This window comes from Humulus lupulus, chromosome 4, assembly GCF_963169125.1.
Source record: "Humulus lupulus chromosome 4, drHumLupu1.1, whole genome shotgun sequence".
NCBI classification, from domain to species: Eukaryota; Viridiplantae; Streptophyta; class Magnoliopsida; order Rosales; family Cannabaceae; genus Humulus; species Humulus lupulus.
Genome location: NC_084796.1, coordinates 192,199,856 through 192,271,944, shown reverse-complemented (window position 1 = coordinate 192,271,944; position 72,089 = coordinate 192,199,856). Strand labels below are relative to the sequence as shown.

General features: G+C 36.9%; 1 long non-coding RNA gene and 1 pseudogene across 9 annotated transcripts; one reads left to right on the top strand and one right to left on the bottom strand.

Annotated features, from left to right (window-relative positions):
• The first annotated feature begins 1,666 nt into the window (after positions 1–1,666).
• LOC133831080 (uncharacterized) lies at positions 1,667–7,492 on the top strand. 9 transcript variants are annotated; one of them, XR_009892374.1, is made up of 5 exons: positions 1,667–1,789; positions 1,893–2,031; positions 2,134–2,501; positions 3,418–3,544; positions 5,999–7,449. It is a non-coding gene; the product is annotated as an uncharacterized LOC133831080 (long non-coding RNA). The 9 variants fall into 9 exon arrangements; XR_009892371.1 differs by having other exon boundaries at positions 1,674–1,789; positions 1,875–2,031; XR_009892373.1 differs by having other exon boundaries at positions 1,684–1,785; positions 1,875–2,031.
• Positions 7,493–31,837: 24,345 nt separating this feature from the next.
• Positions 31,838–68,820, bottom strand: LOC133832758 (pentatricopeptide repeat-containing protein At4g31850, chloroplastic-like; annotated as a pseudogene).
• Positions 68,821–72,089: the final 3,269 nt, after the last annotated feature.

Sequence of the window (72,089 nt, the reverse complement as noted above, 5' to 3'; positions counted from 1 at the left end):
AGTTAAAAATTTTAGGCATAGAAACCAACGCCGACAGCTAATAACTGTCACAGTTGCTTTTGATTGTCGTTATTGACCCCAACGACGACCGTTAATTCGAGACCAATGCCGACAGTTAAAATGTGTCGCTATTGACCCTAATGCCGACAGTTAATTCGAGACCAATGCCAACAGTTAAAATGTGTCGCTATTGACCCCAACGCCGACAATTAATTCGAAACCAATGTTGAAAGTTAAAAGGTGTCGCTATTGACCCTAACGTCGACAGTTCATAAAAATCCAATACCAACAAGTATAAACAATCACCAAAATTAAAATTAAAAAAATATCTAAAAGTATAATTAATGAATATTATAATTTTTAAAATAAACAAAATTATGTAAATATATTTAAATATAAATTCAATTAGTTATTATATATTTAATAAAAAATAAATTTTAAATAAAAATTTATTAACGATACTTATGATGTTGTAGTATTAAAAAAAAGTAATTAAAAATACTCAAAAAAATTGGCGCCGAGTGTAAAAAAAAAAGAGCGCCTTAAGCACTTAAATTTTTATTTGTTTGAGTAATATAGGGTCTGATTGGTTCGCGATTAGAAAACTGTATTTTTGAAAAGTGTGATTCTAAAATGAAAATCTGAATTTAGTGACTAAAATCGTGTTTCTGAAAATGTGATTGGTTCAATGTCAGTAAACTGTTTTTTAGTTTTAAAAAAATGAATCTGTGATTGGTATTAAATTTGAAAATAAGGGAATATACTCATTTGGTACCCTGTGTTTTTATAAAGTATCATTTTGGCACCCTCTGTTTTTAATAATGCTCATATGGTACCTTGTATTTTAAAATCGTACATATTTGGTACCCTAAACTCAGATTTGATAGATAAAATTTTGTTAATTTAATCAAACTGCTGTCAATTATGTAAGTTACAAATTTAAATTCAATTACATAATTACATATAACTGATAACAGTTTGATCAAATTGACAAAATTTTATCTATCAAATCTGAGTTTAGGGTACCAAATATGTACGATTTTAAAATACAGGGTACCATATAAGCATTATTGAAAACAGAGAGTACCAAAAGGATACTTTGCAAAAACACAGGGTACCAAATGAGTATATTCCCTTGAAAATATAACATAAACTGAATATATGATTGGAATAGCTGAATTTGAATATTATTTTAATTTTATATACATAGGTTGAATAATATTAAATTTTGATTTATCAATAGATTTAATTAAGTAAAATTTAATTATATTGATAAATTAAAATTTAATAATAATTATTGATTAAATTTATAACAATATTGTATTGTCATCTATAAAAATACCAGCACAATTTATTTTTGAATTGTACATAAATATCATAAAATGTTCCATAAACACCTTATTACTACTGGGAGCATACTCAAGTCATAAAAATTGGCAAAAATAAATAAATAAATACAAACAATGATACAAAGAATAGGAGTAGAGAGAACAAACAAATCTTGATTTTGATTTTAAGTTTTTAGAGAAAAAATCACAAAACAAAAAAAAAGCAAAATTGTTATTTTCTAAATTACAATACAAAATTAGAATTTTGATTAGGATATAGTTTTAAAAAACAAATTACCAATCAAATATTTTAGTTTAGTAGTTACCACAAATTTTAAATTTTCAAAATCATAACATCATTTCCAAATCCCCCACCAATCACAGCCTAAGATCTTCTCCTCATCGCTCCATAGATGGCTCTCCTCTGTCACAAATGGCTCAAACTTCAGATCTTTGGGTGGGTAAGTCTTCTACCCTTTTCCTCTCTTCTCTTTTCTCTTCGTCCGTTTGAACTCATTATTTACAATCTTACAAAGAACAAAACAGAAAATGATTTTGATGCAGCTGATATCAACACTCTTGATATGGGGTGAGTTTTCAACGTTGGAGCTCTGTCCTTCAATATAGTGAGATTCTGACAGTATGGGTATTGATAAGTTTTTTTCCTGCAACTCATGGTCTTGAATCCTAAAAATGAGAATGGGTACATGATTTTTCTCTGAGCCTCAGTTATGGATATATGTTACTATTTTATTATTATATTTTTAGTTTTCAAATCCCTAATTTGAGACTCAAATCAAATCAGGTTGGGTTCTTTCACTTTTGTATTCTTCTCTTGTTTGGTCCTCAGCTTGAATAATGATTTCGGATGACTGTTTCTACAAGGCAAATTTATTTCTTCGTTTCTCTGTAATTATTTTTTTTCTGGAATTTTTTGCTAAGCCTTCTTATTGTATATGTCCCCTTTCTATTCCTATGTAACTAGTCTTCGATTTATGTTTTCGTTGGTGTTTGGTTTGAAGAATTTATATGTTAGTTCTCCTAATTAATTTTCAGTTGTGATTTGGACCTAGGATTTTATTCTCGGGTTGAAGACAGGAAATTTGAATGTTTAAAGGAAGCTTTGTGATGATTCCAGTATTAATGGTGAAGCTTAAGGTCATTGAAACAGAGGTTCTATCTAATCTTTTCAATTGTCTTGTTTCTGGCATGTATATATACACATTTATTAATAGTTTAGTTGATTCCATATATGTATAAAATTAGTGTTCTTTAGCTCACCACTTTTTCTACAAGTTACTCAATTTTTAAAACTGTATATCTGTCGGGATTCTTCATTGTCAAATATTTATTTAAGTAAGCTTTCTATATCTATGCTAAATGCTTGAAATTTTCTCATAAACAAAGTAAAGTTTAATGATGAGAATTTTAACCTTTTGCTACACAATGCCACGTGTCCTGGGCAAAAGTTTTATTTTGAATTACTACTTTAGCCCTTTTCTATGATCTTTTACTGGACTTGATATAAAAAGGTCATTATGTTTTGTTGAAATGAATAGAGACGCAAATGATTAAAGTGTCTTATCTTAGTTGAATTTTGATTATTCAGATTGATAACTTTAATTCTTATAATGACAGACGGTAACTATTTCTATGACTATTTGAAAAACACTATATATATATCAATCTTACATAGATAATAGATGATTCTGACTATATATAGCTTTGTTGAGAGTGACATGCTATTAACGTCCTCTACTTACATTGTTTTCAAATAGCTTGGTTTTGGCAGCAAAATTAATATTATTTATATGCAGTAGTATGACCTTTTTTTAGTGCTGCTGCTATTGGTTTCATATCATATTAATATTGTTCATTAATTTTTTCTCTATATATTATACAAGTGTATGTTAGAGGAGTTTGAATATCTTAAATATTCATCCATAGTTATAATTGTGTGCTGCGGTGATAACTGAAGGTTGAAAATTTGCATGTATTAGTGAAGTAGGTTACGAGAATTTTGTGTGCTGCCGTGATATATGGATGAAAATCTATGTGTTGTTTGATTTGTTTGTGTTGATTGTGATAGATGGCTAGGCTAGTAAATTAGCAGATATGCTATTTGACCTTGATTCGCCATCCACGATGAACGGAGAGCCTCCCCACCACGATGAACGACGTCCATGGCAAGAGCATTCGTGCCTCCATTTATCTCTGTGAGATATATATATATATTTCAAATTTCAACTCAATATCGTATAATCAATTTATATATATATATATTTGTAAGTTTGTATGTTGTGTATGAGTTATTCTGATGCCTACTATACATCATATGGTATCATATATTTACATTTCACATGTTTTCATTAGAGAAATTTTGTGAGAAAGAGCTTTGGGGCATTGAGAAAGAGAAAATGGGTTTTGGGTTGCCAAAACCATCCTTTGTGCTATGTGACTATATATACTAGTCATCTCACCAATGTTTAAAACACCGCTTTTATGCCTCAAGGCGTTTTGTTTTTGTGAGGCGAGGCGTATGCCTCAAGGCGCATTGAGGCGTACGCCTCAAATATTTAATTAAAGAAATATTTTCATAACATCTAAAGATATAAAGTAAGATCAATGTGTCTTATAAAACTCAAACATAGAATAAAAAATATCATAAAACTCAAACATACCATAAAATTTATGTATCATAAAACTCAAACATAAAAATCTCATAAATTATCTAAATTTCTAAAATAAAGTTAACTTTTGTTTCTAGAACTAGAATCCTAGATTCTACTATCCTAGAACAAACTTTAGTAGTAATGGGACGATGATTTAGAAATCATATTCCAATTCATCATTGTTTGACAAATCATAAGTTTAAAATAAGTTTTAATAAGTTTTTTTGGGCCTATTTATACAAGATTTTTATTTTGGGTCTTTTTGGGCATAAAACAGCCCATTACCCGTGAGGCGCACGCCTCAGTCAAATTCCGCCTCAACCGCCTCAACTCAACGCCTCACCTCTGCTAAGCAAGGCGCACGCCTCAGTGTGTTTTTTTTCTGCCTCACACTGAGGCGCGCCTCAAAACCGTTTTTTTAAACATTGCATCTCACAAAAGTTTTTGGCTGAACCGGTATAACTTTGTGGTGTCATCTATTTAGTTTTTTGTTCTTTGGTTTAATTTTGTTTGTTTTGCTATTGTTATTTGCTTATCAATTTTTGATGTTGTATTAAATTTTCATATTTCAGTTCTTGATAAGAGAATTGCATTGTATTCTATTAATTGATTTGCATACTTTGTTTTCAGGCCTTGTTTTCTAAAATCAGGTTCTAAAAAACTGAGGTAAAAAAACAAGAATTTAGAAAACAACTAATGTGTTTTCTTAAAAATCTGACTCTCTCAGATCTCTCTTGATTAAAAAAGAAAAAGAAAATACTTAACAATGGAGCTTTGATTTTTGGATGCTGATAATTTGTTTTGTTCAAACTGAAATCAAAATCTTATCGAAAAACACAATGTTATGTGGTATTGTACTGGCTAATTTGCTAAGCGTATTTATTGTTATTAATTCTTCACCTGTAACTTAGCAAATGGGATTTGGGGTATATGGATTTCTTTTTAATAAAAAGAGTCAAACTCTATGGAATGTAGCTACAATAACTACTTTCTGATCTCTATTGAAAGCAAGCATGCAAGATGAAAATAAAAATGGATTGGCAGAGCATGAAAACCAGGTTTTTAAAAGTTTAAAATACTATATATACATACATTAATTTCTATATAAAATTTAATTGGATATAGTTTAAATATCATATATATATACATATATTAAAGTTTACTCCAACCCGATGAAACAAATATAGGCCACCATTTTAGATTATTTACAACTAGTAAATACATTGTTGTATCTGTTATGTCACAGCAAGAAATAGTAGTAGTTATTGAAGTGGGATAATGGCTTCTATTTCAAAGATATTAATGAATAGCAACGATATTATAATTATTATGTGAGAAATTAATGCAATTTTTGGTATTATAAAAAAAAATTTGCTATACTAATTGGTTAGTATACTCTGGTGATACCACTTCTTTGAGTATCACACAACCTACAGTACTAGTCTCATATTGCACTTATATAGGTCCATGCTTAGAAAATAATTTGTTTGTGTGATGATGCATATGTAATGGACCTACACTTTCAATGTCATTGTTTAGTTAAAATTAAATGTTTGGATAGGATCTAAAAGTATTAGAGGTTAACATAATTACCAAGAACACAATTCATCCCCTTTGTTTGACTTAAGTTAATTTTGGATTGATTGTTTTGATTCAGAGTTTGTGAGATAAGCAACACGGGCTTTAGGATTGGATTGAGAATTTAGGTTTTGGGATTTTGAAAAATGGCTTTGGTATCTCATTCTTTAGTTGTAATTTCTGGAAAACCAGCTTCGGATATTCTTTGGAGCTTTATATATGAGTTACTACAATTGTTCTTTATTCATTTTGATGTTTATTTATTGTTTTTGGATAATTTGTTATGTAAATAAATGTTACTAATTGTTTAATAAGTGATACCAAAAAAGAATCACCATTTGTGATATGTATGAATGTTTATTTGGAATAAGTACAATATATTCCATGTTATAATATTTCAAGTATTAATTTTATTTTTAGGTAGTGGAATTAGCAAGGAGCATTAGAAAAGCTTGCTATTGATTGAAAGAGGTATAATTTTTTATTCATTTTAATATGATACAAGTGTACGTTACAAGAGTTTCAATATCTTAAATATTCATCCATAGTGAAGTAGGTTCTGAGATTATAATTGTGTGCAGCGGTGATAACGGAAGGTTGAGAACTTGCATGTCTTAGTGAAGTAGGTTCTGTGATATATATGATTGTGTGTTGGGGGAGATATAAGGAAGAAAATTGCATGTTGTTTGAATTGATTCAATTATTTGAAGTGGTATTGACAGATGGTTAGGTTACAAATATAGGGAAAGTGTTGTCCGTTTTAAATTTAGCATGATAACTAAAAATAGTGGCAATCGATAAAGATTGTTTTTTTTTTTGCTTGAAGACCTTAAATACACTAACTAAATCATAAAAGATAGTATGAATGATTTAGAAACTGCTACATTTCCAAAGTTTTGAAAAGTACCAACAATATTTTCACATCTTTGTTTAAAAAAAATGAATATGGTCATGATCTCTAACTACATTTGTTGCCCCCAAAAGAAAAAATGAATACGAACTTTTTTTTAGATTTGTTGATTTTAGTATATATATTATGTATATATATTTTTTGTTTGATACTTTGCCTTTGATTTTGTTATGTTTATTTAGATTTAGAGTATATATGTGTACTACTGTAATTAAGTTCTTTTTTGTGATTCATTTTTTACATTCATTGATTTTGCAGTATATATATATCTATATATAAATATGTTTTTGTTGAATATTTCTTTCTGGTATTCTTATGATTAATTATATTTATGGTATTCATTTTTTTGCTAATGATGTTAAAATAATGAGTATGCTTATTATGTTGGTGATTATAGGACTTATTGTGCTCTTATATTTTTAAAGGCATACAAAGTGTCATAAATGCCCATAATAAGTATTTTTTTTTCTTTTTGAAATCCTTATGATTATTAAATTGGGAATATTTTATTGTTAAATTGAGAATTTTGTTATATTGTAATTCACAACATCATTGGTCTCCCAACCATCTCAAATCTTGTCGGCATTCTTACAAGGTTGGTTTTTGTTTAATAATTTCTAAGAGAGATTAATCAACTAATTTTACATATTTTTATTGTTGGTTCTCTCATTCATTCGTTAATATATTATGGTAAGATATACTATTTAATTATAATTTGAAATCTTTAATTCATTGGTGCAGGGAATATCATAGGACTTACTTTTAAGGTGGATCCCTAGATTTATTAGGAAGAATATTGAGAAAAGAAACATGATTGAGTTTGCAGTGATTTGAAGAAGAGAATTATGTTGTCTAGTTGAGATTTGTTGTATTATTTATTTTGAAATTTATGAATTTATAATATTATAATGAATTTTTATTGAGAATTATTTAGTCTCATGGGGATTTGATGTATTATTTACATTTCAATCGTATGAATAAATGTTGTATGTATATGAATTTTTATTATGATAAATATAAATTTTTTTTACAAGTTATGATAATAATAATTAATTATGTGAGTAATTTTTTTACTTAAATATATATTAAACTTCAATTGTTAAAAATATAATTAAAAGTTAATATATATCGAAAAATTATTATTTATATATATATATAAATTTAATGTTACGGCGACACTTAATAACTGTCGGTGTTTCTAGCAACGGCGACACTTATTAACTGTCGACATTGCTAGCAACGACGACATTGTTTAACTGTCGGCGTAGCTATCCTTACGCCGATATAGGCAAATACGACAGTTAGTCGACTGTCGTCATTGCTCAATAGCGACAGTTAAAAACTGTCGGGAAAGTCCGTTTTTGTAGTAGTGACTAAGGATTTTGCCTTTTGAGGAGAGGCCCACCACCGATTAGGCTGGAGAAAAGAGTTGTTTTAATTATAGTGTTTATTAGTACATTTTGTTAATTTTTCCAGTTTGTGAGGTTTGTAGTCATATTTAGTGATTGTCACTATTCACTCAGAGGAGAATCTAGTACAAAAATTTTACATTATATGGATCATAATATAGATAAATTTTTTAACATGTTATCATAAAAATTCTCCCACTAATGTGTCATCTCCCCTATTTTGGACAAAAACAAAAATACCCTCATCAGTTAAAAATAGAGGAAATTTAACACTTCACTCATTTATCTCTCTATCTCTCTCTCATCCATCATTTACAGCCATTTTCACAGCAACCTAAGTAGCATTGTTGAATATACTGAAATTGGTGAAGAAATTGGACTTCTCGGACTTAAAAGTTTCATTTCAAGTGAAGAAATTGTCATTATTGGTGTTTTTGAAGAAAAAAAATCATGGGTAAGTATCATTTCATTCTATCTACTTGTGAATATGAAATGCCATGGTTAGATATTAGATTCGAACTGTTCCGGTGTTGAGTGTTGTGTTTTTTTTTTGCATTTTTTGATATGTTCTTTAGATCTGGAAATATGTGGGTGCCATTCGAAATCGATGGTAAATAGATGTTGAATCGATGGCATTTCAATGGTACATCAATGGAATGTCGATGCTGGGGCGAACATCTCATTTAGATGTTATTTTCGATATAATATCGATGGCATATCGATGTTGAATTCATGTCATATATGTTCATTTGGTTCAACATCGATATGGCATCGATATACCATCAAAATGGAATCGCGTACAGATGGTGACCATCACCATCGATTATGCATCGATGACATTTTTGATGTAATATCGATGGTATATCGATGTTGAATCGATGCCATATGTGTTGACTTGGTTTAGCATCGATATACCATCGAAATGGAATCACGTACAGATGGCGACCATCAACATCGATTATGCATCGAAATGTCATCGATGTTGAACTGTGACAAAGGTGTTTTAGGCTCGTTTATGGTCTAGTTTTAGGATGGTTTTCGTTAGTTTAGGATTATTTTATTGCAGAATTATGTTCGTTTGTTCATGTTTCAGGTTTTCCATGCTAAGTTGGTGAAAAGAGTGAAAATGGAAGAAAATATAGTTAAGTTGGAGAAAATCGTGTTTTTCGGAGTCGATATGTGTGAGTTTTGATGATGGCAATAGCGCTACAATGCTATCAAAGGAGCGCCATAGCGCTAGGAAGGACATGAAGGAGTTGATCGATTATGGAAGTAGCGCCCCAGCGCTACAAAGGCAGCGCTACAGCGCTGTCAAGACCTGCAAAGCAACGCCCCAACTCTACATCAAGGGCGCTACAGCGCTAGTGAATAAATTTTTAAGGGATTTTGGCTCTGACTTCAGCGCTACAGCACTATAAACACGTTTTCCAAATTTTAAACCACTTTTTGAAGGGCAAAATGGTCTTTTCACTTGGGAACCTTGGAAGGCTATTTAAGAACATTTTTCTGCGATTTTGAGAGGAGTCTGAGTTTTGTAAACCCTAGATTAGAAGAGGCTGCTATAATTAGTTTTTCTGTTTTCATCTAAATTCATTAGGTTGATTTTTATGATCATTTATTTGAAGTTTAATTTCATCATGTTATTTATGAACTAATTTCTTTTATCTAGGGATTAATGTAGTTAATGGGATTTCTATTTAATTTTATTATGATTTTCTTTTGATACTTCTTTTCTATTATAATCTATATGATGTTTAACGCTAGTAAATACTTGATCACTATATACTTGATTTAATGGTTTTGATTCAAAATTCGAAAGATGAGAATTGAATATGCTATCATTGTATAGACATAAGTTGCATATTGAACGAAAGTACCTGTATGACTTGTGTAGTAATTAGGTTTCCATGTTTAATACCTTCTATATGTTCAAGTTTATCACAGAAATGTAGAAAACCTACATATAGATTGAGATCTTATATCTTATAAAAGAATAGGAATCGATTATATTAACCTGCTATTAGAATAGAAAGAAGAGATTTAGAATTGATTATTAAAATTAATTAGAATGAACAGTTGATGAAATTAATTCCTAGGCTTTTTATTATTGATTTTTTGATTAGTTAATTTATTGTCTTGTTTCCAGTTCATTAATTTTTGTTCATAGTTTATAGTATTTCTTTTACCTTTAATTATTCACTTAAATTTTAATTCACCAAATAAAATTTGAAAATCAATTAGTGATACTTGGAAGATAGTCTCTGTGGGACGATATCCCTTCTTCCGAAATTTACTACTTGACACGACTTCGTATACTTGCGTACAGATTTTACAGATCAAACTGCAATACAGATTTATATAGGCATCAATTCATCATCGATTTACCATCAATTCATCATCGATTACACTTTATTTTTATAATTTTCTTATGCTTTTTTTTGTAAATTTGCAGGTTCCAGAGTTAATATAATTGTTTCTTACAATGGTGTTTGGGAACAGAAATGAGAGAAATATAATTTCAAAGATGGTTTGAACACTATAATACACGTACCAATTGATGTTGGTTACATAGAATTATTGGAGAAGATGTATTCAGAGCTAAAAGTGGATAGGTCATTGTTTGACTTAAAGTTGGAAGTGTCGTTTACATGCAATGATTTTAGCGTAGATCCCATTGAAATCACGGATGATGAAGGAGTTAGTGCTCTTATTCTTAACAATTCGAAGTCCTTAAGACATCGGGTTCCTTTATGCATTTAGTTCGATTGCAAAGAACATTGCTCTTCTTGATCCATCTCCTAGAGCGAGTGTTAATATGGATAATCATAATCAATCCTGCACGGCTGTTCCACAAATAGCTCATGGGCCGAGTGTATGCATGGGAGGTCCTAGTCAAAATGAAAATTTTTTCCCCCAACAAATCTCCTGCGTGATGATGGGTATGAGTATGAGCCTTATGTCAATGACGATCCAATTGCTCATTTTGGTGACGATGATGAAAGAGTTGAGGGGTGCAGTAGTTCTGATGATAACTCCGATGATCGGTTGTTGAAGCCACTTGTGGTGCAAGTAGATAATTTAAATGTACGACCCTTGCCAAGACGTCAAGAAAGCCAAGGATGGAGGACTCCTAGCTCAGAGAGCGGTCGTCCAACTACACAAGATGTTAGAAATAGATGGAGCTCTTCGGCATATACTGTTGAAGATATCCCATGCCCCTCTTATGTTATCCCCATGTTATCTGGAGTAAGTTTTGGAGTAATAGAAGTTGGGAAGGTTTTTGAGAACAAGTTAGAGTTAAAGACGAAGGCACACTTGTATGCAATGAAGCAGAATTCGAGTTTGTGGTGAAGAAGTCAGGTACTGAAGTTTGGTATATCACTTGCAAGGATTCTGATTGTGGGTGGAGATGGAGGGGGAAGAGAATGCCTAAATCTGATATGTTCGAGATAACTCGTTTCACCAATAAACACACTTGCTCACTTGACCTCCGACATAAAGGCCATCGCAAAGCTGCACCTTGGGTTATTGGTCATTGCATAAAGAAAAAATATCAGACTGGATTGAATGCGTACATGGCAAACACCATAAGAGAAGACATTAAGAATGATTATGGCATTGAGTTGTCATATGGAAAAGCCTGGAGTATAGTCTTCGTACCTTACTGGTCTCTGTCTAGTGCCCTTACCTGTAACGGGAGCAATTAGTATCTAATCTCCATAAAACATGTAAAAACTCATGGATTAGTAGTACCTAAGACTGTCCACACTGGCTGAGGAGGTGTGGCTTCTCCAACAGGAGGCTCGTAACATGTGGGGAGAATGTCATACTCTACATCCTCTACTGGAGTAGGTGCAGGAGTAGGTATACCACAAAGTGTTGCCAGTTTCTCCAATATGACTTCTTGATTCTTAAGGACGATGCCTAGAGTTGCCTTAACATCATCCACTCAACCTGATAGTCTGGCCATCTCACCCAACACAACCTCATAAGCCCAAGGTGCAGGAGCAGAAGTAGGTTTTGCACTAGTATCGGGAGCAGTCTCCGTCAGGGCATCCTCCACAAATATGCCAGCCTCCACGACCATCTCAACCACCGCAACACCATCTGCCTCAGGATCGTAAGGTCTTCCATCCTCTGGTGCAAGCTGGATCATATCCTGCAGCATCGCATACCTAGGAGCATCCCCCTCTATCCTCTGATATATGGTGCCGAAGAAGTCTCGCTCGCCTGGTCGAGGCCTTAGGATAGAAATGCATGACAACTATTATGTAAACAAAACAAGAAAATTAGAAATGACATAAGTTTATTAGTATAATTCAAAAGTTCTTGAATTATTTAAATTTAAAATAACTTACACGTCTCCTCGCAAGTACATCCTTCACATGCAAATGCTTTGGCTGGCCTGTGCTCTCCCACTGTAGCATCCCAGGAAACATGAATCCACAGGGCTTGGCATATTCCTTCTGCCAACCATGAAACATCTCGTATGCCTAATATCTTGAAGTATTTAAGACGGACTAAGGATTATATATTAGTCTACAAGGGTGGTGTTCTGAACCTTGTAGGCTACACCTGTTTAGATTTTCAGATTGATGTCGATGACAAGAAGTCTACTTCTGGAATGGTGTTTACTCTTGAGGGTGGAGCTATGATATGGAGAAGCGTAAAGCAGTCTACAATCTCAGATTCCACCATGGAGGCTGAGTACATAGCCGCGTCAGAAGCAGCTAAGGAAATAGTCTGGCTAAAGAAGTCCTATTCGGATCTTGGTGTTATTCCAGAAATGAATAAATCGCTTGTGTTGTTTTGTGACAATACAAGAGTGATAGCCAACTCGAAAGAACCTCATAGTCACAAGAGGAGTAAGCATATAGAAAGGAAGTATCACATTATTCGAGAATATGTGGCCAGGGGAGATGCGAAGGTTATGAAGATTGCATCTGAAGACAATCTTGCAGATCCGTTTATGAAGACACTACCAGAAGCTACATTTGATAAGCATATCAAGGAAATGAGATTAGTATAATTAAGGCATTAGTTTCAATTAGTGCAAGTGGGAGTTTGTTAGGGTTTTATGCCCTAATTAAACCCCAATTTCTTTGTAATCTCATTTATTATCAATAAAAGAATATAAATCATTTTTTGACTACGTCAATCACTTTGCTCACATGTTTTATTTTCATGATTATTTGTTTAATATAAACTTCTATTAAATCCCGAGCAGATAGCTAATCGTATTTATAGTGACATAATCACAGTGGAATATAAATATGATTATATTTTCAAAATAAGTTAGTCCTAAGATTAGTCAGTGCACAGGATTTACACTGACTTGCCAATCTACGATATGATCTACTTACACATTGTGGTGTTATGTTATTTCCAGAACATTCGCAAAGTAGATAAGATCGGATGTATTTGTTACATTGGACAAGACCGATATTGACAATTGATAAGATAAGTAAACATACCATTATTGTCTATTCTAGTCATATCATATAGTTGACCGTAGGTCAATTCAATCTCAATTTAGTATTCTATCTGATTGTATTATTTGAGTTCTTTGACATGTTCGTTACCAGCTTACCCTACGGACTAGCCCATACTTACATCTTGGGAACTCGGTAGTATAATTGAGTGGGAGTGTTAATCATAGATATGAACATCTATAGCTTCTGATGAAGAAGTGAAACGATAGTTTCCTTTTAGTTTGGTTCAAGGTTTTAAATGATAGAGATCTCATTCAGTAATTAAATTAGTTTACTAAACTATCATTTACAAGGAACTAAGTGTTTTAAGGGTAAAATACAATGAGGGGTAAAACGGTATTTTAGTCCCTTCTTATTGTAGACCGTCTATAGAGGATTGAGTGACAATTATTGTTGTAGCAATGGATAATTAATAGCGTATCTATATTTGTTATAGAATGTTCTATGAATTCAAGAGTGCAATTCCGAGTTTTTAGTGGAGTCACGAGGAATTAATAAGTTAGTAAATTTATTTATTAGATTTATGATAATTTATTGGAGCTTGATTTCATAGGCCCATGGTCCCCACTGTACCTTGGATATAATAATCTAGATAGTCTCAATTAATTGATTTAATTATCAATTAGAATTATCAAAGTTGACCAGGTCAATTTTGGATAGTTTCACAGAGTTATATAATTTTGAGAAGAAAAGAGAAATAAGGGCAGATTTATTAATTAAGATAAATTTGTATATAAATTAATAAATAAGTTTAAATCAAGGTTCAAATTATAAATAAATAATTTGATAAAGGATTTAAATAATTATTTAATTAATTAAATCAATAGAAAATAATACATGCATTGATTTTAAGTCCAATGGGCGTATAATCAAATGGGAAATTTCATAGGCCTAAAGCCCATGATAATTTCGACCTAGGGCTGTTTATTGGCTATTATTTTATTGATTTTTTAATTAAATAAATGACCTAATTGAGTCTATAAAAGGAATGTTAAGAGAGAAGTTCAGATTTCTGAAACACAAGTTTCTGATAAGTTTTAGATTCCCTCTAAACATAAGTCATTTTCTAAGCCTTAATGTTCTTCTCTCTTCTTCTCATTGTATCTATCTCATGTGTTGAGAATTTTCCACCCAAGTCTAGGTGATTCTAAGGATACTTTGGAAGACTGTGAAGAAAATTGAAGATCGATTCAGTTTCTTGGTAATACCCCGTGACATAAAGGATACAAGGGTTAGAGAAACTGAAGGAATGACTCATTCATTCCGCTGCGTATAATGTAAGTATTCTTATCATTATTTCTCTTTGAATTAAATTTTATAAACATGTTCTAGGTTATCTCATATTAATTTATTTAATATTAGATCTACATGAAAATAAATAAAGATCCTGTATAAGTTTCCCAACAACATCGGAATACTATCGATATACCATCGAAAGTGATTTTACAAATAAACAAACAAACTATCTGTTTACCCAAAAATGGCCCCTGATGACGTGGTAGAATTTACCTACACGTGGCAGGCACATGACGGCTTTAAGTGAGTATCCTGCTCGGCCATCGACCAGAAAATTATTTGTTTACCAAGCATCATACTTACAGACGACCAGCCTGGTCGCATACGTCCATTTATTTCCTTTATTTATGCAATTATGTAATTATACATTGATTTTAATTTCTATAATTACCTAGATACGCAATTCTTAATTATAATTAAGGCCCATTGGCCCATGTAACCTTCTTGAGCCTATAAATACGAATCAAAAGGCTCAAGGGAGAGGACTTTTGGGATTTTTGAATCCTAAGAGAAAATTATAGTGTGATTATTCACCGAAGTTGTAATTCTCTCAAGGCTTGTGAAACTCGTGAACCTTAGCTCATTGATCACAGTATTGGGACTCTACATCAATAAGAACACTAAGTGGACATAGGTCATTACTATCCAATTGGGGCCGAACCACTATAAATTGTTTGTGTCGTTTACTTTTCCATTTGAATTTTTTATTTTTTTTTCATCTCATTTTATATCGTTTATCTGACTCCGTGTCGTTGACCAATTTGAGGGTCAACATTTTTGGTGTTTTCATTGAGAAATGAATTCTAGTCTGTCAAGAAAATCAAATGGCTAAAACATCCAGGAAGACGGGACAGACTTCTAGTGCTGCATCCACCAAGCCTCCTCCACCAAATGTGGCTGAAGATGGACCACAGTTGGATTTTGAAGAGGAGGAAATGGATTCTGAGACCTTGAGGACAACACTGAGTGTGTTGTAGGAGGAATTGGCCAATCTGAGGGCCAATAAGGAGAATGTGTCTGAGACGATGGTGTTGCAACAAAGGGAGATTGACCGTCAATGTCAAGAGTTGAATGAGCGGCAAGCTGACATGGACCACTGACAAAGAGACGCCACTGCCGCCCTGGAAGTAGCCATTCAGTTGGCCCGAGGATAAGCTGCGCTGACTTCTCAACCGAATCAGCCACCAAGTGTACTAGCACAACAGGCCCCAAATCCAAGTCCTCCGCTTCAGCCGGCAAGCCCTCAAAGGCCGGAGCAACCACCTGCTGCTCAACAGGATATCCCATTTCAGGATCCTAAGCAACAGCCACCGTCTCGTGTTGGTCAAGATAATCCCCAGCGTCAAAGGCAGAATAAGGTCGGGCAGCCTCCCCGAAGCCCTAGACGCCCAACGGCTGAGGAGCCAAATCCACCGAGCAAGGGACAACGTCCTTCTGCTAACAGAAGGCACGCCGAGTCAGGCTCTGCGGTCAGGGGACCCCCACGACATAATAATGCCCGGGGACCCACTGACCAACGTAGACCTCCCCCTGATGCTCGGGAAATGCTAGCTAGAGGAGGGAATAGTTCGACCAGCCGGTCGCATCATAGCCAGTTACGTTTCAGAGACGACCACGTTTACAATGAAGTTGATTCTAACCGAGGGAATGCTGGTCAAGGCAAGGAGAATGAGGTGGAGAAAGGAACCCCCCACCATGAGAAAATAGGCCTACGAGCCAAAATGCTGGGGGCAGTCTAGGAAGCCTAACGTTTTTGATCGGTTAGGCGCTAGCGAGCAAAGGCGCAGAGATTATGACTTGAGAGATGTGCTCAATGACAGGCGTGAAAGGCACGATGATTATGCTACTCCAGTACCAGTCGCCCCAGCGATCCCAGATGTTGTGCAGGCTCAGATCGATGCACTAAACCATGCCATCCAGCAGCTGGTAGGGAGTCGTACATCCCACATCGAGTATGATTGGAGAAGAGGCATGTAACACCCTGAATAGCCAAGACCGTTACACTGTGTGTTTATAAAGGTGCAAGACTTGCTAATCAAGTCATTTAACTCAAAACGTGTTACTGAAACTATAGTTGAGCTAGGGTTAAAAGATTTTGGTCTCAAAAGCTTCACTTCTTATAAATAAACATTTTATTTTTACATGGGATCCCAAAAGTAATAAGTTTAAGACCGTTTACAAAAGAATTAAGATTTAAATACAGTTGCTAGCCACTCTAAGGCAAAACAGACAAATAGGCTTTTCTCGAACTGTTCCACTCCTCGGCTGTAACGCCCTAACTCCAGGGACCGTTACGGTGTGCCTTGTAAACAGTGCTAAACTCGCTAATTGAGTCATTTGGCCAAAATCGTGTAACTAAGTATGATTAGCATTTTAGGGATTAAAATTTTTGGTTAAGATATAACGTTTCATTAGAACGTTTATTATATACATTGGGATCCTGAAAATATAATTTAAAGGTGTTATCCAAAAAACAAGCATGGATGACATGGCAAACATTTAGTACACATGGCTAACATCTGGCAGAATTCGTGCTCGACCATCGACCAGGAAGACATCTATTGTCACGACGTTCGATCTCTTCATACGACCAGCCTGGTCGTACGCATGCTATACGCGGAAAAGATCATATGCAGTTATGATAGTATCCGAAATTATCTCCCATGATTTCCTGAGTATCCGACTATTTAGGAAATAATATCTGTAACAAATGAATGTAAATCCTCCTTGAGCCCATAAATAGAGAAGGAGGGCTCAAGGGAAAAGGATCTTCTTCTTCTTTTTTGCTTTCTAATCACTGGAGATTAGAGTTATCCTATTTGAGATATTGTCTTGTTCTTCAGAGGTTGGTGAAACTCATTGAACCCTAGTTCTTTGATCACTCCTTTGAATCCTATATCAATAACAATTCAAGTGGACGTAGGTTATTACCAGATTCTGGGGCCGAACCACTATAAACTCTTGTGTTCCTTATTGTTTCGTCATCATATTATTTCCAACGTGTTTGTCCAAATCAAGCATATTTGACTCCGTGTCAGTTGGCCAAAATCAGGATCAACATTCTGGTGCTTTCATTGAGAGCTTGATACATTATCGTTGAAATATCAATGGCGAAAACTACCAGGAAAACTGGACAGGCAGCCGGCGCTGCACCATCTCACCCGCCTCCTCCTCCTCCAAACATGGCTGAGGATGAGCCACATTTGGAATTTGATGAGGAAGAAATGGACTCCGAGATGCTGAAGAATACCCTAGGGGTATTGCAGGATGAACTGGCCAATCTGAGGGCCAGCCAGGAAAGTGTTGCCGAAATCATGGCGCGGCAGCAACAAGAAATTGAACGGCAGTGCCTAGAGCTGAGTGAAAGACAGGCGGAGATGGACCGTCGCCAGAGGGAGGCCATGGCAGCCCTCGAGGCAGCCCTACAACTGGCTAGGAATCAGGCTGCACCTGCCTCGTAGCCTGATCAACCTGGGAATGGGCCACCCCACAGGGGTCCCAATCCTAGCCCGCCTATCCAACCCTCGAGCCCACAAAGGCCCGAGCTGCCACCGACGCCTCAGGACGATGTCCTGCTAAGGGACCCTGAAGCATAGCCTCCATCCCAAGCTGGTCGCGGCAATCCCCCGCAGCAGAGGTAGAATAGGGCCGGGCAGCCGCCTCGTAGTGCTAGACGCCATAGGGGCGACGAGCCAAACCCTCCGAGCAGAGGAAAACATCCTCCTGGTAACAGGAGGAACTCAGAGTTAGGCTCTGCGGTTTGAGGCCCCCCACGGCATGATAATGCACGAGGACCTACCGACCAACGCAGACCACCCTCTAACGCTCAGGAGGTTCCAGCCCGGGAAGGCAACCGAGGGAACAGTCGATCCCACCATAGCCAATCAAGATTCAGAGATGGCCATGGTTATAATGAGGCCGACTTAGGCAGAGGAAATGCCGGTCGGAGGAATGAAGAAAGGGGTGGAGGCAGAAGCCTGCCGCCTAGGAATGACCAACCCGATAGACGGGACGCTGGGGGGCAGCCCAGACAAAGTAACGTCTTCAACCGGCTCAAAGCTAGCGAGTAGCGGAGGAGAGATGAGGATTTAAGAGACGTACTCAATGATCGCCGGGAGCGGCAAGACGAGAAATTATGTATTTTTCTACTTACACTTAAGAAACTCAGTTGGCTCAGGTTCATCTGATCTTAAGTGTAGGATACATATATCACAACTCCAAGTGGATTAGGCTATTACCAACAAATTAGGATTGAACCACTATAAAATTACTTATTTTTTTTTTTTTTTCTATTCAAGCTTTATTGTCGTTTTTGTGTCTACTTGCAGTTGGCCAAAATCATGGTCAACATTTTTAGTGCTTTCATTGAGAGCCTGAATAAAAGAAACACACTACTATCTTACCAATATGGCGCCTAGGAAGCCCAGTACGTCAACTGCAAAAGAAATTGTTAGACCAGAAGGTCCTGCACCTGAGAACCCTGACACTGAGCCCAGGGTCTTTCTCGAGGAGACACCTCCAGATGTCGAACAACTCCAGGAGGCCATGGGGGCTTTCCAGGAGGAGATGATGCAATTTAACGCCCGACAGGAGTCTTTCGCTGAAGAGATGGCCAGGTAGAGAGCTGCGTTAGAACAACAAAGGCGCGATATGGAGGCCAGAAGCGAAGAGATCAGACAACGACAGGAGGAAGTCGGCCGAAGACATCGTGAAGCAGCTCTTGCTCTAGAAGCGGCTACCCAATTGGCCCAAGCCAATGCTCAAGCCGCGGCATGAGTAGCTATCCATGGAGCACGAAAGGACAATGTTAGTCAGAAGTCCTCTGCTGGAAGGACGGACTCTCGGGGACCTGACCGGAGTCAAAGAAATCAGATTGGTCGGGTAGATGACGGAGTTCGCTCTAGAACTGCATCAACACAAAGGGAGAACTCTAGAACCCTTTCCAGAGGTCACTGGTCAAAAACCTCTCGGTCAAAGAGTTACCAGTCGGATAGTAAGCACACTCCGTCCGGAAACAACCAAACCAAAGTTCCTCGAGAAAAAAAAAACTCCTAGCTACAAAGATGAACATGGTCGAGACGAGGGGGACAGTCATCAGATCGATCGGTCAAAAGAAAAAGAAAAGGAAGGCACTGACCAGCAAGGAGGAAAGGACTTCCCGGGCCGTACCGAAAAGCCGCCACTACATCCTGGCCAGCATCGTAGTGGGAGAGAGCAGGTCCCGCGCAGTAAGCCTTCTGAAAAATCTAAGAGCACGGTGTTTGACCGGGTAGCAGAACATGCTTCCCGGAAGGATCTAAGGGACGTTATCACCAACAAGAGGAAGACCGTCCCGGTCGAAGGGCAAGATCTGACCCACCCTACCATTCAAGTAGAAATACTTGACGACATTGCACCAGATGGAAATGCTCTTGCGGGAAGTCAAAATGTTGGAGCCTCATCAGTTGCACCAGCCATTCAAGCCTAGCATGACGCACTAACGGCTGCAGTGCAATTTTATCAAAAAGACCTTCCGGGATTGATGCGGTAGACCACAGGAGTGGCAGTCCATTTTGTGCCCAGATCAGAGCAGCCCAGCTGCCGAAAAATTATAAAGCACTGGTGCTGCTGGTATTTACAGAAAAGGTGGATCCCATCAGACATGTTGGGAAATTTGAGTACCAGATGGAACTGCTCGGGATAAGTGACAATTATCGGTGTAGATTTTTCCCGACTACATTGTCAGATACTGCCCAGAAGTGGTATTGGATGTTTAAGCCGAATTCCATTACCTCTTGGGAAACATTCAGGAAGAAGTTTTGTAGACAATTCAGCGCTGCCCGGACTCAACCAGTTTATGCCAGCCATTTGGCAGATATCAACCAAGGAAAGGATGAGTCTCTAAAGAATTATATAAAGAGATTCATGAGAGAAGCCAATAGAGCAACTGTTGTAGGAGACGAGGGGAAGATGGTTGCCATATCCTCTGGAATCACTTATCAGAGCCCTTTGTGGGATAGTATACATAGAAATCCAATTTCAACACTTCCACAATTTCTTGACCAAGCGGACAAGTATATGAAATTGGATGATGCAATCGGGAAAGAGGATAATGGCATAAAAAATCCAGGCAGATCGACTGACCCTCCTAAGATTGGTGGAAAGAAATGTGGGAATAACAGGTCTGACCGCCATGAAGAAAAGAAGGCTAAGTCAAGTTCAAATGAAAAGCCAACCAAGTATGAGCCTTAGTTCACTAATTACACCACTCTCTCGGCCAGCCGGGCGAAAATATATCTTGCTAGTCATGAAGAGGTTCCATACAAGAAACCTCCACCCATCAGGAAAGAGATGAGTAAGAGAGACATGAATAAGTTTTGTCGTTTCCATGGAGATTACGGTCACGACACGAATGAATGCAATCACCTCAAAGACGAGATAGAATTTCTTCTCCGGTCGGGAAAGTTCAAAAAGTACCAGGCAGAGAAACCCCAAGGAGAATGAGGCAGCAACAATCCTGGGTTCAAACGACAGAGATCTCCACCCTTGCAACCCAGGCCTGTGTACTTTACCTTAGACACTATATGTGGATGTCCACACTTGGCTGGGGATAGTAATAAAGAAAGGAAGAGGTATGCCTGGACATTTCGACATGAGCTGGAGTGCTAGGATGAGAATGGGTGAACGGAGCTTGATTTGGAACCACTAGAATGGCGAGCGTCTATGGATATATTATCACTAAATATCGCTTTCAAAGTGGTAGCTTAATTTCAAGTTGTTTAACTTGTTATTTAAGTTTGGTTTATGAGCTGCTTATTTGTCCTTTTTTAATTTACGAGTAATAAAAGAGACTACGCGCAGCGTAGTCGATTCATGCTACAATATATGCATGTGTGTTAATTTTTTGAACAGTGTTCAACTGGTTGGTAAGACCGAATAGTGTTCAACTGCTCAGTACATTCAAGCAGTGTTCAATTGCTCGGTATGTTCAAGCAATGTTCAACTGCTCGAATATTTTCCATATATTCTATGTGTTTCACGAGTAATTAACTGCTCAAACATATTCAGTCAAGTAGCAAGTGACCAAGGATCTTTCAACCCTCGATCACTTGGGGGGCACATGGGGTATACTGGTATATAATTTAACATAGGCAATAAGAGCACGAGTTAAGATATCTGTTTTTAGGCTGACTTGTAAATTTTCGAAGTCAAAAAAGGCCATTAAGCTAACTTGTTTGACAAAGCTTAAGTAACTTGGAATTTTTCAAAATTTCAAGTTAGAAGCAAATATTTGTGTGACAATAAATATTATACTCATAAAATGTTAAAGCAATAAGAGTGTGAGAAAGTATACTTAGTAGGGACATATGAAATGTCTAGAATTTCTAAGTTAGAAAACTAAGTACTCATGCGAAAATATAAGGCATACATCAGAGTGACTTTATTATTCACAAAAAACTTATAATGTTTTAAGTCTAAAAAGACTTAGAATGTTTCGAGTTAGCAAAGAAAAGTAAAGTATAAATGCCAACAACTCGCCTGTACGAGAAAAATATCAAAGCTGCTAATGTTAGGAAAATATGAATTGTCTCAATGGAAATGGTAAGAAAATATTACAACTCTATGCAAAATATTACAATAGACAAGGATTGATTAAATAAAGTGTTACAACTCTATAACTGAAAATACAAATAAAAGGAGAAGGAGATGTAAGATGATAGAAATAGAAAGTACAACTCTATTACAAAAAGATACAAGTAAACTAGAAGTGTTTGAACAAAGGAAATAAAAGGATTACAACTCGTAAACAAAAGTACAAGTAAATAGAATAAGAAGAAAAGAAGAAAGAGCAATAGAAGAAAATAAGAACAAGAACCAAAACAATAAACTCTCACTCACACAACCAAAGTGAAGAGTGTTGGGGATTACCAACTTGAACAAGGTTTGAAACCTTTGTCCAAAAGCTTATTTTCCTCTAACTAGAGCACTAAGGGATCTCTCACAGATTATAAGAAATGCTTTTTGGAATTATCAAGCCTCAAGGTGTTTCTAGCCAAGTGCTGTAATGGATAGAAATGTTGTTGTGTCTTACAAGTGAGCTATAGGCTCCTATTTATAGAGTTTAGAGACACCCTTTGAATTTCAAATTCCACCAACCCCCATGGCTGTTACCAATGTTTAATTGGATTAATATGGAATTAAAAAGGAGATTTGGGAGTTATTTGGGTTTTTTGAGCCGTTCAACAAAGATTGAAAAACTGAAAAATTGGTCAGTTTTTGGCCTGTGGCCGCAGCCAGAGACATTAGTGGCCCACTAGTCTCTGTCCCACAGGCCGCGGCCACCAACATTCAGTGGCCGCGGCCACCGACCAATTTTAGCACTTAAAAATGTGCTGTTTTTCCAAATGGTTCCAAACCCTCCCAAATGATTTTGTAACTCCAAAAACACATTATTGGGGTTAAAATCATATCTCTAACAGCCATATCACATATGGCTTTATGAAATTCATCTCAATATTGTGTAACAACAAATTTACACAATAAAGGGTAATATTTGGAAGTTACAAATTTGTAACACCAAATATGTTACATTATTTGGATATATCTCATATATCTAAATATTGTAACTCTTTATTATATGTTACCATACGTGACACTCTTTGTCACATTTATTTAATCTAAAACATTATATTATAATATAATATAATATTACATTATATTATAAAATAATAAAACATTCCCCCACTAGATTAAATAGTTATCTATTGTAACACTTATTTAACCAATCATTATATTTTAAAATATAACATATCCCCCACTTAATTAAATAAGAACTCTCTCTTATAGGAGTCATTGCATTAGTGCATAAAGCAAAGTGTTTTTCAACTTGAACTTTACTATATTGTAATTATCACAAAATTTGTCGAAAATTTGGTTGCACTAGGCATTGAACCATCTTTTCATAATAACAAATCGGTGATAACACACACACCTTTGCGATGTTCACTTGAGACCTCTATGTCTCGCTTTGCATCGTTAATGGCCATGTGCACTTTCCATTCATGGACGTTCTTGAGAATACTCCCAATTCTCATGAGAGGCGGCACCACCCCTAGGTCCATATAGGTAGAATTCTTACAGTATTTAGTTACCAAAAATACTTGTCTTTACAAGACTGAATTCTATTAAAAAACCTTTTGGTTTTAACCCTCCACTTGGTAACACACAAGTACTCAATATCTCAGATGGGACTTGTTTTGAGTACAACTAATATTCACTTGATTGACTTGTTGCTACCTATTGAACCTAACACCAGTTGAATAACTAGTGTTAAGATAGGTTACCATCAATCGTGAATCTCTTTAGGGAGTTTAAGTCCCATCCCTTGAGATGATGCAGCCACTAAATCCCTCGTTAGTGGCTTAGTGAAAGGATCCGCCAGATTTTCACTTGTTCTCACATAGGATATTGAGATGACTCCTCTTTGAATCAATTCTCTTACATATCCATGTCTTAGACTAATATGTCTAGACTTCCCATTATAGACTCCGCTGTATGCTCTAGCCAATGTCGCTTGGCTATCACAATGTATCGATATAGTAGATACATTATCTTTGATTAGGGGAATCTCTATCAACAGATCCCTTAACCATTCGGCCTCTTTGCCGGTAGCAGCTAGAGCTATGAACTCTGCTTCCATAGTGGAATGAGATATACAGGTTTGTTTCTTGGAACCCAAGAAATTTCACCTCCACCAAGTGTAAATGCCCAACCAGTTGTGGACAAGTTGTCCCCAAGATTCGAAATCCAACTTGCATCTGTATATCCTTCTAATATCGAAGGAAATTTGGAGTAGTGAAGGCTTAGTCCTTTGGTTTTCTTGAGATAACCTAGGACTCTTCCAATAGCCTTCCAATGATCCATACTTGGATTACTTGTAAACCTACTAAGTTTACTTACCGCAAATGCTATGTCAGGTCTAGTACACTGGGCAGTGTACATTAGACTCCCTATAGCACTAGCATACTCCAATTGAGCCACCGCTCTTCCTTCATTCTTCTCTAGTTTTACACTATGATTGAATGGAGTATTGGCATCTTTAACCTTGAGATGGTTAAATTTGTTCAACACTTTCTCAACATAGTGGGCTTGCCCTAATGCATAACCCCCACTATGTTTCTTTACTTTGATACCGAGTATGGTATCAACTTCTCCAAGATCCTTCATCTTGAAGGTTGATGATAGAAACCTCTTCGTTTCTTCTATCCCTTTAATGCTATTACTTAGAATAAGCATGTCATCCACATATAAGGAAACAATGATCACATATCCCGTACAAGTTTTGGAATACAAACACTTGTCTCCATTGTTATGTCTAAACCCATTGACATGATGGTTTGATCAAATTTCTCATGCCATTGCTTAGGAGCTTGTTTCAATCCATATAAGGATTTACAAGTCTACAAACTTTATGTTCATATTTTGGTAGGACAAACCCTTCGGGTTGTTCCATATAGACCTCCTCATTGAGGTCACCATTAAGGAATGCCGTTTTGACATCCATTTGATGAACGTACAAGTTGTGTATAGAAGCTAAAGCGAACAAAATTCTTATAGAAGTTGTTCTTGCAACAGGCGCATAGGTATCGAAATAATCGATACCCTCTTTTTGCCTAAACCCTTTAGCTACTAATCTAGCTTTAAAGGTTTGGATAGTGCCGTCAATGTGGTATTTTCTCCCAAATACCCACCTACACCCAATTGGCTTAGACCCCGGTGGGAGGTCTACCAATTCCCAACTGTTATTGGAAAGAATGGAATCCATCTTATCATTGATGGCTTCTTTCCAAAATACACTATCTCTTGATTGCATAGCTTCTCTATAAGTCTTAGGATCATCCTCAACGAGAAGTACAATAGGAATTTTCCTAATGACTTCCTCTTTATTTCCTTCTACTATGTAGAATGAAATTCGTTGAGAATCTATCTCATCCACTACTAGACTTTTATGATTTTTAAGCCTTTGACTTCTTCTAGGTTCAAAGGGTTGCTTTACATCCTTTTGAGAATTTTCCTCTTGAGAATCAACTTTGGATGTAGAAGCTTGAGAATTGTTCTCATATAACAAATTCTCCTTTAGAGATGTTGAAGCTTGAGAATTGTTGTCACATAACATGTTCTCAAAGAATTCAACTTCTCTAGATTAAATCATAATATTAGACTCTAAGTCTAATAGCCTATAAGCTTTGCTATTGTTGGCATAACCAACAAATGCACACTTTATGGCTCTTGAACCTAACTTTGTTCTAATAGGTTCATTTTTCTTGCAATATGCAAGACACCCCCACACTTTGAAGTACCCTATGTTGGGTTTTCTTCCTTTCCATAACTCATATGAAGATATCTCATTTTTCTTCATCGGTATTCGATTAAGAATGTGACAAGCGGTTAAAAGCGCTTCACCCCATAAGTTGAAGTTCAACTTAGAAAACACCAACATAGAATTTATCATATCTAGATAAGTCCTACTTTTCCTTTCGGCAACACCATTGTGTTGTGGTGTATAAGGTGCAGTGCACTCATGAATTATACTATTTTCTTCACAAAATGTATTGAAGTCATTAGGGAAGTACTCTCCTCCTCTATCACTTCTTAGCACCTTAATCTTTTTATTTAGTTGATTTTCAACTTCTAATTTATACAATTTAAAAGCATCAAAAGTTTCATCTTTATGCTTTAAAAGAAACACATAGGTATATCTACTAAAATCATCTATAAAAGTAAGAAAATACCTTTTACCACCTCTAGTTAAAACACCATTTAATTCACAAAGATCACTATGGATTAAATCTAGTAAATTAGATGATCTTTCTACACTAGGAAATTGTTTCTTAATCATTTTAGCCTTAACACATGTTTCACATTTACCATAGTTTTTAATATTGCATGCAATCATACCACATTTTACTACTCTTTTTATGGTTGAAAAACCTATATGTGATAGTCTAAGATGCCACAAAAATAAAGAATCATACTCAACAATATAGGCGGAATTAGCATTTTTATTGATAACATTGAAAGTTACATCATTGGTGCACAATTTAACCATACCCTCACAAGAGTACCCATTTCCCAAAAATACATTTGATTTGGTAAGTATAAGTTTACCGGACTCAAAAACGGCTTTAATGCCGGGCTTCCCAAGAAAATCACCACTTACCAAGTTTCTACTCATTTTGGGAACATAAAGTACATTCACTAATGTAACTTTCTTGCCGGAGGTGAAGTAGACTTCAATAGTACCTTTGCTAAGTACCTTGGATTTGCCCTCATTGCCTATTTGTATCTCAAGGTTGCCCTTTGACTCTTCAAAGGTCTTGAACAATGATTTGTCATAGGTGACATGGACGGTGGCACATGTATCATACCACCACCCTTTCACCTTGCCTTGGACTGCATTCACCTCACTAAGGGTAGCAATTATGTTTTCCTCTTGACTTGCGTTCACCTTAGGTCCTTGTTGGTCTTTTCTATGCCTACACACTCTAGCATAGTGACCCTTTTTCCCACACACAAAGCAAAGACCTTTCTCGCCCTTAAACTTGTTTGGGTTGGTTTTTGGACCCAAAGGTTTCTCATTACCCTTTTTCCTTTTGTTTTTGGGATGTTTTGGTTGTGACACCGCATTTTCTTTGGAAGTCTCTCCATTAGACCCCTCCACAAGTTTATCTCTACATATCGATTCCTCTTCGATTCGAATATGTTTTTGGATTTCCTCCAAAGAATAATCCTCATTTTTATGAAGGATTCTTTTCCTATAGCTCTTCCAAGTTGGTGATAATTTAGCCACTATAGCACCAACTTGAAAGGCCTCGGGAAGCTCAATCTTTAACACTTTCAATTTATTAACAATAATTTGCAATTCATGTATTTGAGGAAGAATAGGTTTATCACCAAAAAATTTGAAATCGAAGTATTGAGATATCAAAAACATTTTGGTACCTTCCTCTTCCGCCTTAAACTTTTTCTCAAGTGCATCCCATATCTCCTTGGCCGATTTGGTCTCGGTGTAGAGGTCATAGAGCCTATCGGATAGGGCGTTGAGGATATGACCCCTACAAAGGAGATTGTCCTCCTCCCTCTTCCTTCTCTTCTCCACCTCCTCGGGAGTGTCTTTGTCGGATGGCTCGGCTAGAGGTGCCAAGGAAGACTCAAGGATGTAGGCGATTTTGAGAGTGGTTAAAAGAAACCTCACCTTGTCTTGCCACCTAGTAAAATTGGATCCATCAAACCTATCAAATCTCACTAGGTCTTGGTTCATGATCTTGATTGTTTCCCCTTCCATTGAAACAAATTTAGGATAAGCTTTTGAATGTTAGGAAAATATGAATGGTCTCAATGGAAATGGTAAGAAAATATTACAACTCTATGCAAAATATTAGAATAGACAAGGATTGATTAAATAAAGTGTTACAACTCTATAACTGAAAATACAAATAAAAGGAGAAGGAGATGTAAGATGATAGAAATAGAAAGTACAACTCTATTACAAAAAGATACAAGTAAACTAGAAGTGTTTGAACAAAGGAAATAAAAGGATTACAACTCTTAAACAAAAGTACAAGTAAATAGAATAAGAAGAAAAGAAGAAAAGAAGAAAGAGCAATAGAAGAAAATAAGAACAAGAACCAAAACAATAAACTCTCACTCACACAACCAAAGTGAAGAGTGTTGGGGATCACCAACTTGAACAAGGTTTGAAACCTTTGTCCAAAAGCTTATTTTCCCCTAACTCAAGCACTAAGGGATCTCTCACAGATTATAGGAAATGCTTTATGGAATTATCAAGCCTCAAGGTGTTTCTAGCCAAGTGCTCTAATGGATAGAAATGTTGTTGTGTCTTACAAGTGAGCTATAGGCTCTTATTTATAGAGTTTAGAGACACCCTTTGAATTTCAAATTCCACCAACCCCCATGGCTGTTACCAATGTTTAATTGGATTAATATAGAATTAAAAATGAGATTTGGGAGTTATTTGGGTTTTTTGAGCCGTTCAACAAAGATTGAAAAAACTGAAAAATTGGTCAGTTTTTGGCCTGTGGCTGCGGCCAGAGACATTAGTGGCCGCGGCCACTAGTCTCTGTCCCACAGGCCGCGGCCACCGACCAATTTCAGCACTTAAAAATGTGCTGTTTTTCCAAACGGTTCCAAACCCTCCCAAATGATTTTGTAACTCCCAAAACACATTATTGGGGTTAAAATATGGCTTTATGAAATTCATCTCAATATTGTGTAACAACAAATTTACACAATGAAGGGTAATATTTGGAAGTTATAAATTTGTAACACCAAATATGTTACATTATTTGGATATATCTCATATATCTAAATATTGTAACTCTCTATTATATGTTACAATATGTGACACTCTTTGTCACATTTATTTAATCTAAAACATTATATTATAATATAATATAATATTACATTATATTATAAAATAATATAATATTACATTATATTATAAAATAATATAACAACTAATCAGTAATTGTCTTCACAAAAGTATAAGAAAAAAGAGTAAACTACTGGCCAGGTACAAAGTTTAGCTAGTCAGGTGCAAAGTTTTCCTGGTCGGGAGAGCAGATACAACTTCCTTGGTCGGCTGAGCATGTATCACTAGTCGAGTAGGAAACTCTGTTGTTGGATAGGAAGCTCTCAGGTCGGCTAAGAGTGTCTAATGGTTGGGTAAACTAGTCCCTGGTTGGTCAACACCATCGTCGATATCCAGGACCTCCTTTGGTCAGAGTCATAGAGCAGGAGAGGCAGGCATAGTGTCAGCTGGAAGAGATGCCTCCTCTGCGGCCTTGGCTTCGCACTTGGTGAGTTCTGTGGCCTTGGCTTCTTCAAAGAGATATTCGAGGTTGAGAGGCTTGTTTAACTTCCCAATCTGATAGATGTAGTTGAACTAGATATCTTCATAACGAGCCAAATCCATTTCGTTCTCCTGTTTTAGCTCTTCATTCTCTTGAGTCTTCTTCTTTAGCTGGCCAGTCAATGTCTTTTTGGCCTGGACTTGCTTGTTGTTCTCATCAACCAACTCCTTCAATGATCTATCTCAGTCAGCAATTATTTTCTCAGCCTGCTCAGTCTTTTCTTGGAGATCTTTCTCAGACTTAGCAGACTTACAATCTTTGCCTGGGCTTCCACCAATTGATCATTCAAGATCTTGACCAGCTCCTTATAGTCGACTGCTAGGCGTTGAGCATGACTAACAGTGATGAGTCCTTGGAGAAAACCAAACAGAAAATGAGTGGAAAGCAAAAATATTCACTACACAGTGAAAAAATTTCTTTGAGAAGAGAAATCAATGTACCCCAGATAAAGACATTTTTTTGGGAATTAATAAAAATTTTAAGTAATTCACAAAGAAAAAAATTAAATTGTTTCGAATGTCATGTGGTGTCCAAGCGGCTGGGGTGGTGTCTGAGCGGCTGGAGTGGTGTCTAAGCAATTGGGTGTGTGTCTGAGTGGCTGGGTGATGTCCAAGCTACTGGGGTGGTGTCTGAGGAGATGGGAGCATGTCCGAGGAGCTGGGGCTTGTCTGAGCAGGGGTGCGTGTCCGAGGAGATGGGAGTATGTCCGAGGAGATGGGCGTGTCTGAGGAGCAGGTAGGCGTGTGTTTCGAGTGGCTAATATTGTTCGAGTAACCAAATTACTCGAGTGGCTAGGAGGTAGCCGAGCAGCTGGCAAGAGTTTCGAAGGGCCAAGGTGATGCCCGATCAGCTAAGGATGCATCCGACCAGTTAAGCATTTCCGAGGAAGTCAAGACAACTGAGTGGTTAGGGTGCATAGGCCGAGAAGCTTGGTGGGTTCCGAAGAACCAAGGCAGCTGAGAAGACCCGATCTACTAACAGAATTCGATCGGCTAGGGTCCCGAGGAGGAAAATCACCCGAGGGGATAGCTGGGTACTGAGGAGCTCTTTTGGTTCCGAGGCACAAGGGTTCCGAGGGCCAAAAGGAATCTAATCGGTTAGGAATGGTAAAAGAAACAATTTTGATGGGCTAAAGGGTATGGAGCATAGCGTGATGTATAAACATATTTTCTTAATCTTGGACTATGAAAATAAGATCAAGAAGGGAACTTCAAGGGTTTCAAAAAGTTTCAAGAAAACTTCAAAGTTCATACAAACCCATGAACCTGAAAGTGCGATGGAAGATGGGAAACTGATAACTACCGTTTTCATGGACTGAAAAGTTCAATCGTGGGTTTACTTGTAAAGGCGGGAGAATATAGAAGGTCATTTTTGGAATTTTAAGACAGAATAATCATTAAATTTACTGCGGAACCTTGCAAGGAGTAGAAGAAAAGTTTATCATATGAGAAAATCATATAATAAACTTGGGGGGAAAATGTTATCCCCAAAAATTTGTTCGATGACGTGGCAATGCATGGTCAGTAAATGACACATTAATCGTCAATAAATGTGTTGACTAAAGAAGTGAAAAAGTTAGGAGTTGCCCTTCGGAGTTGTGATATTACCGACCAGAGATGTGACATTCCTGGCCGGTGGTGTGACATGCTCGACCAGAGATGTGACATGCCCGACCAGTAGTGTGCTTTGGCCGACGAGTGATGTGCCATGCCCGACCAGCCACTTCGGGGAATGAATTTGGTTGATCGACGGATCAGAACCTCAGTAACAACTTCAACCCGAATCGCTCGTAAGAACTGTGGGAATCTCTCAAATATCCTGAAGTAGTAGCTATATTGTTGTAATTTAAATTTATTTATTATTTATTAATTAAAGTTGGTTGAAACAACCAAGGACCCCGTCAAAACGGGATATTTCTCATGTACGATCCATGAGCCTATAAATAAATGGCTCATGGAATCATTTGGGGGGATCTGATCTTTTTGAGACTTGGAAACTCTCTAATTTTGAGACTTTGGGACTGTGACTTGGGGCATTTTCTGAGAGAGCTTAGAGAGAGAAAGCTTGTATTGTCTAGAGAGAGAAATTCTATATTTTTATACTTACACTTAAGAAACTCAGTTGGCTCAGGTTCATCTGATCTTAAGTGTAGGATACATATATCACAACTTCAAGTGGATTAGACTATTACCAACAAATTAGGGCTGAACCACTATAAAATTACTTATGTTATTTATTTTCTATTCAAAGTTTATTGTCGTTTTCACTTCTACTTGCAATTGGCCAAAATCGTGGTCAACAATAAGAATATTAAAACTTACACAATTAGGTTCGCATCCATATTCCGCCTTCTCCTCGAAGAAAAGCATAGCTTCCTCATGTCTTCCTGTCTATAAGAGTCCTTCAATGAGTGGACTGTATGTACGAGAAGAGGGGGACAAATCACTATCTACATGATCATAGTAGAAAATGATAGCTTCATCCACACTATTAAATTTCACTAAACTGGATATGATTATATTCTATGTGATTGTGTTAGGCTTGCATCCCCTACTACACATCTCTTCACATAATCCTAAGACTTCAGGGATTTCCCCAGACTGCCCATGTGCACCAAGTAACAAGTTGTATGTGATAGCTTTAGGGGCATAACCAGCCCTTTTCATTTCATTGAAAAAATCTCAAGCCTTGTCAATAACATGAACTCTAAGAAACCCTCCAATCAAACAGGTGTATGATTCCAGAGTTGGCTTTAATCCCGAAGTCTTAGAAAATTTTGCAAACAAATATTCTCTGTGAAGAGCTTCCTTAAACCTACACTTACACTTACACAACACCCTTATTAGAGGTACAAGTACTGAGTCATCCAGGCAAGCCTTATTAGATACTAATTTTTCAGCAAACAACATGACTACATCAAGTTCAGCATGAACCAGAGTCCTTACAATCAAATCTTCCCAAAAGGACCCATCTATGTGAACCCCAGCCTCATACACAAAACTCTTGACAATCCTGAGTGCATCCTCAATTCGACCATCCTTTATCACACCTAGAATGATGGTGAGCATAGTAACATGATTAGTATAAAGAGATTTCTTCATCTGATGGAAAAACCAAAATGCATCATTAACTATGTTTTTCTTGATTAATCCAGAAATGATAATGTTATAAGTGAAGATGCCAGGATGGCGGTTCATTGTTGACATTTTACAAAGCATTTCCAGAACTAATGGCACATTATCATTCTTAAAGAGGCAATCCAGGATAATTTTAAGAGTAATTGTGTTTGGAGGACAACCAAGAACTTCATATCACTCAAAAGTTTTAGAGCCTCATCCAATCTACTTTCCCTTAATAGTCCCTCAATCAAGGTGTTGTAAGACTACTGATTTGGTGAGATCCCTTTCTCCTTCATGACATTCAAAGTATCAAATGCTTTGTCAATATTGCCTGCTTTGCATGAAGCATCAATAAGAATGGTGAACATAACTACATCAGGAGCATAACCATAAACTTCCATTTCATCCCAAATTTCTTTCACATTTTCCAACTCTCGACAATCACTAAACTTGTCTAACAGAGTAATGTAAGTTACACGATCAGGTTTATGACTGCTATCTTTCATCTTTACAAACAATGCCTTTGCTTTATCAAGTTTGCCTGCATTATAGAGAGCGTCAATGAGAACATTACAAGTAATAACATCTAGCTCGCATCTCTCTTTGTCCATTATCTTCACTAGACCAGCCTCATCAATTTTCCCGAGCCTTCCAAGAACTCTACTGCATATGGTAAACGTATAAATATTAGGCATCAATCCCAAATGTTTCATCTCTTCTAACAAATTCATTACATTTTGAGCATCCTTCGCTTTCTAAATGCGACCATAAGTGTTGAATAAGTCTTCAGGTCTGGCTTCATCCCTTCCACGACCATTCTGTTGTAAACCTCCAAAGCCTCCATACAAAATCTTGACTTGAGAAGCAAATCGATCTGTAAATCCTAATATTGGTAAATTTTATAGAAATATTTTTTTATTTAAAAGATAATTTTAAAATCATATTATTGTGATTTTTGAAATTAATGTCTTGAATTAATTTGCAAGGTTTTCATATAATTCCTTATTTAGCTTGATTTTATCACAATATATATATAAGGGGAATTTGTATCTTGGTAATATAAAGAAAATATTATGTGCTTACCCAAAATCATTTCTGGAATACTTGTCTTTTATTTTTTCGTGTTGCTCAAGGTAATAAAATGAAGGAAACATAATCTTTGAAGTAATTAATGTTATTTCTATGTTGAGCAATTTGATATATTAACTGTCCCCATCAAACTCGTATTTGTCGGATCAGAATCATCTAAAAATGGCAAATCTTTATTATTCAAGAATATCATCAAATATTCTTGCTTTTATTAGGATACTCTTTCTCAACCTTTCTGAGCACGAAATGGACTCTATAAATAGGTTTCTAAGGCCTTGAGAAAAAGTGAACTCTTGGATACATAGTTTTTGAGTGAATTGTAATATTTGTGAGAGTTCCTTATTTGTATTCAAGATCATTGTATTCACGTGATCTTATAGTAAAATTAGTGTTTAGTTTTGTGGTGAGTTTAAATCACTTTCATGAGCGAATACATGTTGTAATTTGAACACCATTTGTATAGTCTTCAGGAGAGGATTTTTACAAGCCTTGTGTCAGGAAGATGCAAGCACTCGCTGGCCAATGAAGGGAGCTCAAGTGGTTGAGTGTTTCAATTAGAATTAGATTAGTGAAGAGAAGTACAACAAAGTTGCGACAAATCTCAAGAGGGAGTTGATGGACCCAAAACAGGTATGTTTTAAAAATTTATAACTCGCAAGCGCACGAGATCGAACCCAAAGGAGTTGTCTAAAATAAAAAGAAAACTATTTTAAACCAAAATTAATAAATTCTAACCTAGCTCCAAAGTTTGATGAGATTTTTGTATCAAGCAAATAAAATAAAAGATAATAATAAAGATATTAAAGAAATAAAAATAAATAAGATAGGAATTGTAAACAAGTTGTGAGAGAAAGATTATTAAGATAATAGAATCAACAAAATAGAAGTTTAATAATATTTATAAGTACATTGATTCCCAAGTTTTAATAGTAGAAATTAATCAAACTATCACCTATTCAATTTAGATATTCTTTTTAAGCACAAATTATCATAGAATTGTAGGATTTATCTTCACTTTTAAAATTATAATTTCAAAGTATTTAATGTAAATCAATCTAATGAAATAATAAATAAATCAATGAATATTATTTATAAGGCAAAACATAATATTTTTGTTCTAACCATTTGATGTGCACAATTTAATGACACACCTTAATAAAAGGATATTATGATTTTGCACTAATAAATAACAAAGTGTAAATATGTTCTAATAATAAAAAATACAAGATATTTAAGATGAAAGAAAATATTTGAAGAAGAAAATCCATAAACTTTATTGCACAAAATGGGAAATCAACACCCAACATAAATACTATCTAGTTACATATTGTTTCATCATCACCTTAATAATCTTAAATAGATTAGAAACTCATAACTAGAATAGAAATTACAAACCAAAAATTACAAACATAAATAGGAAAATTTGGAGGAGGAACCCGCAAATTTTTCCTCTAAAAACTCATAGAAAAATGACCAAAAAGAAGAAAAAGATGAAGAGAGTGGAGTTGTCTTCAAAGTGTAGAAATTGTAGTGTAACCCCTCCTAAAGTAAGCACTCCCAACTGGTCTTGAAAATTCCCAATTTATAGCCAAAATAAGAGTATTAAAATAGTCAATTTAAATTGATTAAATTAATAATAATATAAAAAATAGGGGTAAATTTTAGGTGTAATGATGATTTTGGGGTAAAATGTGTGGAAAAATTGGGTAAAAAGGTGGCGTTTTTGGGCATTGTGGGACAAGGGGACAATTTGTGCCGTTGATGGGCTCAAGAAGAAATAAAGAGAAAAATGGTTTGGTGGGCTGTGGCAGGTGTGGCTAGCTGTTAGGTGGCTGCTGAGGGGCATGGGCTCGGTTGGGCCTGGGGCGAGTTGGGCCAGGCGGCTGGGAAGGGCAGTTGGCGGCCCAGATGGCTTCGGGGGGGGGGGGGGGGGGGGGGAGGGGGGTTGGAGTGGCAGGAGGCTGTTTCGGCTGGGCCTGGAGGCATGGGTCGTGGGCTGGTGGAGACGGCCCAATCTGCGGCTGAGCTAGGGGATGCACGGGCATGGGCTGAAGGCAGGTGGCTGTTGAGCCTTTTTTTAGTTTTGCCATTTTTTTCTTCTTTCTTTTCCTTACTTTTTCAAAGCACAAAAAATTACAACAATTTCCTACAAAATAAACATAAATTAAGTCATAATCAAATATTTTTAAGTATAAAATAAATCAAATTAATTATTTTGAAAATATTCATTAAAACTTAATTTATATTTAATATTTAAGTTCAAAATTGCATCTTTTTACTTCTAACTTAACAATATTAATTTTAAATAATTAAACTATAACATTTTGCAATAATATAACTGTAAAAATACACAAAAATCTATAAAATCAAACTAAACCTAATAAATTAAAAATTACTTAAAAACTCAAAGACTAAGCAACAATTTGCATAAAAAAATGTGTAAAATAACTCTATTTTGTAGAGTTATCACACCCCCAAACTTAATATTTTGCTAGTCCTCAAGCAAAAGAAAAATAAAAAACACACACATTTTTTTTTAATTGGTGATGTCAAATGTTTTCGTCAAAAATTACATAATGGAAATAGTTCAAAGAAAATCACAAATAAAAGTAAAGCTTATGTAATTAATTAAAAAGTTAAAATTATTTTCAAAATAAATATTTAACATGCAAACACAAAAATATCAAATCATCGTGTGAACATTAGAGAAACTTATACAAACAAAAATAAATTAAATCTCAAGAGATAATCAAGCAAATTCTAGGATTTTTCAATTTTTTTTTTAGAGATTTAAAGAATTTAATGTTTAAATAAACTTTGTACAAATATCACAATAATTTAAATAGAATCGAAAAGTGTCATATAATGAAAAAAAAATCTATAATTAAACTAACTCAAAAAATAAAAAACAAAACTTAAGATTTATTTATATTTTTCTAAGAACAAAGAACAATTTCAATCATAACTATTATCATCGGAAAATGAAAATCACCAATATTTTTTTTTCTAAACAAAACAAAGAAAATAATTTTTTTTTTAACATTTTACAATAAATGAAAAACATGCAAAAACACATAAACACTAAGAAAAACACATACACACTACCCCCAAACTTAAATGAAACATTGTCCTCAATGTTAAATAAAACGGAAAAGATTAAGAACTAGTCCCTTTGATGTATGGTTCCTTGATTTGACTCCTTTGTTTTTTTCTCTTCTTTTTGAGCAAGAAGTTTCCTTCAAGCTTTTTGGGATTTGAAAAACATCAAACATAACACACAACAACAAGTGAAATACAAAATGAAATATGAAATGGAACATGAAAATATGGGTTGCCTCCCACAAAACGCTTTAGTTTATAGTCTTTAACTCGACTATAATTTTTTTTTCTTTCAACCTACACCCAATTGATGGTGTAAAATTTCATTAGTATGGTGAGTTATGACTTTGATGAAAATGCCATAAATAATAATTGATAACATCACACCTACAAGAAAATTAGAAATATGCAATTTTAATGGAATATCAATAAAATAAGAAAATTGCATATCTATATTAGACTCCTTTTCATTTTGAGTAAATATACAAATTTGTTCATTTATGGGCTCTTGAGATATAATTATATCTTTTTCATTTTCCTCATGAGCTTCGAAAATTATTTCATCCAACTTTTTTGTTTCATTAGGGAGTTGAATGCATATTACAAGTTCTTCAACTACTTCATTATCTTTTTCACTTTGAATTTGACTATTTGGATTAGGAATGGGTTGATTGGGATAAACTTGTTTTTCCGACTCTATAACAGTTGCAAGTTGTCCTACTATTGTCTCAATTTTTGAGATTGACTAAGACTCGGCTTGTAATATTTGGTAGGTTGATTGGATGAACTGTTGTAGGGTATCCTCTAAAGATGAGCTTGTTTCTTGTTGAATGGGATATGAAAGGTCGGATTGGGCATGAATTTGAATATGCATGTTGAATTCATGCCCTTGATTCATTGGAGATTGGGTATGGCTCCATGAAAAAGTTGGACTATAGGTGGGGGCAAATAGGATATCAAAGGATTCACCGTAATCATGCATATCATTAGTTTCTCTATAATTTAAATTTGATTGCACATAATAGTTGTACTCAGAATTCCAACTATAATTAAAATAATTCATATGGTAAAAACTAAATGACAAACTAAATATTTTTTTTAAATGACAATTAAGGTAAAAAGAACAAGAAAATAAAATTAAGAGAACAAAAATAATGTTAAGATATTAAACAAAATTTAGGAGGCACAAGTGCCATAAACTAATAACAATATAATAAAATAAAAAGTTAGGAGGCACAAATGCCACCAACTATCACAAAATAACAATAATAATAAAAATAATAATAACATAAAAGCTAGGAGGTACAAGGCCATAAACTATCAAATTTAAAAAGATAGATAGGAAGTACAAGTGTCGTCAACTAACAAAGAAATACAAGGAATAGAAATTACAACAAAATTAGGAGGCACAAGTGCCATCAACTATAAAAATTAAAAAGATAGATTGATAGGAGGCACAAGTGCCGTCAACTAAAAAAAACAATAAATATAAATACATAAATAAGTTTTTTTTATATGGGTGGTAGAACTGTCCCAAATTTTCTTTTTATCTTTTTTTTTTAGTTTTTATATAAATATATAATTTTCTTATATTTTTGTATATATAGTTTTTTTTTCTTAAGGCACAAAAATTAAATAACTAGAAGAAGAATTCACTAACCTTGAGATAAATTTCGTTTCCTTTCTTGCAACTCCCCGACAACGGCGCCAAAAACTTGATGGACCCAAAACGGGTATGTTTTAAAAATTTATAACTTGTAAGCGCACGAATCGTATATGAAATATAATTTTCGTGTAAGCACGAGATCGAACCCAAATGAGTTGTCTAAAAAAGAAGAAAACTATTTTAAACTAAAATTAATAAATTATAACCTAGCTCCAAAGGTTGATGAGATTTTTGTATCAAGAAAATAGAATAAAAGATAATAATAAAGATATTAAAGCAATAAAAATAAATAAAATAGGAATTGTAAACAAGTTTTAAGAGAAAGATTATTAAGATAATAGAATCCACAAAATATAAGTTTAATAATATCTATAAGTACATTGATTCCCAAGTTTTAATAGTAGAAATTAATCAAACTATCACCTATTCAATTTAGATATTCTTTTTAAGCACAAATTATCATAGAATTGTAGGATTTATCTTCACTTTTAAAATTATAATTTCAAAGTATTTAATGTAAATCAATCTAATGAAATAATAAATAAATCAATGAATATTATTTATAAGGCAAAACATAATATTTTTGTTCTAACCATTTGATGTGCACAATTTAATGACACACCTTAATAAAAGGATATTATGATTTTGCACTAATAAATAACAAAGTGTAAATATGTTCTAACAATAAAAAATACAAGATATTTAAGATGAAAGAAAATATTTGAAGAAGAAAATCCATAAACTTTATTGCACAAAATGGGAAATCAACACCCAACATAAATACTATCTAGTTACATATTGTTTCATCATCACCTTAATAATCTTAAATAGATTAGAAACTCATAACTAGAATAGAAATTACAAACCAAAAATTACAAACATAAATAGGAAAATTTGGAGGAGGAACCCGCAAATTTTTCCTCTAAAATCTCATAGAAAAATGACCAAAAAGAAGAAAAAGATGAAGAGAGTGGAGTTGTCTTCAAAGTGTAGAAATTGTAGTGTAATCCCTCCTAAAGTAAGCACTCCCAAATGGTCTTGAAAATTCCCAATTTATAGCCAAAATAAGAGTATTAAAATAGTCAATTTAAATTGATTAAATTAATAATAATATAAAAAATAGGGGTAAATTTTAGGTGTAATGATGATTTTGGGGTAAAATGTGTGGAAAAATTGGGTAAAAAGGTGGCGTTTTTGGGCATTGTGGGACAAGGGGACAATTTGTGCCGTTGATGGGCTCAAGAAGAAATAAAGAGAAAAATGGTTTGGTGGGCTGTGGCAGGTGTGGCTAGCTGTTGGGTGGCTGCTGAGGGGCATGGGCTCGGTTGGGCCTGGAGCGAGTTGGGCCAGGCGGCTGGGAAGGGCAGTTGGCGGCCCAGATGGCTTGGGGGGGGGGGGTCGGAGTGGCAGGAGGCTGCTTCGGCTGGGCCTGGAGGCATGGGTCGTGGGCTGGTGGAGACGGCCCAATCCGCGGTTGGGGCAGGGGGCGCATGGGCCTGGGCTGAAGGCAGGTGGCTGTTGAGCCTTTTTTAGTTTTGCCATTTTTTTCCTCTTTCTTTTCCTTACTTTTTCAAAGCACAAAAAATTACAACAATTTCCTACAAAATAAACATAAATTAAGTCATAATCAAATATTTTTAAGCATAAAATAAATCAAATTAATTATTTTGAATTTTTTTAATTAAAACTTAATTTATATTTAATATTTAAGTTCAAAATTGCATCTTTTTACTTCTAACTTAACAATATTAATTTTAAATAATTAAACTATAACATTTTACAATATTATAACTATAAAAATACACAAAAATCTATAAAATCAAAATAAACCTAATAAATTCAAAATCACTTAAAAACTTAATAAATTACTTAAAAGGGTTTTTACCGGCGAAAATACCTAATGTTTTCACGTTGTTCCACTTTTACACCCAATCTTTATTTTTCGCGGTGAATATACCCAAACCCACATGAACTGTGTTTCCGTCACTACCCACCCATTAACACCGTTTACAGTGCTTATGTGGAATTGACGTGGTCTGACAAAGCTGAGGTGTTATTGCCACGTCAATGCCACATAATTTTAAATAAAAAATATTTAAAATTTAAAAAATGATTCAAAATTTTGAAATTATATAATTTTATAATTAAAATAAAATAAAATAGATTTTTTTTAAAATTTTCTTTCTTCTTTCTCCCCGACCTCTCTACTTCTCCCTATCGTTTCTTTTCTTTGCCACGACCGGCCATGGCATGGTTATTCTTCGTCTTGGTTGAACGATGTAAAATCTCAGGAGGATCATGGTTATTCTTCCTCGAACGGGCTCTCTTATTCCTCGTGCTAGGCAGAAATGGTGGGTTTCATTTGGAAGACCCTTCAGAGCCACTGTTCATTGTCTTCTCAGGGGCTTGCTCACCGGCGCTCCTAAGAATAGCCATTTTAGATAGGGAAGACTCGACCATGGAAATGGTTTCGAGTTTTTGAGGAGGAAAACAGTCAGCTATGGAGATGAACACGAGACTAAGTGATGGAGACAGTGGAGGAAAATGGGTTTCGGATGAGAGTTTTTAAGAGGGAGGGAACCGTTTTTGGAGAGAGAAATACCAACTATGGAGATGGCTATGGAGGAATCGCAGTCGCCAGCGATGGACTGAGTGATGGAGAGGGGCGGCGATGGCACCGAACGGTGGAGCTAAGCGGCGAAATGCAGACGGTGGAGGAGGATTTCTGGGTTTCGGGTGGGAGTTCTTATTTAAAATTATGTGGCATTGACGTGTTGGGGAATAGTGGTTTGGGGATTATGTATAAGGTGGTGCTCGGGAATGGGATTCCAGTGGCGGTGAGGAGATTGGGTGAGGGTGGTGACCAGAAGTATAAGGAATTTGTGGCTGAGGTTCAGGCCATTGGGAAAGTCAAACACCCAAATATTGTTAAATTGAGAGCTTACTGTTGGGCCCTTGATGAGAAACTTCTTTATCAGTGATTTCATCTCTAATGGTAACTTGGATACTGCTTTTCTGGTCAGATAAATCTTCTTCTTCTTCTTCATCTTTGATGGTGTACAAGAATTTATGGGTTAATGTCAACAATGCTACACGCAATTGAATCATTTTTTATTTAAAATTATGTGGCATTGACGTGGCAATAACACCTCAGCTTTGTCAGACCACGTCAATTCCACATAAACGGTGTTAATGGGTGGGTAGTGACGGAAACACAGTTCATGTGGGTTTGGGTATATTCACCGCGAAAAATAAAGATTGGGTGTAAAAGTGGAACAACGTGAAAACATTGGGTATTTTCGCCGGTAAAAACCCTACTTAAAAACTATAAGACTAAGCAACAATTAGCATAAAAAAAATGTGTAAAATAACTCTATTTTGTAGAGTTATCAAGAGCCTTGTATTGTTTAGGTCAATATTTTATACTTGTGATTCTTTATCAATTGGTTTTATTCTCTGGGTGTGGCCCCAAGGAGTAGGTTATCTGAAAAGGTTTCTGAACCTTGTAAAAATTCACTGTGTTCTTTATTGTTTTGTACTGTCTTTTTATTGTGTTCAGTTTCTGTCGTGACAAGTTTAGATTCTATCCCGACAGATCTGAAATTTGTTTCAACATTTAATTACCATTCTGTACCTTAATTAATTCACATGGTTTAATTAATTTGGTAATTAATAAAAACGAAATTTCAATTGGTATCAGAGCGGGTCACTCATTTCTGAGTGTGATCTTGGTTTATTCCGTTTGTTGTTCTTGCTCTTGCAATGTTTTTTTTCAAAGAAGGAGGCTCCATAACTTGTCTTTCTTTACTCAATGATTCTAACTATTCATATTGGAAAGTTAGAATGAGAGCCTTCATCAAATCTCAAGATGAAAATGCTTGGAGAGTTGTTTTGAGTGGTTGGGCTCCTCCAATAGAAAGCAATGATGTAACTAAGGTAAAATCTGAACTTGATTGGACTGATGCTGAAGATAAACTGTCCAGTTACAATAATAAAGCATTACATGCTATTTTTAATGGTGTTGGTGAAGGTTACATCAAATTGATTTCTTTATGTGTTTCGTTCAAAGATGCTTGGCAAATTCTTCAAACCCAATTTGAAGGAACTTCTGATGTCAAGCGTTCTAGGCTTGTTATGCTCACAACAAAATTTGAAAATGAAACCTTCACTGAATTTTATGAAAAATTGTCAGATATTGCTAACGAATATTTTGCTCTTGGTGAGAAACTTGAAGAGAATGTTTTGGTTTAAAAAATTGTTAGAGTTCTCCTTGACAGGTTTCAGACTAAGCTCATTGCAATTGAAGAAGTAAAAGATCTGGACAAAATAAAAGTAGAAGAATTGATGGGTTCACTTCAAACTTTTGAACTAAGCCAACAAATCAGACAAAAAGGTAAAATAGAAGAAATTAAGGAGAAATCTATTGCCTTGAAATTTTCCAGAGAAAAGAAAGAAATTTCAGATGATGAGATGGATTTGTTAATAAAAAAATTTCAAAAGTACATAAAGAAATTGGGAAACAAAAATGCCATATCCGAAAACTCAAAAGGTAATTTTTCTAAACCCTTTGAAACTAATAAAAATGGTATTTAGTGTAGGGAATGTGAAGGATTTGGACACATTCAATCTTAGTGTGCCAATACCTTAAAGAAAAAGAAAGCAATGGCAGGTACTTGAAGTGATCAAGACTCTGAACAGAGTGATGATGAAGACAATAGTGTTGCCTTAACCTCTGTTCACAAAGGTAAATTTTTTTCTTCAGTTGATTCCAATGATTTGGTATGCCTTAATAATACTGACTCTGATGAATCTGAATTAGATGAGGAGTCATTGAAAGATTCTTACAAAATAATGTATGATCGTGGGCTGAAAGTTTGCTCTGAGAATCGATTAATGGCTAGCAATAATAAGAAATCAGTTGAAAAAATTAAAAAAACTTGAGTTGATTATTGCATCCAAAAATAATGAAATTAATTCCTTGAGTAAAGAAATTGATCTTATGCAAAAAAGTGTCAGAATGCTTAATCCAAGATCTAAAATTTTGGATGATATTCTCTCTGCAGGAAAAAAGGCTGGTGATTACAGTGGATTAGGATTTAATGGATCTGAATCTTCTAAGAAAATGATTTTTGTAAAATCTGTGAATTATCCGTCTATTGTGACAACTAACCATTTTGCAGGAACAAGTGGCTCTTTGGAGAACACACAGTTGTCATCTGTTCCAACAGATCTACAACTAAAGAGAATTTCTCCGAAGAAAAACTTTCGACAATTGTACCATTTTGTCATTTTTTTTTGTATGAAAGGACACATAAGTCCTAAGTGTTTTTCTCTGTTGAATTTGTTTAAAAAGAATTATGTTAAATACTTTGGTAGCATGAATCAATTCTTGACCAAAAGAAATTCAAAATAAAAAACAATGTGGGTCAAGAAAAATAACTCAGTTTTCTTGGCTACCTTTACATGTCATAAAATACATGCATCTAGTTCATGGTACTTTGATAGTGGGTGTAACGCCCTACTTCCTTAGAGCCGTTACTAGGTGCGTTTAAAATCGTGCTTTCAACTCGCTAATCGAGGTTTTAATTCAAAACGTGTAACTAAGCCATAATTAAAAAGAAAACATTAGAGAAAGTAGTTTTTCATAGCTAATCATAAGAGTTTACACTTGGGATCCCAAAACATAGTTTAGAAAATATTTACAATACAAAACTGGTCAGATTCGTCAAAACGACAAAATCTAAGTTCGTTTACAAGCATCTCCCAAAATCCCCTAGCTGTGACAGCCAGGCTGGCCAGACATGTACACGTCGCCTCACGCCAGCTGCGCTCATGGTTGGTTGATCTTCTCTTTACCCTTACCTGCACCACAGAGCATCTGTGAGCCGAAGCCCAGCAAGAAAACCCATAACAGATAACATATGCAATACACGAATCAAACATATAAACAGGCCACCAATAGCTAAACACATACGGCCTAGCCGTCCCAGGCGTTTACCAAGCCCTGGGTTCGCGGACCACGCCGTAAGGATATCCCAAGTATCCTGTTAGGGACTCGCCCTGGCAACTCGCACCCCACGTGCTCAACGCCGCTCCCGGCCTCTTGCCGTTCTCGGCCTCGCACTCATCGTGCTTGACGCCGTTCCCGGCTCTTGCCGATCACACATATAATATCAAACACAATATAGCAACAAGCACATAATTCAAACATAAACAGATAAAGAGCCATGCTCTGCAATTCTAACATATAGGGCTCGGCCCTGCATATCATTTCCATTCAACACATTGGGCTTAGCCCTGCACACAAGCTCTATGGAAACAGGGGTTTTCTTACCTGAGTTCCGAGCTTCCTGAGCACCGATGCCCCAAGCACAGTCCGCTAACGTGAGCCTCGCCGAAATCCTAGTCACAACACATAACAATATCTGACCATCAAATTCTAACCCAACAAATAACCTCAAACCATAACCCTAACCTCCGGGACCTTGAATTCTATCAATCCGAATGATAAGATCCATCCCGAGCCTTACCCTTTAAGTTCCCAAGTCTAAAATATCATTAAAATCCTCACTGACACTAAGGGCCGCGGCCCCTCCCACTAGAGCCGCGGTTAGCCTCAAAATAGAGGCTAGCTCTCCACTGACCACCACGCGGGCCGCGGCGCGCCCTGCAAGCGCCATGGCGTGCCCTGCAAGCACCGCGGCGCGCTTGAATTTCCTCAGCCTCCCATGGCTGCGCGCGCATGCGGGCCGCGGCGCACCCCTCCTAGGGCCGCGGCACAATACAGCGAACCCAGATTTCTACACCAGTTTTCCATCATTTCTTCAAGCCAATTCCCACCAAAGCTAAGCCAATAATCCCAGATAATAATACCTTCATTTCAGCTCAATATTAACACCAAAACTCAACAGAATTCTACTTCAAAATACAACTAGAACACCCAAAAACGGCCTAAATTCTATCCACATGCAAAGCATAAAACTTGACTAAAAATTGAACTTAACTTCCATGGAAAACTTACCTCTTGCTGAATTCAAACCCCTAATGTTGAACCTTAATCCACAAGCTTTAAGCTTCTGAGTTAACACAACTGAATCCCCTTGCTTATGCTAGCTTGCACCAAGAATTTCCTTTGAGTTTCCTCTTGAGTATTGTCTTAGAAAGTGAGAGAGAGATAAGCACAAACTAACTTCAGTTCTAGGAAAGTATGGGTCGGTTTCTCAAGGTTTCTAAACAGTTCCCCCTTTTGTTTTATATAACTTAAGTCTAAAGGTTACCTCAAGGCTCGGGGTGCCAAAACGTCCTCGAGGGCAAAAATGGTAAATTCCCCAAATATTCCCACCTAGGCATTCTATCCTCAAATATATCTCCAAATATTTATTTCTATGTCCCGATAATCCCATAACTCAACTAATACCTGAATTACCCCTCGACTCGCCCCGAGTCCAAATCTCAACCCCGTTGTGACTCTTTGGCTAACTGCTCCCCAGGACTGTCTCGGATCGTGCTGTACAGACATATCACACATATACAACATATATCTCATTTATCACATTTATGCCCCTAATATCCAGACGGGGCCCACATGCACATTTAACTCAATTAAACATGCATCATAATCATATATACACATAAATTCACATATAAGCAAATCAAACCACTTATTGCCCTCCAGGCACACTAATCAAGGCCCTAAGCCCGATTAGCAAATTCGGGTCGTTACAGTGGGTGTTCAAGACTTATGACATGTAATGCCAGCATACTCACCAACTTCAAATCTTTAAAGTGTGGAGTAGTAACTTTCGGGGGTGGAATGACAGGAAATATTTTAGGTAAAGGTACTCTAAACATTGAAGGGTTACCAAAACTGAAAAATGTTCTTCTTGTTGATGGGTTGAAAGCTAACTTAATTAGCATAAGCCAAATTTGTGACCAATGTTTTCTTGTTAATTTTTCGCATGATGAGTGTAATGTTGTAAATCAAAGTGGTGACATTGTTCTTAAATGTTCTCCCTCTTTGGATAATTGTTACACACTCACACAAAAAATCGCATGTCAGGCATCATCATCAAGTTTTAATAATACTTATTTGTGGCATGAAAAACTTGGACATATAAATTTCAAAATTTGAAAAAGATTTCTAATGCAGGTCTCATCCGTGGTATACCCAAGCTAGGTAAAGAATCACTTGGTAAGTGTGAATCGTGTCAATTGGGAAAACAGTTAAAAGTTTCTCATAAAGCTCTATCTGATATTAATACTTCAAATGTGTCAGAATTATTGCTTATGGATCTCATGGGTCCCATACAGGTTGAATGTATTAATGGTAAGAGATACATTTTTGTTTGTGTAGATGATTTTTCTAGATTTATTTGGGTAGATTTGTTAAGAGAAAAATCAGATACATTTGAAGCTTTTAACGCTCTCTGTACAAGACTAAGAGTTGAAAAAAATTGCAACATTGGAAAAATTATAAGAATATGAAGTGATCATGGTAAGGATTTTGAAAATGCTATTTATGATGAATATTGTAAATCTTTTGGAATTTTGCATGAATTTTCTGCACTCAAAACCCTAGAACAAAATGGGGTAGTGGAACAGAAAAATCGTACCTTGCAGGAAATGGCTAGAGTTATGTTGAATAGAAAAAAAACTCACAAAGAAATTGTGGGTTGAAGCAATTAACATTGCTTGCTACATAATTAATCGTGTTTTTCTGCGTCCAGGTACAAATAAAACTCCGTATGAGATCTGGAAAGGTAGAAAACCCAATGTTAATTGTTTTCATGTATTTGGGTGCCTTTGTTATATCCTTAGAGATTGTGAGAATTTGGGAAAATTTGATGCCAAAAGCGATTTGAGAGTTTTTCTTTGTTATTCCATTAGTAGTAGGGCCTATCGTGTTTATAATATGAGAACCCAAACTGTTATGGAATCTGCTAATGTGGTTGTTGATGATCTAAAAGATTTTTTTCTGAGTACTCCCATGAGGAAGAAATTGACAGGTTCATTGATATTCAACAACATAAAGGGATACCAGATTTGACAGAAGATCGTTCAGAGGCAACAACAGCTGCTGATGATGTCAGACACAGATTCTATCACGACAATAGCTGAACAAAACGAGAAGGAAAGTCCAGTTAATTCTTCTGACTCCATTAAAATAGAAACCTCAACCAGAGTAAAAAAGAATCACCCTTCTGATCTCATTTTGGGAAATCTTGTAGAGAGTATGGTCACTCAAAAGAGGTATGTAAACTTGGTTCAATTTTTTTTCTTTACTTCTACATTTGAACCAAAAGACATGAAGGAAGCCTTAAATGATGAATCATTGATTAATGCTATGCAAGAAGAGCTAGATCAGTTCACAAGGAATGAGGTATGGATCCTTGTCCCTAGACCGAGCCATATTAATGTTATAGGTACAAAATGGATATTTAAAAACAAAACTGATGAATTTGGCACCATAATAAGAAATAAAGCTAGGATAGTTGCACAGGGGTACACTTAAGTTAAAGGAATTGATTTTTATGAGAAATTTGACTCTGTTGCAAGACTTGAATCCATAAGATTATTGCTAGCTATTTCATGTTGTCTTAGTTTTAAATTATTCCAAATGGATGTCAAATCCAGTTTTTTAAATGGATTCTTGAATGAAGAGGCTTATGTTGAGCAACCCAAAGGGTTTGAGGACCCTCACTTTCCTAATCATGTTTTTAAACTGCGAAAAGCATTGTATGGGTTGAAACAAGCCCCCAGGGCTTGGTATGAGAGACTAACCCATTTTTTGGTCTCAAATGGGTACAAGAGAGGGGGAGTATACAAAACACTTTTTTTTATCAAAAATGTTGATACCAATATTATGATAACTCAAATATATGTTGATGATATAGTGTTTGGTTCTACTAATGACTCTCTAGTACAAGAATTTGTGAAACAAATGCAGGAAGAGTTTGAGATGAGCATGGTGGGAGAGCTCAATTTTTTCTTAGGACTCCAAGTTAAGTAGTTAGATGAGGGAATTTTCATTTCACAAAGCAAGTATGGCAGAAATTTGGTGAAGAGATTTGGGCTTGATGCATCTAAACCTGCTAAAACTCTCATGGGAACCATTGTCAAACTATCTAAAGATGAGAATGGGAAGAAAGTCGATCCAACTCTTTACACGGGTATGATTAGGAGTTTTCTATACTTAATTGCTAGTCATCCATACATCAGTTATAGTGTTGGAGTGTGTGCTCGCTTCCAAGGGAACCCCATGGAGTCTTATGTGACTGCTGTAAAAAGAATTATTCGTTATATCAATAATACTCTTGATTTAGGCATTTGGTACTCCAAAGAAACAAACTCTAACCTTGTGTGTTATAGTGATGCAGATTGGGCAGGAAACACTAATGACCGCAAAAGTACAAGTGGTGGTTGTTTTTACTTAGGAAACAATTTGGTTTCTTGGCATAGTAAAAAACAAAACTCCATCTCCTTGTCAACAACCGAAGCTGAGGACATAGCTACTGGATGCTGTTGTACTCAAATTTTGTGGATGAAACAAATGTTGCGTGACTATGAGTTTGATCTTAAAACCTTAACCTTTTTTGTGATAATACAAGTGCTATTAATATCTCCAAAAATCCTATTTATCACTCTCGCACCAAACATATCAGGGAACTTGTTGAAAACAAAAATCTGAATTTAGAATATGTTGAGACAAATAAACAAATTTTAGATATTTTTACTAAAGCATTAGACACGGTCATATTTGATTCCCTCATGAAATCCTTGGGGGATTGTTTTGTTTAAAATTGCCAATAATTGATTGTCTTGCCTTGCATATGTGATTGTGTAAATCTCTTGTCCTGTTTGGAAGAAATTTGATGACCATATTTTTTCAATTTTTGGAAAATGAACGTTATAATTCTTATACTTTATGAGGAATAAAAAAAATATTTGAAAAATTATAGGCCATCCAATTTATATTTGATCAAATCATTATGTTTGTTTTAGTATGAGCATTCCTTAATCCTGTTTCTTTTTTAGGGTCCATTATAGAAAAGAGCTACCTATATTGATGTGTGAAAGCCGACACTGAGTAAGTTGGTACCAGATAATTAACAATTATATTGGAGGATACTCTACCAGTGTAAATGGCTACCACTAGTATAAGAATTATATCCTCCATTATGGTCACAATTTGAAAAAGGCTACAATTGCCAAACATGGGCAATGACCCTAGCTTTGAAAGGCCAAAAAGAAACATCCAATTGATTACACATGCACACACATATGCCTGTTGACTAGACTGTGTAAGAATGTTGTAAGACTCACACGCATAATGAAGTGATTAAAATATTTTTTATGATTGGTATATTCTTTTTCGAATTATGGTTATCATTATCACATAGTATTTTAATTATAATTCATTTTTGTAATTTTTTTTTGAATAAAATGGTTATCTTGTTTCTCTTGAACAGGACTTGGCATTTACATGGGCACATATAGTATGAAAATTTATCCTTTTATTTCCAGCAATTGTTTTGTATAAAATAAAATAAATTTTTTTGACTGAGTACTAAAAACAAATCAAATTTGAAACAAAATAATAATAATAAATGCAATTTATTTGTTTTATCTCATTATATTCAAAATCTTCTAAAAGTTTCCAATTTTGAGGTGTGAAAGAATATTTTTTTAAAAGGGAGATATTTTGGCATTTATCACACTAAATTCGGTTACCCATTTTTTTTTTGTTACCTATTTTTGAACTTGCCTCATTTGTTCACCGAATTCTCTATATATTCGGATGCCCTTTGGCTTTTTGATTCGAAGTGTTTCTTGTTTCTCTTTCTCACTCGATTGTGCCCAAGGTTCTAGTTTTTTTTTGTTCTTTGTCTTTCAGTAGCCATGAAGACCCGAGGCTGTGGTTCTACCTCCAAACCTGTGAAGTCTCAGAAAGAGACAGTTCCTGAGACGGTTCCCTCATCCACTCCTCCTGTTCCAGCGTCAATCCCAGCTGCCTCGGCTCCTACAGGTCGTCGACCCAAAACCACAACAAGGAAGAAGGTCCTTGCTCTTCCAGTCCTTGAGGGATCTATTTTGGTTGAGGCTACTAGCAAAGGAGTGACATTTCCAAAATTCGATGAGCAACAAAACCAAGACTCACCGGTTCCACTCGCCTCACCCGCAGGTCCTGTCAAACTCAAGTCTGCCTTGACCTCAAGCCCTACACAATCTGTCTCCATCGAAGCCGAGACTGATCCGTCTGCCCATGACTCTGAGTCGTCATTATCCCCTGATGTGATGACACCCAAGGCAAAGGGCAAGTGCAAATCCAAAGCCGCTGGTTCAAAGCAAACCAAGAAGACCAAAATGGCTCTAGCAAAAGGTACTAGATCCATCTCTGATTCCACTCCTTTATCCAAATTCAAATCGAAGGAAAAAATCAATCCTCTTCCTTGCACCTCCTTGGAGGATATCTCTCCTGAAACAGAAGACTTGTTTCCTGAGTTGGACCCCTCTCTGACCTAGCCAATTCCTGAAGAACCACATGAAGATTCGGAGGAAGAGACTGAATTTGAAGCAGACCCATCAGAAACCACTCCTATTGCATCTGACCTAAAGGGCACAACACCATTGGCATTTCCTTAATTTTTTTCCAAAAGCACTAAACATAAAGTTGCCCCTGTCTGTTCTTCAGGTTCCACTTTCAAAGGTCATTCTTTTACTTTCTATTTTAATGGTAATGAAAAAAAATATGCAATTTTATGAGCATTGTCACTTTATTAGTGAACGCAATTTTCTTTTTGCTCCTCATCGTGTTTTTAGGGTTTTTCTTACTTTAGAAGAAATGGGTTGGTTACGTTCCTTGTCTGGCTTTGATGGGTTTGTGCCTCAGGTAGTTAAGGAATTTTATGCAAATCTGAATGATGAGTTGTTAGATCAGAATTCTTTTATGTTTCATAAGGTTTATGTTAGGGGTCATTGGTATAAGTTTAGTCCTACCGAAATTGCTAAGGTACTAAATCTAGTTCCTGTGGAGATTGATGATTCCATTGAGTTTGCAAAGGATCAAGTTTTGTCTGAATTAGTTGGCCTATGGTGTGGGAACCGAGTGCATCTCTCCGTGTCTCGGACCTTACTCACTACTATGGTGCACTTTTTAAGTTTTCCATGTTCAATTGGCTTCCCACCACTCACTCATCGACCATCACTCAAGATATGACCTTTCTATTGTTCAAAATTGGGACTGGTGTCACTGTAAATCTTACTGCTACTATTTTTGATCAGATAGTGTCCTTGAGTGGTGCCAAACGCAAGGGTCAACACTTGATGTTTCCACAAGTCATTTACAAACTGTTGGAATCTCAACATCCTTTGAAGAAGTAAAACGAGACCTTGATTTCTCCTTTGATTGGACCTACATACATTGTCGAATAGATCAAAGATGACAATGTTCCTACCATAGCTCTAAAGGTAAAGGGCATTAATTTGACTGGTTCTGGGTCTAGAGATGTCGAGCCTGACTCCCCTGTTGTTTTGACTACTCTCGCTTCTGTCCAGATAGGAATTGCAAGTATCATTGAGCGGTTCACTACCATGGAGGATACTCAATGTCAAATTCTGGCTTCTTTGGCAATCATCAATGCATCTACCACTGTAGCTCCATGACGGTTACCGTTCCTTTCCATCTATTTTTATTTGCTTTCAATAAATGTCAAAAAACACTAAATGTGTCTTTATTTTGGTTTCGTTTCCTTTGTTCTTTGGCATTTTCTTAGACAATGTGGCGGAGAGAGAGTACTCTATTTTTTTGGTGCTTTGATTATGTTTTTTGTCCTGCTGTTGTTCATTGTTTTTGTTAATTGTTTTAGTCATGTGCTTTGGTTATTTTTGGCAGGGGGAGTCATTTCGAGACTCTTGCCACTAATGTGAATTTATGCACTCACTTGTTTTATGCAGGATCTTATATAAAAAAAATATATGATTTGTCTATAAAATTGCCAAAGGGGGAGATTGTAAATCCTAAAATTGGAAAATTTTATAGAAATGTCTTTTTATTTAAAAGATAATTTTAAATTCCTATTATTGTGATTTCGAAATTAATGTCTTGAATTAATTTGTAAGGTTTTCATATAGTTCCTTATTTAGCTTGATTTTATCATAATATGTTTATAAAGGGAATTTGTATCTTGGTTATATAAAGAAAATATTATGTGCTTACTCAAAATCAATTCAAGAATATTTGCCTTTTATTTTTCGTGCTGCTCAAGGTAATAAAATTCAGGACACACAATCTTTGAAGTAATTAATGTTATTTCTATCTTGAGCAATTTGATCTGACACAGGTACTAGTTGTCACTGCCAAATCTGTATCTATCGGATCAGAATCATCTAAAAATGGCAAATCTTCATTAATTAAGAATATCTTCAAATATTCTTTATTTTATTATGAGATTCTTTCTCAACCTTTCTGAGCACGAAATGGACTCTATAAATAGGCTTCTAAGACCTTGAGAAAAAGTGAACTCTTGGATGCATAGTTTATGAGTGAATTGTAATATTTGTGAGAGTTCTTTATTTGTATTCAAGATCATTGTATTCACGTGATCTTATAGTAAAATGAGTGTTCAGTTTTGTGGTGAGTTTAAATCACTTTCATGAGTGAATACATGTTGTAATTTGAACACAATTTTTATAGTCTTCGGGAGAGGATTTTTACAAGCCTTGTGTTGGGAAGATGCAAGCACTCGGCCATTGAAGGGAGTTCAAGTGGTTAAGCATTTCAATCAGAATTAGATTAGTGAAGAGAAGTACAACAAAGTTGTAGCAAATCTCAAGAGGGTGTCTTGTATTGCTTAAGTCAATATTTTGTACTTGTGATTCTTTATTAATTGGTTTTATTCTCTGGGTGTGGCCCCAAGGAGTAGGTGATCCGAAACGGTTCCTAAACCTTGTAAAAATTTGTTGTTGCAATGCCCTGGTTAGCCAAGACTGTCACACTGTGTACCTTAAATAGTGCTTAATTCGCTAAATGAGTCATTAGGCCATAAAAGTGCATCTAAGTGTCATTAATGGGCTAGGGTGAAAATCTCGGTCAAAAGGAATGGATATATTTTACTAAAAACATTAAACTGTACATGGGATCCCATAAAAGTGTTTACAATCATAAATGGTCATTATAGTTCAAAAGTTAAAATCCACCGACCTAAGCAGCAAAAATAGGGTTAAACCTTAGTTCCCCAGAGAAACATCTTGCCCGTGGTGGTCAAGCGGCTGCATATCTACTCGTTGCCACCTAAGCTCTCCATTCAAGGCTGGGTAAGCTTTTCTTTCCCTTTAACTGCACCACATAGCATCTGTGAGCCAAGGCTTAGCAAGAAAACTTATTACATCATGTATACAATATAAATTAATGATCATGAAATCATTCTAGGGTTCCCAACTCTAATCAGATGATGACTAGTAAGTCAATCTGGGGTCCTGCGCCCTGGATAGATGACTATTAAGCCTTTTTGGGGTCCCATGCCCTGAAAAGATGACTAATGAGACATCTTGGGGTCTTGTGCCCTTAATAAATGACTAATAAGTCTTTGGGGGATCCTGCGCCCTAAGCCATGTGACTATCAAGTCACCTGAGCCATTTAGCCTTGGCTCTGAGTAACTGGCCTTAGACTAGCCAAGCACTTTACTTTTATTCGACCAATAGGTCGGTCAAGCATTTAATGCTCATGTTGATTAGATCTGATCATTTTGGCCTGCGTTAATATGCTATTGCCTCTCTTGACTAATAAGTCAATTCCATACGACCAGCGCTCAGTACTATTGCCGATCATGAGTAATAAGTAAAAGCTGGGCGACCAGTACTAAACACCATTGTCGTTTCTGACTAATAAGTCAGTGCCATTCACAAGTAAGCAATGTTACCAGGCATTTACAATGCAACCAATGTCCATATATAGAGCACTCAACATGCCTCATTAATAATCATGTATGTCACATACAAGGTGCAGTTTTCTTACCTCAGACTTGAGTGTAAAATAAATAAAGTACGACCCTTGAGAACGATCCTGTCCTTAGATCCTTAGCGGTCACCTAAGCATAACCAAATATGAAATCCCATCAATAAAATGAGTAATAAAAGATGGACTAAAACCCAACCCTAGGGACCTCGAATCCTACTAAAACGGTTAGTAGATTCGATCCCGAGCCTTAAGGTTCAAAAACTCGCGCTCAAAACTAACTTAAACCATGCATGGCCCAAAAGAGACAGGCAGGCCGTGACCTGTCCCCAAGTGCCGCGGCGCGCCTCCCAGACAGATAGGCCCCCTGTCTGGGTGCCAGAGGCAGGCCGCGGCTTGCCCCTGAGGGTCGCAGCGCCCTTACCAGATAGAACCTAATGAAGGCCCTAGGGTTCATTCAAGTCGTGACTTGCATGAACTCGGTTGCGACTTGACCCCGCGAACCCAACTCCCCTGCATATTCCTCAATTCTAACTCACATAAAGCTTAAACCAAACTATCCCAATATCACAACCAAACATTAATACAATATAACCTCCAATCTAACAACAAAACTCAAGCTTTATAACACTCAAATCACCATCAATTACTCTATTCTAAAAGAAAAAAATATCAAGCTTATAAACCATTATAAAAACAGAGGAAAAACCTTTAAGTTCAAGCTGAGAAATCATTACATCAATCCCAGAATTATCCCTAAGCTTCACTCAATCCAAAACCCAGCTCAAACAGCCTCAAATCTCCTAAGGTTCAAGCTTCAAAATCAACCGTGTGAGAGATAGAGAGAATGATAAAGAGAAAGAGAAGAGAACCCCTCTTTTCCTGCCTGTACAATTCTACAACCTTCCTTGGCTGATTTTATCTAATGGTCTAAATGACCAAAATGCCCCTAGGGCCATTCTAATTCCTCAAAGCCACCCAAGGGAAAAATTGTCATTTCCACCGGCCCTGTTAATCATAATTAACGTCCTCCAATTGACGTCATTCTTAATATCCTCAAATAATTATAAAATCATATCCCATTACCTGCTCATTCCCGATAATGTACTAAACCAATTTACCCCTAGGCTCATCTCGAGCCCAGTAATTAACCCGGTAATGAACAAATCGCTAACTTTCATCCTAGGATGGTCTCATGCCGAATAGCTCAACATATTCACATAATAATGTGATGTCACCCAGATATCACATTCGTGCACATAAATATACAAATATGCCATCACCGGGCCAAAATTACGAAAATGCCATTCTTATAAGAAGTGGGCCCACATGCATGCAATTATCATCATATAATAATATAATTCACACAATCATGCATATAACCACATAATCAGATATTAAATAAATTATGGCCCTCCTGGCCCCCTAATCCAGGCACTAAGCCACATTAGGGAATTTGGGACATTACAACTATCCCCTCCTTACATAAATTTTGTCCTCGAAATTTACCTGAACAACTCGGGATACTGACTCTGCATATCTAACTCCAGCTCCTAGGTCGTTTCCTCAACCTTGTTGTTCCTCCATAATACCTTAACCAAATGTATAGTTTTATTCCTCAAGACCTTGTCCTTTCTGTCTAGTTTTTGGACTTGCTGTTCCTCATAGGAGATATCTACCTCAAGCTCCAGATTCTCGTAACTCAATACATGAGTCACATCTGATACATACCTCTGAAGAGCTAAAATATGAAATATGTTATGCACAGACGAAAGTTCCGGTGGTAAGGCCAACCTATAGGCCACCTGACCAATCCTCTCCAGGATCTCAAATGGACCTACAAATCAAGGGCTCAGCTTGGCCTTCTTCCCAAATCTTCTCACCCCTTTCCATGGCGAGACTCTAAGGAAGACATAGTCTCCCACCTGGAACTCCATGTTCATGCGTTTGGGATCTACATAACTTGTCTGTCTGCTTTGAGAAGCAAGCATCTGAGCTCTAATCTTCTCAATGGCCTCATTGGTTCTCTGAACTACCTCAGGAACCAAGTATCTCCTTTCTCCTGTCTCATCCCAATGAATGGGAGATTTTCATTTCCTACCGTACAATATCTCATAAGGAGCTACCCCAATGGTTGACTAATAGTTGTTGTTGTAGGAAAACTCTATCAAAGGTAGATACTTACTCCAGGACCCACCAAAGTCCAGCACACATGCTCGTAGCATGTCTTCTAATATCTGGATCCTCTGCTCAGATTGTCCATCTTTCTGAGGATAATAAGCAGTACTGAACTTCAATTGTGTACCCATGGCCCTCTGTAAACTTCCCTAAAACTTGGAAGTGAATATGGGGTCCCGATCTGATACGAACGACCTCGGTGCCCCATGAAGGCGCACAATCTCTCTCACATAGACATCTGTGCACTGGTCAAATGTATAGGTAGTCCTCATTTGTAAGAAGTGAGCTAACTTGGTGTATTGATCCCCAATAACCCACATTGAATCATGTTGACCCACAATCCTGGGCAATCCCACCACGAAATCCATTGTGATGTCCTCCCATTTCCACTCTGGGATGTCCAAAGGTTGTAATAGCCTTGCTGGCCTCTGATGCTCAGCCTTGACCTGTTGACATGTCAAGCACTTAGCCACATACTCTGCCACATCCCTTTTTATCCCAGGCCACCAATACAACGATCTCACATCATGATACATCTTCTTGGTGCCTGGATGCAAAGAGTAAGGAGTAGTATGAGATTCATCAAGAATCTCCTGCCTCATAGCAGTGTCCATCGGAACACATATCCAGCCTTTGTATCTCAACAAGCCCATCTCTAACACTGTATAATCTCTGGACACTCCAGCTAAAACATCCTCTATGATCTTGTTCAGTTGTGGATCACCCAACTGACCTTCTTTTATCCTCTCCAACAACGTAGAATGTAGCATAATGTTGGCCAACTAGCCTACCAATAATTCTATGCCAGCTTTGGTCATATCATCTGCTAACTCTTTGGATATTAGCCTCGCACTGAAAATCTATCCCGAACCTTTTCGGCTTAAAGTATCTGCCACCACGTTAGCCTTTCCTGGATGATACAAGATCTCACAATCATAGTCTTTCACTAACTCCAGCCAACGCCTTGGCCTCATGTTCAGATCTTTCTATGTGAAGAAGTACTTCAGGCTCATGTGGTTAGTATAAATCTCACACTTCTCCCCATAAAGGTAATGTCTCCATACCTTCAATGCAAAGACTACGACTGCCAATTCTAAACCATGAGTGGGGTACCTCTGTTCATACTTTTTCATATGACGTGAGGCATAAGCAATCACCTTCCCTGACTGCATAAGTACACAACCAAAACCTTGATGTGAGGCATCACAATATATCACAAAATTCTCCTCATATGTTGGAAGACTTAGAACTAGAGCTGTAATCAACCTCTGCTTCAATTCCTGGAAGTTTTTCTCACACCTGTCTAACCACACAAACTTCTGATTCTTGCGTGTCAGTTCAGTTAATGAAGTGGCAATCTTTAAGAATCCTTCCACGAAACACCTATAATAACTTGCCAATCCAAGGAAACTTCTAACCTCTGAAGCATTCTTTGGCCTTGGACAATCCTTGATCGCCAAAATATTGGCTGGGTCCACCTTAATCCCCTCCTTAGTGACAATGTGCCCAAGGAAAATTACATGAGATTACCAGAACTCACACTTCTTGAATTTGGCAAATAATCTGTGTTCCCTCAGTCTCTGTAGAACTAATCTTAGATGTTGCTCATGTTCTGACTCTGACTGAGAATAAACCAAAATATCATCAATGAAGACGATCACAAACTGGTCCAATCCAAAGGACATGACTAAGAACTCATAATTCCCATATCTGGTGTGAAAGGCAGTCTTCGGTATATCTCCCTCCTTGACCCTCAGCTGATGATAACCAGATCGAAGGTCTGTCTTTGAGAATACTCTTTTACCTTGAAACTAATCAAACAAATCATATATCCTTGGCAGAGGATACTTGTTCTTAATTTTTAACTTGTTCAGTTCTCTGTAATCAATACACATCCTTAGAGAACCATCTTTCTTTTTCACAAATAAAACTGGTGCACCCCACGGTGAGAAACTAGGTCTGATAAAACTTAAGTCTAACAGCTCCTGCAGCTGTATTTTCAGTTCTTTTAATTCTGATAGGGCCATTCTATAAGGTTCTCTAGACACTGGCTCTGTCCCTAGTGTCAGTTCAATCTTAAATTCAACATCTTTGTGTGGTGGCAAGCCTGGTAAATCTTCTAGAAACACATCCAGAAACTCACAAACTAATCTAGTCTCCTCTGGTCTCACTAACATGACCTGAGTGGTATAAACCACATTGGCTAAGAATCCTATGCAACCTCCTTACAATAGATCCCTAGCCCTCAGAATAGAAATCATAGGTATATGGGGTCTATGCACAGAACCAACAAACACAAAAGGATCCTCACTTTTAGGCTCAAAAGTTACCATCTTCCTTCTGCAATCTATGGTTGACTCATACTTCACTAACCAATCTATACCCAGAATCATGTCAAATTCAGCCATAACCAACTCTATCAAATCAACTGATAACTCTCTGCCCTCCACTGGCACTAGCAATGATCTGACCCATCTTCTGGATACTGCTAGCTCCCCCGTGGGTAATAAGGTCCCGAACCCCACAGCATAATAATCACATGGTCTACACAGTCTATCAATAATTCTACTAGCAACAAAAGCATGTGTAGCACCAGAATAAATCAAAATAGTATAAGGGGTTCCAACACTAAAAAGCTGACCTATAACTAAATGAGGGACAAGCCTCAGCTTCTGCCTGAGTCAATGTGAACACTCGAGTTGGGGTCGAGCTGTCCACCTTTCTTGGCTCTTCCTTTCTTGCTCTCGGGCAATCTTTCTTCAAATGTCCCACTACTTCACATAAAAAGCAAGCTCTCGCCCGACACTCCCTTAGATGGCGCCTCTTGCATCTAGAGCACTTAGGAAAAGTCCTCCAGGCCTCACTGTCGCCCTGGCGGCCCATTGTAATTCCACGTGGTCGCCTGTCAGGGCCTGGAGCTGGGAAGGCATCAGGAGCCTTCCTCTTCTGATCACTCGGGCCTCCGCCCCTACTTGAACCTATAAATGGAGGTCCCACTCTCCTAATGTCTCTCGTGGCTACATTGTCTCGCCAGATATTGTTCTTTGTGCTCTCTGCTGTGAGCGCCTTCTCATCCACTTGTGCATAAGTAGTAACTCCAGGCACAGTGGTAATTCGAACATCACGGGCTATCCTAGGCTGTAGCCCCTGGAGAAACCTCTCCCTTCTGGTCCCATCAGTGGGCACTAGTTCCATTCCAAACTTTGCCAGTTTGTCAAACTTTAAAGCATACTCAGTCACTGGCAGACTTCCCTGTAACAACTTGTTGAACTTTTCAGCTTTTGCAGCCCTGATGGCATCATTATAGTATTTTTCATTAAACAAGGTCTGAAACTCTTCCCAACTCAGGGCATTAACATTTCTGGTCTGGGATATCACTTCCCACCAAATTCGGGCATCCTCCCGAAACATATATGTGGCATAAGCCACCCTCATAAATTCAAGGATGGTGGTAACCATGCTCATCCACTGCTCGACGTTAGCTAGATCTGCAGTACCCTAAAAAATTGGAGGGTGCTGTTTCCTGAACCTTCATAAAGAGGTTCCCATTTACTTCTAGCCTCTGGTGGCTGCTCAACTATTATCACTGTTATAGGTGGTGCCTATGGCAAGATGTTCCCTGCAGGAACCTATTGTTGTCTCAGGAGGCCGATTTCTTCTTCCTGCCTTGTTACTCTGGCTTGTAAATCAACAAGCAGTTGCTGCCAGTTATCAACAGTTGGCTGAGGGTTCTGACCCTGGTTATTTTCCTGACCCTATCTGTCATTCTGTCCTTGATCTTCCTAGCCAACTGATGAATCTATCTACCATGGAAGCATACTATCAACTTATACCTTGCTGCAATAATCAATGTGGTCAGTTAGGTAGTGATAACTAAACATCTTGATGCCTCACGGTCCAAGATCAACCAGAATCCATTCTTGTTCCATAATCATGCTAATAAGCATGTCAATTCAAGATAATAACAATTAACAGTTAACACTTAACAATTAACGATGCTAATAATCATGTTCTAGCAATATCAGTGCTAATAAGCATGTTCTTGCTCATCATGCAGTAGTCAAGGGCCAGCCCTATTAATGTATCTCATGCAGGCAGATAAAACATTTATATTCTATTTAAGCAGTTAAACACATAACCACATAAATAGTTACCAAACCATGAGTTGAGCTTGTCTTCAGTGGTGAGTGTACAGGCCCAGCTAGTCTACAGGAACCCTAAACCTTGGCACGCTCTAATACCAAGTTATAATGCCCTGGTTAGCCATGACCGTCACACTATGTACTTTCAATAGTGCTTAACTCACTAAACAAGTCATTAGGCCATAAATGTGCATCTAAGTGTCATTAATAGGCCAGGATGAAAATCTCAGTCAAAAGGAATGGATATATTTTACTAAAAACATTAAACTGTACATGGGATCCCATAAAAGTGTTTACAATCATAAATGGTCATTATAGTTCAAAAGTTACAATCCATCGACCTAAGCGGCGAAAATAGGGTTAAACCCTAGCTCCTTTGAGAATCACCTTGGCCATGGTGGTCAAGCGGCCGCATATGTACACGTCGCCACCTAAGCTCTCCACTCAAGGCTGGGTAAGCTTTTCTTTCCCTTTACCTGCACCACATAGCACCCGTGAGCCAAGGCTTAGCAAGAAAATTTATTACTCCATGTATACAATATAAATTAATGATCATTAAATCATTATGGGGTTCGCAGCTCTAATCAGATGATGACTAGTAAGTCAATCTGGGGCCCTGCACCCTGGATAGATGACTATTAAGCCTTTCTGGAGTCCCATGCCCTGAAAAGATGACTAATGAGACATCCTAGGGTCCTACGCCCTTAATAAATGACTAATAAGTCTTTGTGGGGTCCTACGCCCTAAGCCATGTGACTATCAAGTCACTTGAGCCATTTAGCCCTAGCTCTGAGTAACTATCCTTAGACTAGCCAAGCGCGTTAGTTTTCTTTGACCAACAGGTCGGTCAAGCAATTAATGCTTATGTTGATTAGATCTAATCATTTTGGCCCGCATCACTCTTGACTAATAAGTCAATTCCATACGACCTACGTTAATATGCTATTGTTGATCATATGACTGATAAGTCAGAGCTTTGCGACTAGTACTAAACACCATTGCCATTTCTGACTAATAAGTCAGTGCCATTCACAAGTAAGCAATGTTGCCAGGCATTTACAATGCAACCAATATCCATATATAGAGCACTCAACATGTCTCATCAATAATCATGTACGTCACATACTGGGTGCAATTTTCTTACCTCAGACTTGAGCATAAAATAAATATAGTACAACCCTTGAGAATGGTCGTGTCCTTAGGTCCTTAGCGGTCACCTAAGCATAGCCAAATATGAAATCCCATAAATAAAATGAGTAATAAAAGATTCATGGACTAAAACCCAACCCTGGGACCTCGAATCCTACTAAAACGGTTAGTAGATTTGATCCCGAGCCTTAAGGTTCGAAAGCCCGCGCTCAAAACTAACTAAAATCATAACAGGCCCAAAAGAGACAGCGGGTCGTGACCTGCCCCCAAGTGCCGCGGCGCACCTCCCATACAGATAGGCCGCCTGTTTGGGTGCCAGAGGCAGGCTGCGACTTGCCCTTGAAGGTTGCGGCGCCCCTGCCAGGCAGAACCCAATGAAGGCCCTAAGGTTCACTCAAGTCACGACTTGCATGAACACGGTCGCGACTTGACCCCGCGAACCCAACTCCCCTGCATATTCCTCAATTCTAACTCAGATAAAACTTCAACCAAACAATCCCAACATCACAACCAAACATTAATACAACATAACCACCAATCTTACAACAAAACTCAAGCTATATAACACTCAAATGACCATCAATTACCCAATTCTAAAAGAAAAAATATCAATCTTATAAAGCATCTTAAAAATAGAGGAAAAACCTTTAATTTCAAGCTAAAAAATCATTACCTCATTCCCAGAATTATCCCTAAGCTTCACTCAAACCAATACCCAGCTCAAATAGCCTCAAATCTCCTAAGGTTCAAGCTTCAAAATCAACCGAGTGAGAGATAGAGAGAATGATCTAGAGAAAGAAAAGAGAACACTTGTTCTCCTACTTGTGTAATTCTACAACCTTCATTGGCTGAGTTTATCTAATGGTCTAAATGACCAAAATGCCTGTAGGGCCATTCTAATCCCTCAAAGCCACCCAAGGGCATAATTGTCATTTCCACTGGCCCTGTTAATCATAATTAACTTCCTCCAATTACCATCATTCCCAATACCCTCAAATAATTATAAAATCATATTCCATTACCCGATCATTCCTGATAATGTAATAAACACCAATTTACCCCTAGGCTCACCCCAAGCCTGGAACCGCTAACTTGCATCCTAGGATCATTTCATGCCGAATAGCTCAAACATATCCACATAGTAATGTGGTCTCACCCAAATATCACATTCATGCACATAAATATACAAATATGCCCTCACCGGGCCAAAATTAGGAAAATGTCATTCTTATAAGAAGTGGGCCTGCATGCATGCAATTATCATCATATAATAATACAATTCATATAATTATACGTATAACTACATAATCACATATTAAATGAATTATGGCCCTCCTGGCCCCCTAAACCAGGCACTAAGCCACATTAGGGAATTTGGGACATTACAGTTGTGTTCTTTATTGTTTTAGCACAGTCTTTTTATTTCGCACCTTAATTAATTCACATGGTTTAATTAATTTGGTAATTACTAAAAACAAAATTTCAAGATCAACCCATTATATGAATACTCATTCAAAACAAACCCAGTATTTTTCATCTTCTCAAGTGTAATTGGTGCTTGGCAAATTCCACCCCTTACGTGAAGACCTCTAAAAATAGCAAGATAAGTGTTCACATTTCAGTAAACGATTTACTTTTGTATAAAATCAAAAATAGCAGGCATATCCTCCACCCTCTTATAAGTCATCAAGACTTCAAGCATGTAATTGCACATTTCAGCAGTGTGAACAACATTCGGTAACCCAACAACAACCATAAAATATGAAAAGGCAGAATTTGGGTCCTAAGTAGACTTGAGAACCTTATATAACCTCTTCTGAAGATTTTACAACTTTCTTCTTCACCTTGGCCAGTTCCATCCCTTCCTTTGGGATTTTCATAACAAACCCACATAAACCCATTCGTTTTCTCTTCACTTTCAACACATTTCCTAAGAACCCATTCGGCACATTTCCCAAGAACCCATATGAGCAAACTTTTAAATTTCCAAAGCTTCTTCCTTTAAATGATCATTATGACTTGAAGTAGCTATTGCAACCTCTATAAAATCAAAAGTATAACTGAAACTAATTGTAACGCCCTACTACCTTAGAGCCGTTACTTAGTGAGTTTAAAATAGAAATCGTGCTTTTGACTGACTCTAAGTGGTTTCTAAAACCAAAAGTGTGAATAAACCAGAGTTTAAGGCTGTACTCTTTGAAAATGTTTAGTTTCATTGAAAACGTTAAGTATAAAGCATCTGGGATCCCAAAATAAGGTTTACAAAATATTTACAATTCAAATAGATTTACACTTGATCAACTATCAAAAGAATGGTTTAATACAGCCATATACAAAATGCCCCCAACCAAAGCAGTCGGGCAGGCCGAACATGTACGCGCCGCCCCCACGCTCTCCATACTCATGGCCGGTTGACTGACTCCTTGCTTTTACCTGCTACACGGAGCACCCGTGAGCTGAAGCCCAGCAAGAAAACCCAAATAGTACATAACATATGCAAATAATATAGCTGGCATAATTCATTGAAAACGTTAAGTATAAAGCATCTGGGATCCCAAAATAAGGTTTACAAAATATTTACAATTCAAATAGATTTACACTTGATCAACTATCAAAAGAATGGTTTAATACAGCCATATACAAAATGCCCCCAACCAAAGCAGTCGGGCAGGCCGAACATGTACGCGCCGCCCCCACGCTCTCCATACTCATGGCCGGTTGACTGACTCCTTGCTTTTACCTGCTACACGGAGCACCCGTGAGCTGAAGCCCAGCAAGAAAACCCAAATAGTACATAACATATGCAAATAATATAGCTGGCATAATTCACTGATAAATAGGAAAACCATCAGATTAAACAAGCACGGCCATGCGCCCTAGAGGCCTTACCAAAGTTTGGGGTCTCGGTCCTCACCGTAGGATAACTCATGTATCCCTTGGGTCCCACCCTGGCTATAGCATCCCATGTGCTGAGCGTTACTTCCGGCCCCAAGGCCGTACCCGGCCTTCGCCGCTCTCGGCCTTAGCCGTTCATTTCATTATAATCACACATATAATACATTCAGAAATAACCATTCAAACATATAATAGTTCATCTAAGATTACACATTTGCACATAATACAATCTAGGGCCATGCCCTGCAATCACACAGTGGGCCCATGCCCTATTCTCGGGTGTTACGGTTTTCTTACCTTTAGATTCGGTAGCCTTGATCACTTGACTCCTTGAGCACGATCCTACCCGAGCCCTAGTTCTTACCTAAGCAAAATCCACAAGTCAAAGTCATTACCAAACCTCGAGTCCAAAACCTAGCCTCGGTACCAATCCCGAGGCCCCGAGGAGTCCTAGATCCCCAAAACAAAGTGGCGGAATCGAGCCCCGAACCCTAGGTCAAAATCCCTTCACAAAAGCCCAAAAATCCCCTCTGTGAACAGTGCAGCGCTACAGCGCTCAAAAGAGGGCGCTGTAGCGCTACAAGCAGAACCACCCCATCAGAACAGGGGCTAGCGCTACAGTGCCCCCTGACTAGCGCTGTAGCGCTAGTTGCAGCCAAACCAAAACCAAAAATCGTTTCTTGCGATTTTCTTCCCCCATTTCAACTCCAAACTTTCCCAAACCTCTTCCAAACCCAAAAACACACATATCCACACCACACACTCATCCCAAGCATCCCAAGAACTCAATCCCAAGCTCAAGCAACCCAAAACTCAAAATCTAACACAATGAACCCAAAAACCAGAAATTCACTCAAACAACAAAGATAGGGTCTTAGAAATCATACCGTGGATGGAATTTCGACCTTGAATTGAACCCTAGACCTCCTTAGCTTGCACCTTCAAAACCTTGACCTGTTTTCCCCAAAAACCCCATCCATTTAGCTCAAAAACACAATCCAAACCAGTCAAGCCCTAAAACAGAAATCCCCAAGAACTTACCTCAAATTTCTGGTGTGATCTTGCTAACCCCTTGCCAATCCTCAAGTCTAGCTTAGGATCCTTGATGCTCAGCCTACCCTAGCTCTCCACTGAGCTTGACTCCAAGAAAAATGAAGGAATTTGGTTGGGAGAGCCACAAACCGTTCTTGGACAAAACCCTTCAGCTTTTCTCTCTTTTCTTTTCTCTTCAGCCTATACTCTTTTCTACAAAATCCACTAAGTATAAAGCCCCCCTTTAATTCATCTCTACAAGCCTAAAGACCAAAATTCCCTCCCTTAATAATTCTAAACTCTTATGTCCATAAAGGGGCATTTTAGTCATATTACCCAAATTCCCACTAATTCCTCAAGTGTTCCTAATAATTCCCGCTCGCTACCCAATACCTGATTAATCATCAAATATACATTCCTCATCATCAAGATTAACCTCAATATATTTCCAAATTCTCATTCAAACTCCCCAGGCTTAACCCAAGCCGAGTATAGATTCCCGTTTTGACTTTTCCGCTAACCCGCTCACTCTAGGATCGTCTTGAGTCATGGATCACCGATATCAACACAAAACATGCCCAAAATGGCCAGATTACAACTATGCTCAATCAGGTCCACATGCATACTAATTCACATAGTCATGCATCACAAATAATCAAATAGTCAAATAACGTGCATTAAACCATAATCATGCATTAAACTCATCAAAGTCACACACAGAATCCCATTATGCCCTCCAGGCACACTACTCAAGGCCCTTAAGCCTTAATAATGAATTTGGGGTCGTTACACTAATACAGTACATACACGAACAACAAATTGTTAACATACCCATCAAAAGAACTTGCAATTGATGAAAACAAAAAAGGCAAAAGATAGAATTTTCTAGACACTAAATAAAAGTGTCAATGCGTGTTCGTCAAATTGCTCCTAAGAATAACAAAATACATCATATATAACAGAATATTAGAGAATGATTCATAAGTTCTAAGACTACATAAGAAATTTTAACTCCAGAAAGGAAAAAAAATAAAAATTAAAATGAAAGAGAACACTAGGGAAACTATTTACATAGTCACTTTCCATTCTCTTTAAAATTACTAATGAATTTCCCATTGAAGTAGCTAAGGTTTCATTTGAAATAAGCGATTATGTGGTATTGTAATTCCTACCTATTGACTTAAAAGACCACTAAAAACTACCTTACATCTTTTTGGTAGTTGCATCTGGTATTTTGGAAGATTTGACTGTTACATCTGTTACAACCAAACAAGGGCATTTTTGGTATCGTCAAAAGTTCTAAAACTAAAATCATATATATAGCTTTAGAAAGAGTTTCAGAAGAACAATTTTATTCATTCTGAGTTTTGGGGTTTGGGAAAAAATTAGAGAGAATTTGTAAGGTTTGTGAGAGAGAGTTTTTTTATTATTGGAGTAGTTTTTCTTCAAGAACTTACATGTAAAAGTTTCCTTTGCTCTAGACACAAGTGTTTCACCATTGGTGACTTGTATTGCTTAGAACTTTGTTGATCATAGGCTTTAACAAAGAGCTTGTCATAGTGGAACCTCATTCATGGAGGAACTGGATTAGGCTAACACATTGTTAGTTGAACCAGTATAAATTCTGGTTGTCTCTTTCCTTCACTTGTTCTTGGTTAGTTGATTTTAGTATTGTTGTTTGAGTTTGAATATTGTTTTGTTTTGAGTTTAGTGTTGTGTATTTACAACAGTGGTATCAGAAGAATCTTCAAGAAAGAAACAACAATGGCTTCCGCAACAGCAAAATTTGATCTAGACAAGTTTGATGGTTCAGGGGATTTCAGCCTTTGGAAAGAGAAGATGATGGCTGTTCTGATTTACCAGAAATTGGACTCAGCTCTAGAAGAAGATACACAAAAATGATTTACCATGATCCGTGTAAACAATACCTCGTCTTGGTGCTCCTTTCAAGTAACACAAAATTTTCTCTAACGCTGCCCAATGATGAATTGTTGGAGATGACATAAACTGACTAACAACATTAATTGAGAATGCAATGTCTGGACGAGTCACAATAAGATAATTCAACTTTCCAACCAACCTCTAATATTTTTCAGGGTCTTCAAATGGTTCCCCATCACTTGTAAAGTGCACAACAGGATTCATTGGAGTACTACAAGGTTTTGCTCCCAATTTTTCCGTCTCAGTTAACAAATCAAGTACATACTTCCTTTGAGATAGAAAAATACCTTGTTTACTCTGAGTGACTTCAACTCCCAAGAATTACTTGAGCACCCCCAAATCCTTTGTGTGAAACTGAGTGTGAATGAAAGATTTAAGGGATGAGATTCCTCTAGTATCATTTCTAGTAATAACAATGTCATCCACATACACAACTAACAAAATGATACCGACCGTTGATCTTTTATAGAACACAGAATGGTCTGACTTACTTTTCAACATACAGAATTCATCAACAACCTAACTAAATTTACCAAACCAAGCATGATGACTTTGTTTCAAGCCATATAAATATTTTTGAAGATGACAGACTCGCCCTGACTCCCCCTGAGCAACAAACCCAGGAGGTTGCTCCATATAAACCTCTTCCTGGAGATCTCCATGAAGAAAAGTATTTTTGATATCGAACTAATGCAAAGGCCAATGATGAGTAGCGGCCATGGAAATAAACAGCCAAATAGTTGTAAGTTTAGCAACAGGAGAAAAAGTATCACAATAGTCCACTCCATAGGTTTGAGCATAACCCTTATCAACAAGACAAGCTTTTAATTGAGAAATTGTTCCATATGGATTGACTTTCACCGTGAATACCCATTTACACCCTATGGCCCGTTTTCCTGAAGGTAAATAAACCAAGTCCCAAGTACCATTCTCATCTAAGGCATTCATCTCTTCTATCATTGCATCATGCCAACCAGGATGAGATATGGCTTCACAAACACTTTTAGGAATTGAGATAGAATCAAGAGAAGCAATAAAGGAGTAAGAAGAAGAGGACAAATGATTATAAGAAACAAAAGAAGAAATAGGATAAGTGCATTGATGTTTACCTTTACATAGTGTAATGGTAAGATCATCGCTTGGGTCCTGATCTGAGGACGAAGAAGAAGGTGCATGACATGAAACGGGAGGTGGACGTCTGGAGTACACTTAAATAGGTGGCGGAGGCATGTCAAGAGTTGTGACCGAGGCAGGTGGAGGAACATGAGACTCGTCAGAAGATGTGTCAGGGGAAGAAGATGTGATAGAATATACCAACAAATCATCTTCCTCCCCCTGGCGAGTAGGAGTAGATGAAGACGAAAAATAGGGTGTGTTTTCCATGAAAGAAACATCAATAGAAACAAGATATTTGTTAAGATTAGGACAATAACACCTATACCCTTTCTTAAGACGAGAATAACCTAGAAAAACACACTTTAATGCCTTAGGATCTAATTTGGTGACATGTGGACGAACATCTCGAGCAAAGCAAACACTGCCAAATATCCGAGGAGCAACTGGAAATAATGACTTTCCAGGAAAAAGAATTTTATATGGGATCTCACCATTAAGAATAGAGGATGCAATGCGATTGATAAGAAAACATGTTGTGGAAACGACATCGGCCCAAAAATGTTTAGGAACGTGCATTTGGAACAAGAGAGCTCGTGCAGTTTCAAGAAGGTATCTGTTTTTATGTTTGGCTACACCATTTTGGGATGCAGTATCAATGCAAAATTTTTCATGAAGTATGTCATTAGAAATCATATAAGAGTGAAATTGAGCAGATGTATATTCCTTGGCATTATCACTTCGAAAAGTAAGAATAGAAACATTAAATTGAGTTTTAATCTCAGCACAAAAAGCACAAAATATAGAAAACAACTTAGAACGATTTTTCATTAAATATAACCAAGTTACACAATAATAATCATCCACAAAAGTAACAAAATACCTGAATCCAGGTTTAGACAAAATAGGAGAAGGACCCCAAACATCAGAATGAACTAATTCAAAAGGAACACTAGCACGTTTATTGACTCGAGGACTCGAACTAAGACGATGACATTTGGCAAACTGACACGACTCACAATCTAATGAAAGACTATATTGGGGACAAGTTTCTTGAGCAAAGGAAGGGATGGATGACCCAAACGACAATGAGCCTCAAAAGCAGAAGTGCCACTCAGACAAGAAATAGAAGTTGGTGGCAGTGGATCAAGAACATACATGACGCTAGATTCATGACCTTTACCAATAATCTTCTTCATTATAAGATCCTAAAATCAACAATGATCAGGAAAGAATGAGATGCAACAATTTAGATTACGAGTGAGTTGACTAACAGAAATAAAATTAAAGGATAAATTAGGTAAGTGTAAGACTGATGACAAAGTAAGCAAAGGTGTAGGAGTAATAGTGCCAGATCCAAGAACAGGAGATGGTGATCCATCAGCTAAGGTAACAGTAGAGGTAGGACTATGTGACTGAAAAGTGGAAAAGAGACAGAAATTACACGTCATGTGATCTGTGGCACCAAAATCAATGACCCATTTTGAGGATGTGGAAAGAAGGCATGCATTAGATTTACCTGATTCAGCAATCGCAGTGACAGAAGGAGATGATGACTTAAGTGATTCCTGGTACCTTGAGAACTTGTCAAATTCGTCAGCAGAAATAAGGATTGATTTGTCAGATGCATCACTAGTGCTTGCAATATTAGCATAGTGTTTTTGCTAATTTTTGAACTGTATCTTCCGACACTCAAACTTGGTGTGGCCTGGTTTCTTACAATAGTTGCACATAATGCTTACAGAATCCAGTGTTCGATTTTTAGGTCCTTGTGAATTGCCTCCTCTGTATCCACTTGTAGTAGAGGTTTTCCACAGTGCATAATTATTACGACTCACCAAAGCACTATTAAGAGGAATAGAAGAAGTAGTTTCTGCGAGAAGAACACGAGTAAAGACATTTTGTAAAGAGGAGACATCAGAACCATAAATAACCTGTGACTTTGCAGAGTCAAATTCAGATGAGAGTCCTGCTAGAAAACTCATGATAGCCATATGCTTTCGTTGGCACTGTTGAACTTTCACATTAGGACTAAATGGCAGCAACACATTAAGCTTTACGTACATTTTCTTAAATGCCATAAAATAATTGATAAGAGACTGATCTTGTTTCTCTGCAAGGTAAAAGGCTTTGCAAACATCATACATACGAGATAGATTGTCTTTTCAAGAATACAAAAACTCCAAGTAATCCATTAGTTCCTTAACCAATTCACTTTGATTAATGAAGCTAATTACCTCATTTTCAATAGAATTCCAAATTTGGAGAAACAAGCGAGCATCCTCCCGTAGCCACATTTTTCTCGAATCATCTTCTTCTTTTGGAGGATCATCACTCAAATGATCATCTTTGTCAAAATTCTTAGATAAAGCCAAACCGTCTTACTTCATTCTAAATAATTTGAACCAGTCAATTTGTGGTCTATGATTTTAGACATCACGGGAACCACATTAGATATTACCGCTGATTTTGAGTCTTATTTTGTCTCTGCCATAATATCGAAAGCAAAAATTGAAAAAAAAAAAGGTAGAAAGGGAACAACAAAGAAAGAACACCCAAACACGAAAAAGTAAACAGTATAAAACCACAAACTGAGAAGAACCACCGGAGATAGATGCAAGAAGGATAGAGTAGGGTCGAAAAAGGAGCAGAAGATGATTGTTGCCGAAAACACGGTCGGATGCGCCTACACGCGCCGACGCGTGGGGATGAACGCATTGGTAAGTGGCGGCGCATGGGGACCACGTGTGGCGATTCTAACAGCCAGACTTCGGGGTTTTCACGATCGGCAGCTGGGCAATCCGTCTATGTGGGCGGTGAGAACTAAGACACAGTTCAAATAGGGTTTCCAAAAAAGGAACCCTAAAACAAAGAAGAACCAAACCTAAAAACATAAACCCTAATTTTGAATCTCAATATTTGAAGCCTAATCAAATTTGTTCTGATACCATGTACAAAATGGTGAGTGAATTGTGTATTTTATTCATGTAAATAACATGCATTTATAAAACATTAGAGAAACTAAACTAGGAAAGTAGGAGAAAATTTTGGAAACTAAAATAATTACAATTGACCTTAATTTCTAGCTAATTTACAGCTAATATATTCTAACAAAA